At 38.0% G+C, this 72089-nt stretch overlaps 1 protein-coding gene and 2 pseudogenes across 1 annotated transcript; 1 reads left to right on the plus strand and 2 right to left on the minus strand.

Annotated features, from left to right (window-relative positions):
- Window positions 1-25551: 25551 nt before the first annotated feature.
- Window positions 25552-27979, plus strand: LOC145094349 (cytochrome P450 Tp4149-like). Its single transcript, XM_079032588.1, has 2 exons — window positions 25552-26491; window positions 27233-27979. Exons 1-2 carry the CDS (start codon window positions 25598-25600, stop codon window positions 27839-27841), a joined length of 1503 nt encoding a protein of 500 aa, XP_078888714.1. The 5' UTR covers window positions 25552-25597; the 3' UTR covers window positions 27842-27979.
- A 130-nt stretch (window positions 27980-28109) lies between these two features.
- LOC145058440 (E3 ubiquitin-protein ligase SIRP1-like) lies at window positions 28110-30119 on the minus strand (annotated as a pseudogene).
- Window positions 30120-51185: 21066 nt separating this feature from the next.
- Window positions 51186-52109, minus strand: LOC145058447 (E3 ubiquitin-protein ligase RDUF2-like; annotated as a pseudogene).
- Window positions 52110-72089: the final 19980 nt, after the last annotated feature.

Genomic DNA, 72089 nt, shown 5'->3' on the forward strand with positions numbered 1-72089 from the left:
CAGCCACCTCATCATGAATCATCTAGAAGAGCTCCTCATCGCTCACAACCCCCTCGCTAGTCCCTGGCCGGTGGCGTGTCCCAACCATGATGTCTCTCTCAAATGAAATACAACACATGATATCAGAGACTCGCTCGAGTATACTCACACTCGATAACTCAACCCTACTTGTTCCTTAGTACCCAAAGAATTCTTACTTAGGGCGCGCACTGCTCCGGTATCTTCGGTAGTACGGGCCCTATACTACCGTCCACACCGCATCAGCATTCACTCTAAGTCTTCCTCCTTGGATCCCAGGTCACAAATACACTATATCTCACTGGAACAGGCTACCTATTCGCTCTCAAGCATCACAAAGCAGCAAACCATTCCTAGGCTAAGGCATCACAAATCAGGCCACTCTAGTCCTAATATGATTACCTAGCCTACTCTAACATGCATATCGTATCACATCATATCTCATAACACATAATGTAAGGGTATTTTGGGAAATCAACGTTCGGGCGCTGGCTGATTGTACACACTGCTCTGCTCTGCTCTTTCAGAACTTTTTACTTTTTAATAACATTTTGTGAATTTTATTTTGAAAATCTCTCATATCCTCAGTTTGAGTTCCGATACGCCCGAAGGTGTACCCGAATCCCTCAAACCAAGGCTCTGATACCAACTTGTAACACCCAAATATTTCAAACAAATTTTCACATTTTATAAAACACATTTTCATCCATAATTGTTATAAAAACACCATTGTTCACATATTTAAATCATAACATCATATCCCAAGATCATAAAATAGAAACTCCTCGTGTGTGTACAAATCATGCCAGCACCTTCCCGCGATCCTCACTAGTACCTGAAACACATCACACAACAAGTGTAAGCATAAAAGCGTAGTGAGTTCCCTAAATACCACAAGAAACACATACGCCACTCGAGGCTACAATGCGACCCTTCGGTCCGATGTGTCTCAGCGGGACCCTCCAGTCCCGTAGCTCGTTGGACCCTCTGATCCGGTTATAACTCGTTGGACCTTTCGGTCCGGTCTGTATCGTTGGACCCTCCGGTCCGGTCTATACAACACATAGCATACATATACACAAAGCACTTAATCTCATACATACACATAGCATGCACGACCCTCCGGTCTGCACATAAATACCACTCTAGGTAACGTATAGTGAGAGACTCACCTCGGGTATCTCGGATGATCTCGCACACGAATCTACTGATCTAGCCCTCGCCTAATCACATACACAATATCCTCAATAAGTAATGGCTCTCAAAGGCTAGATTAAACCCCCTTCTATGATCCTTTAGAAGGGTAAAAGACCATTTTACCCTTCCTTGACTCAAAAGTCCAACTGTTGACCAAAACCCTAAAAGTCAACAAAAGTCAACCATCACATTTGACCCTACTCACCGAGTGCACTAAGATGACTCGGCGAGTACACGCCTTTCCTCTTTGCCCATGGTCCTCTCTTGACTCACTGAGTCAACCCTATACTCCACAGGTCGTCACAGATCGCGAGTCGCGGGGTAACTTGTCTCAACTCGTCGAGTCCTCTCATGGACTCGGCGAGTACATGCCATGCTCACACACAAACGACCTTCTGAGTTCAGATCTGTTCCTCTAATCCATAGATCTGGCCTTACCAACCACTATAATCATGTAAAGTCTCAATCTTGATGCACATGCAACATCCATATGACCATATATGATGATTTAGCCCCAAATACCTTAACCCAAGGTCATGACCTCCATTGCTCTTCATAAAGCTTGATGAGTAAGGCTCTCTGAACCTCTATGGATGCAGATCCAAAGCCTCATTATCAGAAGGGACTATTTGGACCTCAAATCAACTTAGACAAGGGCATAAGAAACCCTAAAACCATATATTCTTCCTAAAACAGAAGAAGAGTCGAAGTAATACCTCAAATGAAATGATCTTAGCTTCAAATCCCCAGAATAGCAACCCCCTTTGCTTTCCCTTGGCTAGAACCTCCTTCTTCTTGCTAAACAACACCACAACGGTCAAGAATGGCTTCTTTTCTCTCTCAAAACGCTCTAGCACTCTAGGGTTTCTCTCTATGGAATGGTGGCCACAAATGACGACCATAAGGGCCTTTACATAGGCCGCAAACCCGAGAAATTAGGGTTTCATTAAACAGCGTGGACTCACCGAGGCCATGCATGGACTCGCCGAGTCCCTCATTAATCAGACCACTCAAATCGCGATCTAACTCGGCGAGTCGGGGCTCCTACTCGCCGAGTATCTCTCCAAAATTCAATATAAATGAATAAATTAATATACCTGGGAATCCGGATGTTACACGTTTCTATTGGTTTTTGTCGGTTCTACCGGTTTCGGTTCCTACTGGTTCCCGATTCCAAAAATCCATAAGAATATTGTCTCGGTCCTGGCCCGACCAGTTCCATTGGATTCCGATTCGTACCAGTTGCGGCCGGTTCCCCAGTCCATATGCTCATCCCTACAATCAAGATTAGTTATCATTCCATTCTTGGTAGACCATGCTTTGTTTATGAGCCATATACAACCTTTCAATATCATGTCTAGTAATATACAATCTTTCAATATCTCGTCTAGTAGGTTAACGTAAGTGTTCTTTGCTAAAAACCTCTGTAACATATGCACAAAAATACTTCACACACTCTCATGTAGTTCTTACATATATTTTAAATATTCATTCGTTGCTTCATAGGTAATACTATAACCTAGATACCTATGTGCAGTTGTACATTTCTATATAATAGTAAAGCCCATTCTACCTCTAGGTCCAGTTCTGCTAAAAAATCACATCGTGCCTCTAAAGTGTTACTAATGCGTAAAAATACCTCTTTATTTATACGAAAACGATGATCAAATGCTTCCTCCTTATAAATACAATTCCCAGCAAAATAATCACATACCAAATAAAGAATGATATTTATAAGGAGGAGCCATTGTGTGCTTAACATGAGTGAATTATTGATCAACAATGTTTGTAACAATATTAAAGAATGATGAGAAAAACTCCCCGTCATCACAAAATCATATCTTTTCAAAAATTTCCATGTTTATAGTGTTAAAAATAGATAAAAGATAATGAAGACTTTGAGTGAAATTTTACTGGTATATATAGATGAGATGATGAGTGTGTTTAAGTAAATATGATTTTCTTAAGAAAATTCCACAAGTAGTCGTTTAACCCTTAGTCACCAAATCGTATTCCCCCATTAGAGCGTTTCTCATCATGTCGCTATCCACAAACCACCATGGTAGTGTGTCACACTCTGAAAACCGAAGGCGGAAACATTTTCGAGGTTGACTCCACGTTGAGTATCAAATCCAATGTGCATAGTAAGTAAAGTAAACAACCATTACATTACATATAGAAAAGTTTTACATTTGCTTTAAAAGCAAAAGTTATACATGTGATACATATATATATATATATATATATATATATATATATATATATATATATATATATATATAAACAATACGAAACGAGTCTTCTAAGAACTCCGTCTTCGCACATAAGGATCTTCGGGTACCTGTCTAACACGGACCTGAGAATACAAGCGGTTTGAAAATCAGCATAAAGCTGGTGAGTTCATAAGCGGTTAGTTTTTCTGAAAATGTACGAGTTCCTTTGTTTTCCTGAAAAAGTGGTTATCCAAGAAAATCCCATATTTTCTTATGTAAAGTTAGTTTCCAAATCCGAAAGTAAAGTAAACGTTGTACAATGAAAACATGATTGTTCTTGTTAATTGTAGTTCAGTTGTTTAACTTGTTACACTTTTCTAGTTACGTACTACTGTTACTCAGGAAGAACCCCATGTTCTCCTAACTGTGTGTGTGAACTATTACCAATTCTGATTATGTTCGGTGTCCTTCCCAGGAAAACCCCATGTTTCCCTGACTGTGTGTGTATGTATCTTTACCGGTTCTGGTTATGTTCAGTGTTCTCCCTAGGAAAACCCCATGTTTTGCTGACTGTGTGTATGTGTGCCTGACATCCTTGAACGTACATTAGTTTTATTACGTACATAAAACTAATAAAAACTTGTGAAGTGTTAATAATCCTGATTGCGAGTCCTTAACCATACTCAGACTGGATATGACTCGGACCATGGCCAGTATCCTTTCTATAACTTTCGTCACCCTTGAACCTTTCGGTTCGGCTGTAGCTAGCAGCCAGGTGTGGGATTGTCAGTCCCGTATAGATCTATACACTCAAGCCACGCTCTCCTCCGAACGGAGATTCTGGTTACAGGGTTAGTCCTCCACTATCTCGTGCCATGGAAGTGTTACAAGGACGTGTCTCCAATCTTTAAGATTACTCTTTACTTTTCGACTAGGAAAGTAGTATTTACGACTAGCTATGTTCTACGTACCTGTCCTTTACACTCGAGCCTAGGTGTTTTATTAAGGACATTACACTCGAGCCAAGGTGTTTTCTAATGATGACTGTCCTTTTACACTCAATCCTAGGTGTATTATTAAGGACATTACACTCGAGCCTAGGTGTTATTTAATGATTACGGTCCTTTACACTCGATCCTAGGTGTATTATTAAGGACATTACAGTGATTTGTGTGTTATGATGGTATTTATCTATCACACTCGAACCTAGGTGTATTGTTAAGGACGTACAGATGTTTTATGTTTTCTAATGGTGTCTGTCTTTTACACTCGAACCTTAGTGTTTTATTACAGACATTACAATGGTTTATGTGTTCTATCAGTTTAAATGTGAACAATCAAATGTAAAGTATACAATATAACAGAGTGGAATAAGAATTGAAAATCGGGTTAAAACAAACAACTCTGCAAGTTAAAACAGTTTGTTAAAAGGTTTTCAATTCTTAAAATGTACAATTATGAAACCATTTGACTGAAATCATAAGTTTAATTAAAAGATATTCTTGTACTTTTTCTTGTATTCCCCCCCCCCTGAAAACATTGAAAAACCATTGAAAAAGGGTAGGGGTATGAACTCACCGGACGCGGATATGTGTTGATTTCGTATGCTAAACGTCGAATCGAGGCCTGATAACACGCGAGGTTCCTATGTAATATGAAATGGCATACAAATATATCTAATTAAATTCATAAACTCTAATTAGATATGAAATCACACTCCAACGAACGAAAACACCCCAAAACGGGTGTTTGGAGTGACCCGGGTGACATCTACGGACGGGAATTGAAGCGAGCGACTTGGAATTTGAGTTTACTCCCCAAGAGTAAACTCCCTAATGAAGTTTAGGGCCTAAACACCCATTGACCATGATTTTACGGCCGTAAACTTATGGTGGGGTGGTTTATGGTGTTTAATGGGTCACAAATGGATATTAACACTTGGAAATGCTTGGAATAATTTTACCTAAGGCTTGGATTGAATTAAAATCACCAAATACAACCCTTAAGGGAGTTTACGGCCTTGGAATGGGGCCTATGGCCGTAAACTCTCATATCTCCTTGAATAATTGTTTTTAAGGTCCCAAAATTAATCACATGTGATTCTAAAAATTCCTACAAGCCTAGAAATGAATTTTTGGCACCATTTGACATCATTTTAGGAGTTTACGGCCTTGAAGCATGTTCTATGGCCGCAAACTCTCATATGTGAGGTTTTTTTGTGTTTAAGGTCCTTAAATGTCACACCCCAAAACCTGAACGACGGAAACGTTCGGGGGCGGATGACTTCATGTGGTAACGTAACAAATGAATACATAGTAAAGAAAGCAATACAACCATCATATATATAATTGAAAGCTTAAATTTGTCAAAAGTTACATGTTCAAAACCAATTACAATATGATGTCAAAATATGAGATTAAACTGGTGCCGCAGCATCTCTTCTTCAAAAGCATATTAGTACCTGAAATTACTGAATCCCTGGGACATACAAGAAGTTTTGAAAGAGTACATCAACATTTAAGCTGGTGAGTTTCATAAGTATTAAATGACAATGTTTGTATGAAATGAAATGTTTTGTCCTTGTTTGTTTGTTTCTAGAAAATCCTATATTTTCTACTAGTATAAAAGTAGCCTTCTCTCAAGACCAATGTTTGTTTCTAAAAATCGTATGTAAGTGTAAAATAACCAATGTGTTTGAAAACCTTGTAAATCAATGAATTTTTAATACCCCATGTGAGTTTTAAAACCATACTATTGACTCGGAATGCCTATACACAACGTTCTTCAGGCGTTGGAATGTTATGACGTTTGTCACCCCAAATGGTGGACTGTAGCTAACAGTCAAGGCGCGGGTTGTCAAGCCCGTATAGATCTATACACAAACACCATGCTCCCCCTCCAAGGGATTCTGGTATATAATACAGGACTTGTAATGTGTACTCGAACGTACGTGAAGTTAATGTCTCACAAACCGTGGTATAAAAACATATTTACATGTTAAAAATGTTCGTTTGTTCTTGTATATGAAAGTGATTTCTTGAAAATCGTGTTTCTAGTATGTAAAAGTTAGCAATATCCTCGTAAAACTATACCTATTATAGTTTTCTAATAGTGTGTCTCGTTTTTTTAGAAATACCTAGAAAAGGAATCACTTGTTATGAAAGTATAGATTTTTGTAGAGCCTAAGATAGACAAGTATACATATAATCTAAGAAAATGTTTAGTTTATACGTGCATTACAACAATTTAAACTTCAAAAGATAGAATGTTATTGTAACATATTTTATATACGAAAGTTCCCTATAAAGTTTATAAATCACATATGATTTGGTTATGTAAAAGCATATAAAAATTCTTTATATAACACACGATGATACTTGTGTGTTTTACTTGTATTCCCCCCCCCCCCCCCCCCGAAAGCATATAAAAACATTTATAGAACATTTAAAAGGTTAATTAAGGGGTATGAACTCACTTGAAAGTTTGAAGAAAGCGAGATGGAAACCGGGCAGAATTTCGTCTCGGGAAACGGATTTTTCTCGGGATTCTCGGGAATCTCGGGAGTAAAATCGACCTTCGGGACTTGAGCAAAATGACCAGGGCTTCGGGTTAGAACGGACATGGAAATCGAGGCAATATCGTGAGAGAAATGAGAGAGATGGGGTGATTTTCGCGGAACCCTCGCATCTCTATTTATAGGGGGTCTGACAAGCCTCGGTACGCGGGGCGTACTCGTGCGTCACTCGTGACCGAGTCCTCGACTGCCTCGCTTCGGATGGGACGGATCGGATAGCTCGCATAGGGGCGACGTGGACGGACCGAGACCAAGGCCTTCACGTACGCGGGGCGTACGGGGTTACGTGGCGCGTAACTCGGATGAGCATGTTGACTCCCCCTTCGGATAATACCGGATTTTTGATTTAAATTTATATATAATTTATTTAATAAACTTCAAAAATTCATATCTTCTTCATACGAACTCCGTTTTCGACGTTCTTTATATCCCTGCGAAGGTGAGACCATACTCTACAACTTTCGTTTAGATTTCGTCGGCAAATTCCGAAATTATTTTTATTATTTATTTTTAAAAGGTCGCGGTAAGAAAATTTCTTTAGAAATTCATAACTTCTTTATCCGACGTCGGTTTTTGCCAGACTTTTTACCGCTGAATTAACATTGTTGAGACCTTCGATTCTCGTTTAGGTCATTCTGGCCAAAAGTCGCTCGATCTCCGATTCGAGTTTTTAGCTGACTGCTGTTATGCCGAACTTGGAAAAATCATAACTTCAATAAATGAAGTCGGATTTGGGCGTTCTTTTTACGTACGATCACGGTTTAATGACATTAAACATAGTAGGAATTTAAATAGAAACTTTTTGGACATTTTATTATCAAAGTTAATTTCAATAACTCAAAGGTGGTTACAATACTTGACTTTTTAGGTCATTACAAAGAGTTAAAATATCGGTTTGTCACATCATCCCCCCGTTAGAGGGAATTTCGTCCCGAAATTTAAAGTAGTAAAGATACTAGTGGATCAGAGAAAAAGATGAGGGTACTTTTGTCTCATCTGATCTTCGCTTTCCCATGTGAATTCAGGTCCCCGCTTGGCGTTCCAGCGAACCTTCACGATGGGTATGCGACTTTGTTTTGTTTGTTTGACCTCTCGGTCCATGATTTCTACCGGTTCTTCCACAAAGTTGAGGCTCTCGTTGATCTCGATCTCGCCGAGTGGAATAACAAGAGTCTCATCGGACAGGCACTTTTTCAAGTTCGAGACATGGAAGGCTGGATATATGTTACTAAGTTCACGCGATAGGTTAAGTTTGTAAGCCACAGGGCCGATTCTAGCAAGAATCTGAAAAGGCCCTATGTATCTTGGATTTAGTTTCCTACGCTTCCCAAAGCGTATTAAACCTTTCCACGGTGAGACCTTCAATAAAACGTGGTCTCCTACCTGGAGTTCCAAAGGTTTCCTCCTTTGGTCAGCGTAGCTTTTCTGTCGGTCTCTGGAGGCTTTCAATCGTTCACATATCTGAACGATCTTCTCTGTCGTTTCTCTTATGATTTCCGGACCGGTGAGAGTGCTTTCAGGAACTCTTCCTCTAGCTAACTGGGTATCGCCAACTTCAGTCCAACACAGAGGGGATCTGCACTTTTGACCATAGAGGGCTTCAAATGGAGCAGCCTTTATGCTTGTATGATAACTATTGTTGTATGAAAATTCAACAAGGGGTAAATGGATATCCCATGCCTTTCCAAAGTCAATCACACAGGCTCTCAGCATATCTTCTAAATTTTGTATCGTTCTCTCACTTTGCCCGTCTGTTTGTGGGTGGTAGGCTGTACTCATGTCTAGCCTAGTCCCCAGGGAACTTTGTAGTGACTGCCAGAATCTTGAAGTGAATCTACTATCTCTATCGGAGATAATGGATATCGGAACACCATGCAGTCGCACTACTTCCCTTATGTAAGTTCTTGTAAGCTTTTCCGTTTTGTCAGTCTCCTTGATGGGTAGGAAATGCGCGGATTTGGTCAATCTGTCGACAATGACCCATATGGTATCGAGTCCACCCGTCATCTTGGGTAACTTGGTTACGAAGTCCATAGTAATCCGCTCCCATTTCCATTCTAGTATCTCCGGTTGTTGTAGTAATTCTGACGGTTTCTGATACTCGACCTTAACCTTAGCGCAAGTAAGGCATTTACTTACGAAGGTAGCAATTTCTGCTTTCATGTTAGGCCACCAGTACAGTTTCTTAAGATCCAGATACATTTTATCTGAACCTGGGTGAACGGAATATCTTGAGTTGTGTGCTTCGGTCATGACTACATTTCTGAAACCACCATGTTTCGGTGTCCAGATTCGGTCCATGAGATAATAGGCTCCGCCACCCTTGACTTCTAGATTCTTTTCCATTCCTCGCAGGGATTCACCCGCCACATTTTCAGGTCGCAAAGCTTCCATTTGTGCCTCCTTAATTTGTGTGGATAAGTGGGAATGGATAGTCATAGTCAGAGATTTGACCCTCCGACTAGTGTATTCCTTTCGACTGAGGGCGTCAGCTACCATGTTGGCCTTGCCAGGATGATAACGAATTTCGCATTCGTAGTCATTTAGTAACTCAACCCATCGTCGTTGTCGCATGTTGAGTTCTTTCTGATCGAAAATGTGTTGAAGGCTCTTGTGATCGATGAAAATAGTACTCTTTGTTCCGTATAAGTAGTGTCTCCAGATCTTCAGAGCAAATACCACTGCTCCTAACTCAAGATCGTGTGTCGTATAGTTCACTTCGTGTGTCTTAAGCTGTCGGGAGGCATAAGCAATAACCTTCCCTCTCTGCATAAGAACACAGCCAAGTCCTTGGTTTGACGCATCGCAATACACTACGAAGTCTTCTATCCCTTCGGGGAGGGATAGTATCGGTGCGGTGCACAAGGCCTGTTTCAGTGTTTGGAACACCTTCTCTTGTTTCGCTTCCCAATCAAAGGCCACGCCTTTCTGGGTTAATGTAGTAAGAGGTTTCGCAATGCTAGAGAAGTTCTTTATGAATCTGCGATAGTAGTCGGCGAGACCTAGAAATTGATGAATTTTTGTAGGTGTCTTTGGTGCCGACCAGTTCTCAATGGCCTTAATTTTGGAGGGGTCCACGTGTATCCCTTTCTCGCTAACAACGTGGCCCAAAAATTCAACTCTTCGAATCCAAAATTTGCATTTAGAGAACTTCGCATAGAGTTTCTCCGATCGCAGTGTTTCTAGGACTTTTCATAGGTGCTGACTATGCTCTTCCTTACTTCAGGAGTAGATAAGTATATCATCGATAAAGACGATGACGAACTGATCCAGGTAAGGACGGCATACCCTATTCATGAGGTCCATAAATACTGCTGGTGCGTTGGTTAATCCGAACGGCATCACTACAAATTCGTAGTGCCCATAACGAGTTCGGAAAGTTGTCTTGGGAATATCCCCCTCTAGTACTCGTAATTGGTGGTATCCGGATCGTAGATCTATTTTGGAGAAGTAGTTTGCTCCCTGAAGTTGATCAAATAGGTCGTCAATACGGGGTAGAGGATAACGGTTTTTGACGGTAAGCTTGTTCAGTTCTCTATAGTCGATGCACATGCGGAACGATCCGTCTTTCTTCTTTACAAACAGGATCGGTGCTCCCCAAGGTGAGAAACTTGGTCTTATGAATCCTTTTTGAAGGAGTTCATTAAGTTGATTGGAAAGTTCCTGCATCTCTGCTGGTGCGAGACGATAAGGAGATTTTGCCACTGGGGTAGCCCCTAGAACTAAGTCGATTCTAAACTCGACTTGGCGTTGTGGTGGTAATCCCAGTAGTTCTTCTGGAAAGATATCGGGAAAGTCGCGTACTTCTGGAATGTTCTTGATGTCCTTCGGTTCCTGACTTGTATCGACGATGTGCGGTAGGAATGCTCAACAATCCTTCCGTAAACACTTTCGAGCTTGGATGCACGAAATGATACGAAGGTTTGTACTTGATTTGTCGCCATAGATAATTAATGTTTCGTTGTTAGGGAGATTAAGACGAACTGCTTTCTCAAAGCACATGATGTCGGCGCGAAGAAGACTCAACCAATCCATGCCGACTATGACGTCGAAACTTTTAATTGGGACCGGCATGAGATTGATTGGGAAAGAATGACCGTCTAAAGTTAACGTACAGTCCATGTATATGTAGTTAGTGCTTTCGGTTTTTCCATTGGCCATCTCTACCGTAAATGATTTTTCTAACTTGCTAGGTTTAGGTTTAAGTAAGTGAATAAAGTTTTGGCTCACGAAGCTTCTCTCCGCTCCACTATCGAATAATATGCATGTATATGAATTATCTAGAAGGAACGTACCAGCAACTACAGTCGGATCAGCTACGGCTTCATCGTGGCCTATAGCTAAAACTCGTCCCATCCCGCCGGTATTTGCTGCCTTTGGGCAGTTCCTCTTGTAGTGACCCACCTCGCCACAACCGTAGCAAGTCTGGCCTACACCCGCGTTGGGAACTTGAGTGATCGGCTTTGCGGGATCCTTGCAGAAACGGACAGTGTGTCCCTTTCTGTTGCAATTGGAGCACTACATTTCCCGACAAGGTCCATGATGGTGGTAAGTGCATTTGGTGCACTTTGGAAGATTACCCCCATAAGTCTTTGTCGGGTAGGGATTTGTAGGGACTGTAGTAGGTACCGTGGCAGCATTCACTGAGGCCAGTTGTTTCTTCGCGGATTCTTGGGAAGACCCACCCTTCCCTTTATTCCATACCCTCTTCTTGTTATTGTTGTTGTTGTTGTTGTTGTTGTTGTTGCTGTTGTTGTTGTTATTTCCTTTTTGTGGTTCTGGTGTAGCAACCGTTGAGTTCTGATGACCTCCATAATCAACAAGAGATTGTGCCAGTTCCTTGGAACTTTCAAAGGTGTCAGGTTTTGAAGCTAACACGTTGGACCTAATTTGGGGCGACAGTCCCCAAATGTATCTCTCTATTTTCTTGCTTTCAGGAGCAGTCATGTCTGGGCAAAGGATTGCCAGATCGCAGAACCTGTTGGTATAAGTCGCGATGTCGTTACCAACCATTCCAAGAGTCCAGAGTTCGTGCTCGAGTTTTTGAATCTCTCCTCGTGGACAGTATTCTCTCATCAACATGACCTTTAAGCTCTCCCAGCTTATGGAGTTTGCCACTATCAGGGTAAGTACCTTAACGTGGCCATTCCACCAAGTTAAAGCCCTATCAATAAGGGTGAAAGTTGCAAACTTGACTTTGCTGTGCTCGGGACAGGAGCAGATTTCAAAGACTGACTCCGTCCTTTCAACCCACTGCCTCAAGACTATCACCCCACCAGTTCCATAAAACATCCGGGGTTTGGCATTAGTAAAATCCTTATAGGTGCATTCTCGGGGTTGCCCATTACTCTCACCATGGTTGGATAGTTGTGTGCCAGTTCCTGAGCCAGTAGTACTCGAGTTATTGATCTGTGACATGGCAGCTGCTACCGCTGCGGTGACTGCTGCTTGGAACATGACAGTATCAAATTGAGGTGGTGGAGGTGGTGGTGGTACAGGTGCTTCCCGACCGTTGTTTCGCCTTGGATTCCTACGCAGAGGCATCCTTTAACTATAGGTTGAAAAGATAATGATAAGAATTACTTAGTATAGAAACTGAATGTGTCTTATGAACCAAATTGCTATAGTTCGACAACAGATGATAGTATGAGTCTTAAAATAGTAGAATGAAAGTTATTTGTGAGACTGAAAATATGAATCAATCATTTGGTTTTCTCGATGACCTTCCAAGGATTTTATGAAATACTCAACGTAGTAATAATAGTGCCACTTATATTAATATAATAGTTGATACAACGATCATGAAAAACTGACCCATATAAGGGTCTCCGGTTACAAAGTTTGAGAAATTTAAAGACTTTTAGCCGAGGTCCTAATCTTATAACAAAATTTGAGATTTTTGCAAGCACTACTTGCGACGTAGGTTGCGCTTAGAGCTTGACTCCGCATCCGTTTGCTTTGACTCCATCAGACACCTATCAAAAGCGGCTTGTTGTTCCCTTAATTCGGCGAGGGCTGCAATCATTTGCGCTTGGAACGCCTCGGTTTGGAGTTGAGCATTGTCTTGCATCCTGTCCAGCCTGCGGATGTCGGAAGTGTGAACCTATACTTCCACGTTGACATCCTGGAGCCGGCTAGCTTGAACTCCGGATTGATAGGACTGATTGGCTAGCTTACCCACCATTACTGGGAGTGCCCGATCAGCCGAACCTCCGCCGCGGACATCATAGAAGTCCCGACACATGGAGGGCGTAGGTTTTGTTGTTGGCTCCAATGGTGGAGGTGACTTCCCCAGACGGGAGTCGGTCCTTGAAAGTTCCTTACGAAGACGGGAGGTTGAACGGGTGGTGGATTGATCACTTCCGGATCTAAGTCGGTACCGGAGTCATCATCCACTTCTATGGGTTCCTCGTCCTCTTCGGGATCGTCTTCGACCCATCCTCCGTTGCCTTGGTTGGGAAAGTAGGGGTCGCCAGGGTGGTGAAATCCATCCATTTGACTGTACGAGAAAGAGGGTTATAAGAATTGAATAAAGTTGAAACATGTAAGCTTAAACATGTAAGTTAAACTAGTTTATGTAGCAAATACTCCTATAGTATTTAATTTCTTCTGTTTGATTCTCGTGACGGTTTGGTAAGTTTTGACTTGTTGCTTACTACGATCATTACTCGATATACGTTGGTCCAATCTCGGGCAAATATAGTTGATCACGCTATATTTGTCCAAAATCTGATTACATATATCGAGTCTTAATCGTAGTGTCAACTGGTCTAAATACTTGTTGTATAGTTAGATATCATGAAAATAATTTGTTGTATGCATGTAATTGTACTTAAATGAACTATCAATTTAAGTTAAACGTAACGCTGCTTAAGCGTAAAAATAAAAATGTTTCGTTTGAGAGTATTAGTCCCTTAAGCATTTATAGTTTGTATATCTTATGTGGTTCGATATACTTAGTTCACTATAAACATTGCTCTGATACCAATCTGTCACACCCCCAAACCTGAACGGCGGAAACGTTCGGGGACGGATGACTTCATGTGGTAACGTAACAAATGAATACATAGTAAAGAAAGCAATACAACCATCATATATATAATTTAAAGTTTACATTTGTCAAAAGTTACATGTTCAAAACCAATTACAATATGATGTCAAAATATGAGATTAAACTGGTGTCGCAGCATCTCTTCTTCAGAAGCATATTAGTACCTGAAATTACTGAATCCCTGGGACATACAAGAAGTTTTGAAAGAGTAGATCAGCATTTAAGCTGGTGAGTTTCATAAGTATTAAATGACAATGTTTGTATGAAATGAAATGTTTTGTCCTTGTTTGTTTGTTTCCAGAAAATCCTATATTTTCTACGAGTATAAAAGTAGCCTTCTCTCAAGACCAATGTTTGTTTCTAAAAATCGTATGTAAGTGTAAAATAACCAATGTGTTTGAAAACCTTGTAAATCAATGCATTTTTAATACCCCATGTGAGTTTTATAACCATACTATTGACTCAGAATGCCTATACACAACGTTCTTCAAGCGTTGGAATGTTATGACGTTTGTCACCCCAAATGGTGGACTGTAGCTAACAGTCAAGGCGCGGGTTGTCAAGCCCGTATAGATCTATACACAAACACCATGCTCCCCCTCCAAGGGATTCTGGTATATAATACAGGACTTGTAATGTGTACTCGAACGTACGTGAAGTTAATGTCTCACAAACCGTGGTATAAAAACAGATTTACATGTTAAAAATGTTCGTTTGTTCTTGTATATGAAAGTGATTTCTTGAAAATCGTGTTTCTAGTATGTAAAAGTTAGCAATATCCTCGTAAAACTATACCTATTATAGTTTTCTAATAGTGTGTCTCGTTTTTTTAGAAATACCTAGAAAAGGAATCACTTGTTATGAAAGTATAGATTTTTGTAGAGCCTAAGATAGACAAGTATACATATAATCTAAGAAAATGTTTAGTTTATACGTGCATTACAACAATTTAAACTTCAAAAGATAGAATGTTATTGTAACATATTTTATATACGAAAGTTCCCTATAAAGTTTATAAATCACATATGATTTGGTTATGTAAAAGCATATAAAAATTCTTTATATAACACACGATGATACTTGTGTGTTTTACTTGTATTCCCCCCCCCCCCCCCCCCCCCGAAAGCATATAAAAGCATTTATAGAACATTTAAAAGGTTAATCAAGGGGTATGAACTCACTTGAAAGTTTGAAGAAAGCGAGATGGAAACCGGGCAGAATTTCGTCTCGAGAAACGGATTTTTCTCAGGATTCTCGGGAATCTCGGGAGTAAAATCGACCTTCGGGACTTGAGCAAAATGACCAGGGTTTCGGGTTAAAACGGACACGGAAATCGAGGCAATATCGTGAGAGAAATGAGAGAGATGGGGCGATTTTCCTGGAACCCTCGCATCTCTATTTATAGGGGGTCTGAGAAGCCTCGGTACGCGGGGCGTACTCGTGCGTCACTCGTGACCGAGTCCTCGACTGCCTCGCTTCGGATGGGACGGATCGGATAGCTCGCATAAGGGCGACGTGGACGGACCGAGACCAAGGCCTTCGCGTACGCGGGGCGTACGGGGTTACGCGGCGCGTAACTCGGATGAGCATGCTGACTCCCCCTTCGGATAATACCGGATTTTTGATTTAAATTTATATATAATTTATTTAATAAACTTCAAAAATTCATATCTTCTTCATACGAACTCCGTTTTCGACGTTCTTTATATCCCCGCGAAGGTGAGACCATACTCTACAACTTTCGTTTAGATTCCATTGGCAAATTCCGAAATTATTTTTATTATTTATTTTTAAAAGGTTGCGGTAAGAAAATTTCTTTAGAAATTCATAACTTCTTTATCTGACGTCGGTTTTTGCCAGACTTTTTACCGCTGAATTACCATTGTTGAGACCTTCGATTCTCGTTTAGGTCATTCCGGCCAAAAGTCGCTCGATCTCCGATTCGAGTTTTTAGCTGACTGCTGCTATGCCGAACTTGGAAAAATCATAACTTCAATAAATGAAATCGGATTTGGGCGTTCTTTTTACGTACGATCACGGTTTAATGACATTAAACATAGTATGAATTTAAATAGAAACTTTTTGGACATTTTATTATCAAAGTTAATTTCATTAACTCAAAGGTGGTTACAATACTTGACTTTTTAGGTCATTACAAAGAGTTGAAATATCGGGTTGTCACATTAAACTATTTTTGGTTGGTTCTATGATTTATTCCAAGGCTTTTGGTGGTGTTGGATGGCTTTCTAACACCTTAGAAGTGAGTTTACACCCTTGTTTAAGGAGTTTACGGGCCAAGCACAAGCCTTGGCCGTAAACTCACACAAACCCTTCAAAATTTATGTTTAAGGTGTTCTAGGTCCATTTCCAATATTCTAAAAGTCATATCTAAGTCTTGTTTGTGTCTTGGAAGGGTTAAATGGCTTAAAAACCCCTTTAAATATGTGTTTACGGCCTAGGCACCTTATAGGGCCGTAAACTCATATACAAGGCTTTAAATCATGGTCCAAGGCATTCTAAGCTCATTCCATAAAGTCATCTAGCCATATTCAAGGTCTAATTGTGGTTTGGAAGGGTTCTGTTGCTCCAAAAACCCCCCTTTATATGAGTTTACGGCCTAGGACTGTTCTAGGGCCATAAACTCATGGTAATGGTCCTAATCCATGGTTTAAACTCGAATTTGAAGGCTAGAGAGGTTGCATAACCAATTAGGGAAGGTACCTTGAAGATTTGAGACCTTAAACTTGAGATTTGGACCTTTAATTCTAGTTTGAGGAGAGAGGTTGGAGTGAAAGTTGTAGAATGGAGCAAAAGCTTCAAAATGAAGACTTGGATCACTTTAAATAGTGTCCAAGTTCGGAACACGGTAGAATTCTACCCGATACCGGCGTTAGACGGAGCTTTTGGTCGCACCCGGCCAATTTGCCGTAACTCGATATGGTTGATTCTAGAAATGTTCCGATCATTAATATGAGACGTTAGAATGAGTTCTAAGGGTATTAAGTCACTTATTAAGTCATAAAATAAAACCCATATTAACGACTTAATAAAATGTCGGAATCGGAAACGAAATCGGAAATGGCGATTGGATGATCGGAACGAGTCACGAGAAGGGTTACATTTAGAGATATGAATTTCGGGTTGTTACATAGTGGCACCAGGGATGGTGTGCACGAACGTGGTGCACCCTCTACCTGGCCACGAGTTAAGTCTTGTGGCTTGTATATTGTTATGTCTATCAAGGCAATCACGTAAATATTTCCACAATCATCTCCATTATAATATTTACCATATTTAGTTAGTCAAAGTTTACCATGTATTGTTATTGTAGGTGTAATTGACAACTACCTTTACTCTTGTAAAGGCTTTATATTGGCCACTTATTTTCCCTGTAATGTGTGAAAATTCAATATTAAAATCAATACCTCAAAATGGTATCAAGAGCTCTCTTTCTCCTCTGAGAAATCTCGATCCCCATTGCCTTCCTTCTTCTCAAACCTGCAGAATCATCACAATCTTGTCAGATAAATCAACTCCTTCTACCACCATCATTCATCTCACGGCCACTACCCACTTCCCTATCAAACTTATTGCATCTAATTTTCTTGTTTGGCGAAACCAAGTTCGTTCCACCCTCATTGGCCTTGATCTCCTCCACTTCATCGATGGTTATTCAAAACCTCCCAGTAAAACCAATGCTGAGTAATCTCACTGGTACAGACAAGATCAGATCTTGTTCAGTGCCTTACTTGGTAGTTGCACAGATGTTATACAACCCTTGCTATCTTCTGCTGAAACATCATATGAATCTTGGTTCCGTCTCACCACAAGCTATGCCAACGCTTCTCGTTCCTGAATCATCTCGCTCAAATCTAAACTTACCACCAATCCAAAAGGATCACGCACTGTTACTAAATATCTTCACGACATGCGATCCATTGCCGACGATCTTGCCTTAGCCCACTTATAGGTGTAATTGACAGCTACCTTTACTCCTGTAAATACTCCTGTAAAGGCTTTATATTGGCCACTTATTTTCCCTGTAATGTGTGAAAATTCAATATTAAAATCAATACCTCAATAATGCCTTACCAAGTACACAAGTTAATGACAACCAATTCAGGTTTTTTAAAAATTAAGTTGTGTGTGATCCTCAAATAACTCAATATAAAAATACAATAATACTTTCCTAACCATCTGTTTCTCATTCAAAATACTTTAATTAAAAACACTTTGCTCCCTTCCCCTTCCCATCCCTACCAATCTCCATCGTCGGTGATAAACTCCAATAAATATACATTTACTTTTGATCCTTGATCCTATAATAATGAGCATGGCCAAAATCAAAATTGGACAACTTCAAAGACATACAAACTCTACTTAGTTCACTTCTTTCGAACATGGTCAAAACCAACAAAAAATATAGAAAAATATGTAATCCTTTTAAACAACGTTCAAGTTAGAGCATATACCTGAAAGTCTTCGTCTTGATGATGTGTTGTTGGGACGTCCAACAAATAACATAACAGTGGACGTCGACGCCTCAAAGAGAAACCACAATCTTGACTCCGTGACATATAGCTTAAATATTCTTGATACTTGACGTCCTTAAAAAAAGTTGTGTACCTAAATTTGTGAATTTGCAACGATAGGTGTGGAGGCGGCTGGAATCGGAGATAACAGGGTAGCGGTTGCTAGAATCGACGATGTTAGGATTGGGGGTGACCGGACTGGATGTTAGGGTGGGGGGTGTCAAATGAAATTAAGTTAAAAATATAGAGATTGTGGGTGGGGGCGGAAAATAGGAGATAATTGAAAATCAATGAAAACAATTAAGAAAAATTGAAAATCCGCGTTTAATGAGAGATGTTTTTTTTGTTGTGGAATCCATTGCTAATCCCTCTCCAATCCATTTTTAAATGGCTAGAATTTACCAAATAGAAATCCTGGTTTTTTATGTTGTTGACCTCTTGGAAGTTTGTCGTTTATTAGTAGTAAGGAAAGGAGTGAGCATCAATGCATGGAAGGGAGGCCGACAATTTGTAAAGAGATGGGTGCAGCGTATTCACAAGAGAGAAAATAGATGAGACTGTGTGATTTGCAATATTTTTTACAAAATGACCGGATCAAATGGCGTCTTCTTTTTTTTTGCAATTGTGTTGGCCGGAAAATATAACCAAGAAATTGATGTTTGTCAAAGTTGACTATTAGGGAAGTTTCTTGAACAGGATATGTTAGTTTAATCTGTGTTTTTTAAACAACAAAAATAAATGTAATGATGTTTCTTTAACATGTAAACGGGCTAGAACTATTATCAAACTGTTTCTTGAATAACAACTCAGTTTCATTATAAGTCATCTAAAAAAAACGGGCATAGTAGTCCTTATCCATACACTAATCTATCTGTTGAAATATAATGCATACCACAAAAACGAACCGCTTAGCTCCAAGAAATAATAATAAAGAATTGTTGGCGTGCTGAGATTTTAGCTTTTTATATAAACCAAAAATTGAGAGAAGGGTTATTGCCATAGAAGGTGTTTGGATAAATAAAAAAGAAAAACATTGTGTTAGGGATATGTGTATCATATATGAGGAGGGAATTAGATTGCAGTGCGTTGAGAAGAAGCTGCTTCCATTGCACTTCTATTGTGCCCATTTCTAATCAGTTTCCTCAGAGGCGTCTGATTTTACATTGGATCTCTGAGTCTCAGTTCCTAAACGTCATTTTTAAATAATTGAAGGTGCAGGAGTCGATTGGAGAAGGTTTCCAAAAACGCCAGAGATGGAGTCGACCTGTTACGACTACAAAAATGGGAGACGAGAGAGACGAGAAATAAATGATTGTTTCAATTGGGTATTCTGCGATGCGCAAATGCGCTCTCTTCCCGCTGAAGCGTGTTCTCAATTAGGACTAATTGACTATGAGGAATTGGGTTGCATGAAAATTTAAGTTGCAATTGAATATACTAAAAAAAATTGGGCCCCTTAAAAAATTGGGCCCTGTGCACTAGCCCTTCTTGCCCCCCTTCACCATCGGCCTTGCCAGCCTGCAACAAACAGACAGATCCTACAGATCACTAAGCATAACAACATCCTAAATACTAGGATACCAATCTAACAGATCACCACAACACTATAGCATACATGTCAGGATATCAAATCCAAAGGGTCGGCCTTGGTGCCTTATACCCATTAGTACATCGAGGGAAAACTCACCTCACAATGTCAAACCCCATTGAAAACCTCCGCCTGCTGGCTCACGAAAATCCCGAACTAACACAAAAAAAAACAAACATTCAATTAACAATTGGATTACCATCCTTGACTAAGGATCCATACTTAATGTAAATGTCCACTATGCCCTATCCCCAATTGGGCCAAAGCCCAATTCCTAATTTTTGATCCAAAAAGGCCGAAATTACTTCAGACCCATAATCGGCCCAATTTTCCAAAGTCGATACGTTCGACGGGACGTCAAACCCTATAATGGGGGGTGAAGGTAGGTTGCACCTGATGCCACATTGGTTGGGAAGGAGAAATAAGCATTCCTTAACAATGATGTGGATACCTTCCCTAACACAACGCGTTTTAAAGATGTGAGGGCAGCAGATCCCATAATAACTTTGCAGGTAAGTGTGCTCAAGCGAGAGCAATCAAGGGATGGGTGACCCTATGGGAAGTTTTTGCGCTAGGAGCCCAAAACGAACAATATTGTGATACGTGTCAGAAAGGGATGTTACATAAAGGCTATTAGCTAATTGACTTTAAGACTTGAACCACTCTTCAACTTCATTAAACACGTTCACCCAATTCAACCAATTCTAGTACAACTGAATTGATTATCATCCCAAGTTACACTTTTGGCCCTTAAACTTTGAGTGACTTGTCTTTCATGGCTCCACAAAACCCAACTGTAGCAGGCAAAATCATACTTCATTCCCTTAAAATAAAAAAAAATAAAAAAAAAAACCTTAAGTGACCTTTTAAAACAAATGCAATAAAGTTTTTGGGCTAATATGACATTTTCTCATTTTTTTAACTAACTAAATAATAATTAAGTTTAATAATTTAACATATAAACTTAAAATTAAAATGAAAATAATATGAGAATTACTTAAATAAAATTAAAGCTTACAAAAAAGACATTATTCAAACATAAAATTACTATTCGTCATCAACGACTTTGTTTTGGTATAAATTGTAACGCCCGTGTTTCTAGGCTAGGCATTAATATTGACATAATAGTCTAGGTTAACCTTTGTAACTCATTTAGAAGAAATGAAAATGAATTATGTGAATATTATGTGTTTTATGCTTAATTATTAGAGTTTAATTAATTAAGAATAAAAATGAGCGTCAAAAATAAATATTAGATAAAGTCGATATCTATTAAGAAAGTTGTAGTGGTCGTGACAAGGATTACGGATATATAATGAATGCCGAAATCCGAGTTATAGCGAAGAAGTTATGACCAGTCGAAGTTTCGCGACAAAACCGCCACGGTGCCGAATGTCGTAAAAAGTGAGTTTTTGATAAACTACTTTTTAGCCTTAGTGATCTAAACAAAAGTTGCAGTGTTCGTTAAACCGAGAGTAGGTATAAAAAGAAGGCCCAAATCTGACTTTGTATGAGAAAGTTATGATTTTTCGAAATTTCAGCTTAGTTGTAGACAGCTAAAAACTCGAATTTTAGATCAAGTGATTTTTAGCCGACACGACCTAAACGAGAATCGAAGGTCTTGTCAATAGTAGTACAACGGTAAAAAGACAGACGAAAACGGACGTCGGATGAAGAAGTTATGAATTTTTAACGGATTTCCTGTCCCGGTCTGTTGAAAATAATAATATAAAAATTAAAGTCAAAATTAGCCGACGAGGTCTAAACGAAAGTTGTAGAGCGTAATTTTACCTACGCGTGCATATAAAGAACGTTAAAAACATAGCTCATATGCGAAAGTTGTGGATGTTAGAAGTTTTGGCGCGAAAATCGAGAAATGTTGTCAAAACCGGGAAATTTTGCATACGTGGACTTCGGCCACGTCACCCTCGCTTAAATCATGGCACATGTCCGAAATTTTGTTGAGTCATCCGAACCGGAGAGCCATCCGAAGTTGTCCACTAAAGATCTGACGCGTGTCCCTTATGGCGTGTCCGAGTCTCGCAGGGGGTGCCACGTCCGAAGCCTTAGACTAGATCTCGATCCAATCAGAGGCCGATACCGAGCCCCTCGCATGCGCAGCCCACGTGCGAGCCACCTGCGCACCTTAGCCCTGCTGCTGTCGCGTGTCCTCGCTGCTGACTCCTCTCTTCTAAGCCGACTTCGGACCATCTTTCACCCCTTTTTCAATACTTCCTTCATATTAACATCCCCCAAAGCCCCGATATCGATTATAACACCCGGAATACACCACGAAGTGCCCGAGAAGTCCGGAAAATTTATCTTTTCGGTTTCGAAGACAGACCTTCGTAGAGCCCGGTTTCTAAATAAAACTTCCGGTTTTATTAAAAACGATCGCTTTAGGCAACGAAGTGCTGCCCGATGATCGTTAAATCAAGTGAGTGTGTAGTTACTTTCACTTTACACATAGATATGAAGTATTTTATATAAATATATGTTGTGTGAATATATATTGTTTGTTTATTTGAGATGAATATTAAAGGAATGATTTATACATGTTTTTAAATAATTTAAACTGTATATGTATTTTATCTACCAAAATGTTGGGTAAAACATGGGTAGATGTAATAGTGGGTGTGTGATGGAAGGTGGGTTGGACACTGTTGATAAATAAGAGCTATGGACTCCCATGGGAAATACTGTCAATTACCTACTCTAAAAACCTATTGACATGTATTGGGGGGGGGGGGGGGGGACTCTCGTGGGAAATATTGTTGATAAATAAGAGCTATGGATTTAACACATGGAAAACCCATTGACATGTATTGCGGGGGGGGGGGGGGGGGGGGGGGGGGATTCCCGTGGGAAATACTGTCGATAAAATAAGTGCTATGGACTTAAATTGCAGAGGAAAGCAATTTTGTCACCCCGATGTTTGTCATATTTGACATAAATTGTAGAGGAAAGCAATTTTTTCACCTTATTGGTTGTATTATGTTAGGATGTCTTGTTTGACATAAATTGCTGAGGAAAGCAATGTTGTCACCCCTAGTGATAATCTTTAGGCTAGGTCCCTTGTGATAGTTGTTTTAGGGACGTAAAGTGAGGATAATGGGAATGGGTAATTAGGGTTATTTTGGTTGATGAAATTAATAGCTTTATTGTTGATTGAGAACTTAATAAGTTTATCATTTATTGTGGGTTGAAAATCCTATATGCTCACCAGGCTCCCAAGCCTGACCCACTAAGCTTTTTATATTTCAGGCAGTGGACCCCGAGCATAGTCGGATGATGATGAGTGATATTTGGATTATAGGCGAGTAGTTGTAAATAACTGTTGTAAGGCTTATAATGTCTTGTTTATGCTTTTGATCTGTATTGGAACATGACATCCCGAGGTTTGATATGAAATGAAAATATACATTTCTTGAAGAAAGGTTTTGATAAACTTTTATAATGTTTTGTTTTGAGAATAAATTCCGCAACATCTTTTTAAATGATTACTCTGATTTTATTTTAAAAAGCATAAAATAAATCGGTCTTTTTTGGCTGAGAAATTTGAGGATGTCACATAAATGTTCCAATAAGTCTTGTCCAAAAAAATGGCATGTTTCAATAGATTGTATTTTGAGAACTCCTGCCATGTGTTCATCATCTGTACATGGAAATGCACATGGAAATGAATTGTTGAGGACGATTAACCGCATCAACCTTAAATCATACATGCAAATAGCACGTCCTACGAACGTGGTGCACCCTCTACCTCGCCACGGGTTAAGTCTTGTGGCTTATATACCGTTATGCCTTACCAAGTACAAGTTAATGACAACCGGTTGAGGTTTTTTAAAAATTAAGTTGTGTGTTATGATCCTCAAATAACTCAATATAAAAATACAATAATACATTCTTAACCACATGTTTCTCTTTCAAATTACTTTAATTAAAAACACTTTGCCCCCTTCCCTTTCCCTTCCCCTTCCCATCCCTACCAATATCCACCACCGGTGATAGACTCCAATCAACACACATTTACTTTGGATCCCTGGTCCTATAATATTGAGCATGGTTCAAAACCAAAATTGGATAACCTCAAAGACATACAAACTCTACTTAGTTCACCTCTTTCGAACATTGTCAAAATCAACAAAAAAAAATAGAAAAATATGTAATCCTTTTAAACAACGTTCAAGTTAGAGCATCTGACAGATAACTAGATAACTGAAAGTCTTGATGATGGGTTGTTGGGATGGCCAACAAATAACATAAAACTGGAGGTTGACGCCTCAAAGAGAAACCACAATCTTGACGTCGTGAAATATAGCTTAAATATTCTTGATACTTGACGTCGTTGAACAAAAGTTGTGTACCCAAATACATGAATTTGCAACGATAGGTGTGGACGGCTAGAATCGTAGATCACAGGGTAGCGGTGCATGGCCAGAATTGACGATGTTAGGATTGGGGGTGACTGGACTTGATGTTAGGGTGGGGGTGTCAAATGAAATTTAAGTTAAGAATATATAGATTCGGGATGGTGGCGAAAAATAGGAGATAAGTGAAAATCAATGAAAACAATAAAAAAAATTGATAATCCGCATTTAGCGAGGGATGTTTTTTTGTTTCTGGATCCATCACTAATCCCTCTCCAATCCATTTATAAATGGCTAGAATTTACGGAATAGAAATCCTGGTCTGGAAGTTCATCATTGATTAGCTTGGGATAACTTACATTGCTAATTTTGTCATTGACACCTCTCTTTCTATTAGTGGGGAAAGGTGTGAGCATCAATGGGAGGGAGGCCGATAATTTGTAAAGAGATGGGTGCGGTCGTATTCACAAAAGAGAAGAATGAAGAGACCGTGTGATTTGCAATATTTTTTACAAAATGACCGGATCAAATGGTGTTTTCTTTTTTCTTTGGAATTGTGTTGGCAAGAGAATATAACCACGAAATTGATGTTTGTCTAAGTTGACTATTAGGGCAGTTTCTTGAACAACATATGTTAGTTTAACCGTGTTTTTCAAACAACAAAAATGAATGTAATGATGTTTTTTGAACTTGTAAACCGCTGGGTAGCTACCTGATCAAAAATTTTCTTGAACAACTCAGTTTCATTGTAAGTCATCTTAATATATATATATATATATATATATATATATATATATATATATATATATATAGAGAGAGAGAGAGAGAGAGAGAGAGAGAGAGAGAGAGAGAGAAACAAAAAACTAAATACGTAAACGGGCATAGTAGTCCTTATCCATACAATAATCTATCTATTGTAGTATAATACATACCACAGAAACGAACCGCTTAACTCCAAGAAATAATAATGATAGAATTGTTGTGTGCTGAGATTTCAGCTTTTTATATAAACCATTCCATATTATTGGGCATCAAAATCTCTTGGTAAGGGAAAATGTTTTCTTTCTTACAGAATTCCCCCCTTTTCTACTATTCATGCATCGTTTTAATAATTCTCATCAGTTTCAAATGGATTTCAACTCTTTCCAAAACCAATAAAAATTTACCACCATCTCCACCAAGGCTTCCGATCATCGGAAACCTCCACCAACTAGGGTTGAGCCCCCACCGCTCACTTGAGGCCCTGTCCAAAAAACATGGTCCACTCATGTTGATGCACCTTGGCAACGTGCCCATGCTTGTTGCCTCTTCACCTGATGCAGCCAAAGAGATCTTGAAAACCCATGATTTGAAATTTGCAAGCCGACCCAAGTTAAGAATTCCCGACATACTTTTGTATGGCTCCAAGGACATAACATTTTCTCCTTATGGAGAGTATTGGAGGCAACTGAAGAGCATCGCTGTAGTCCATCTTCTAAATAATACACGAGTCCAGTCATTTCAACAAGTGAGGGAAAAAGAGGTGGCTCTTATGATTGACAAGATCAAAAACAGTGATGGTTCTTTAGTTGATCTTAATGCGCTGTTTTTTTGGCTTACGAATAACATTGTCTGCATGGCGAGTCTAGGTAGGAAATATGGTGGGTCAACGTTTGCAGACATAATGGACAGGTTTATGCATCTGCTCAGTGGCTTCAATGTTGGTGATTATATTCCATGGTTGGCTTGGATAGACCGATTGAGTGGTTTAGAGGAGAAAGCACATAAAGTTGCTAAAGAATTTGATGACTTTTTTGAATGTGTTGTTGAAGAACATGTAAATAAGAGAACAGAAGTGGATGCTCAAGGTAGTGAAGATCAAGATCTTGTTGACACCTTATTGGATTTACAAAGAGATAACGCAACTGGCTTTACCTTTAATAGAGATGTCATCAAAACCCTCATTTTGGTAAGAATTTTATTTTCATCATTTAATTTTGAATTAAAGAGTTGGCATATGTCCCCCGTGAAGTGGGGATAAGAATTTTCTAGTTAAAATTAAGGTGAAGCCGGGATATGAATTTTCTATTTAGAATTAAAAGACCGAAGTAAAGGAAAATAAGGTTTAAATTAGAACAACAATATAGTTAGCTACAAAACCACTCATGTTGTGAAAATTTAGAACTACTCAACTAAACTACAAAATTCATAGAAACTACCATGTACTAAACACAAGTTATATTTGAAAGTATAGTAAATTTCAAAAAATCGTTAATGTGGTTTAATTAGTATAATATGTAGATTTTGTTTCTATTTGGATTTTTCATTCGAATAGTCTCATTGTCATTATTTTGTTATGATTCGTCTATACAAGACAACTAGAACTATCATAACAATTATGAGAGATGTCTAAGTGATTCAAATGAGGTTGCATGCCTTATATATGTTAGACATCATGATTTATTTATTTATTTATTTTATTTTTTATTTTTTTTACTGTTTTATGATTAGTTTATTATAATAAATGTCATTAAAATATTTGGGTTACCACCCCACTTCGACGATTTCAACAGAGGGAAGGGATTGTTAGGATTAATGATTTTCATAAACACGCACACGATAATGAAGATGCTAAAGGAACAATAAGATTTAATAAGACACCCAAGAGTACTAGTAATGGAACACCATTTAAAATTTATGTTTATTGTAGGATGTATTTGTTGCTGGAACAGATACTACATTCGTAAGTTTGGTATGGTCAATCAGTGAGCTAATAAGACACCCAAGCATAATGGAAAAAGTACAACAAGAAGTAACAGAAATAGCACAAGGAAGATCCATGATTTTGGAAAAGGATTTAGAGAAAATGAATTATCTTAAAGCCATCATCAAGGAGACCTTACGTTTGCATACTCCAGTTCCACTACTTGTTCCTCGAGAATCAACACAAGATGTGAAAGTAATGGGTTACGACATTCCAGCTGGCACACAAGCGATTGTGAATGCTTGGGCGATAGGAAGAGATCCTACTTTATGGGAAGAACCAGAGGAATTTAGGCCTGAAAGGTTCTTCAACTCTTCCACAGATTACAAAGGGCTTCACTTTGAGTTTCTTCCATTTGGTGGTGGACGAAGAGGGTGCCCTGGGATTCAATTCGCTATAGTCATCATTGAATTAGCATTAGCAAATGTGATATACAAGTTCGATTTGGCATTACCAGATGGAGTAAAAGGAAAGGATTTGGACATGAGTGAGAAGTATGGCCTTGTTGTCCATAAGAAATCTCCTTTAATTGTTGTGGCAACTTCTCGTTTCTAGTAGTTGCATGCCCATAGTATGTAACTTTCAATGATGATAATACTGAATATATGTTTCATAATAGATGTAGTAACCGAAGATGTGTCTAGCTTTAAACACAAATCCTTTTAAATTTAAGATATGATTGATTTTCCATAATCATACATTATTTTTTTGGAACATCCTATCATGTTATGATTTAGATGTTAATTTACTTTTACGATTAAATTGATCAAACACATACTATGAGAGGAGATTATTTGTTGTTCTTAATTTCTTTCTTGGACAATCATTATTATATGCATGAGGAACACAAATCACGGTTTATTGATCCAAAGAACATGACTATAACTTAACACTAACAACTTCCATGACCTTTATAGCAAATTGGTCATAATTGGTTGCATAAATATGTCATTATACGATTTAGAAAGGCACAAGAACATTAATATAATACGTATAAATACATTTTTGAAAGCCGATAATATCAACATTACACTTCCCAACTGGTCTCTGTACACAACTCTCTAACAAACATGAAAACTTACTGTTCCTCATCCTCGCCATGGGCCGGTGATGAACCTGAACTCGATGGAGATGGCATCGAGGCGGGTTGGGGCACATTTGTTGGCCCAAATAAGGTACTAAAAGGCCAAGGAAGAGACAAACGCCTCAGATTTCTTTCATCCCTATCTTCACTATCTCCTGACCTGTTTGCCTCTTGGCCGGGTCTTGTTTCATCAGAAGGTAACTCAAACCTACAAACGGGACATGAGCTATGAAGCTCTAACCATGGCAGAATACATTCGCTATGAAACTTATGTTTGCATGGCATTTCTTTGGCTTCATTTCCAACTTCAAAATCATCCAAACAAACCGAACATTAACCGAATTTTCATTGATTTTTACAGTTGGCATTGCTTCCACCGCCTAGTTTTTGTATGGGTCAGGTTCCGTGTCTATTCAGGTCAATTTCAAAAAAATGTTGTAGTAATTCGTCTAATCTGGGACATGAAAAATAGTCACCTAAAGAACCAATTGGATGGGTCCCACCACCGCTGCCTTGAACAACTATTGTCTGATTAAAAGGATTAATCAGAATAACACGTTCCTTATCATGATCACGATCACGTTCTTGTGATGTATTGTTTTCAGATCCAAATTGAATGCCTTGGAGGAGGTGGAGGATGGTGGCGGAGCTCCTACCACGCCTCCTCATGATGGACTCAAACTCACGGTCCAAATCAGAGTCTCCACCCTCCTAGAAGTTGTAGCTCTGGTGGCGGTCTTCTTCCTCGTTATCATCATCAAAGTCAACGTGGGAAAATATCCGGGGACGGTGATGGTTTTTCATCATGTGGAGAAAGACCGGAGGCCATAACGACTAACCACCGTCAGGAACATCTTCAAGGTGGTCGTGGCGGTGGTGGTTGCTTCTGACACTATCCATTTCCTCCACGAATTCACCATGACAAGTCGAACACTTGATTGTTAGCACTTCTATGATTGGGAGTACGGTCCTATTACATTGTTGACTCTCTATCTTCGTCCATATCTTACTTTCAGAAATCAGAATCAAGCTCAGTTATCAATCGCAATCAAGATCAGCAACCACGAAGTAGAAAAAATTTGGGTGTGTTAGTTCAAACATATTATTACAGATCAAAGTATATAAAACCCTAGAAACCCTTGATCTGAGATTTACAAAGATAGAATTCTACTAGTAATTAACAAGAAAAATATATCTTCAAAACGTAATTTAGCCTGATCTAGAAAGTCAAATTTCTTGGTAAAGATTTGTATAATCTATACATGAAGAATCTGAAAGCTTCTAAATTTCAATTCCTTTGTAAACCTAACCAACATGGATCGAAACTGACTCAAATAAGAAAGAGAAAGAGAAACAATTACCAGTATCAACAGATGAAATATGGTGTGTTGGAAAGATGCAATCAAAGACATTTTTGTTGGAAAGTTGCAATCAAAGACGTTTGTGGTGGGAATCTGAATGGGTATTGTGGGGTTATATGAATTGTACGAGTTGTTTGTTGTACCCACTCCTTTGCATGAAACTATCAAATTTCAAGTACCACTGTCTTGGAGCTTGCTTGAATCCATACGGAATTTTCTTCAGTTTGCACACCATATTTTCTTTACCAACTATGGGAAAACCCTCTGGTGGTGTCATGTAGATGTCTCTTTTTAGGTCGTCATGGAGAAAGCCTGTTTTAACATCTAGCTGCTCTAGATGGAGATCTTCAGAGGATACAATACCCAAGACCATTCTGATTGCAGTCATATTCACAACTGTAGAGAATATCTCATTGTCATCAACTCTCTTCTTCTTTTGAAACCCCTTGACCACCAACCTTGCCTTGTATTGTTTTTTTTGCCATCAATCTCATCTTTGAACCGAGACACCCATTTGTTCTGTAGTGCTTTTTTCCATGTTGGGAGCTTGACTAAGAACCAAGTGTGGTTCTTGTCCAGCGAGCTCAACTCGTTTTCCTTAGCCTTCTTCCACTGTTTGGACTCTTTCATCCTCAAGGCCTCTAGATAAGACTCAGATTCACCATTCCCAGTCAACAACAAATAATATCTGATAGAAAATACTTGACTGTAGGTCTTTGTACTCTAGTAGATCTACAGACAATAGGTGTAACGGTCTCAGCTTCATTTTCAACCTCATCCTCTAAAATACTATCCTATGATACATCTGAGCTCCCACTACTTCCTGAAGTTTGACCTATCTCTATAGTATTGATAGGTTTTACAACGTCGTCATCTAATATTTCTTCTAAATCAACTTAATCTTTCTTTTCTGGTTGTTTGTCGTTTCCAGAGCTCTTTTCAAGTTCATCCTTGTATAGAGCACTCTCGTTGAACACAACATACCAACTTTTAATAACCTTTTTATTCTCGTTATCCTAGAATCGGTACCCCATGTCATCCAACCCGTAACCTATAAAGGTGCACTTCCTTACCTTCACCTCTAGTTTGTCTCTCTCTGAGTTTTTAACTTGAACATACGAGACACAACCGAATACCTTCAAGTGTTTGAGCGAAATCTCCTGACCTTGCCATTGCTTTTCTGGAATCTTGAAACCTATAGGGAATGAGGGTCCTCTATTGATTAAATATATATTATGTTGACCGATTCTGCCCATAATAGTATTGGTAAACATGCATGTAGTCTCATGTCTTTAGCCCTCCCATTCAATGTTTAGTTCACTACTAGAAAAACAGCCTTTTACGATGTGCAATGTGTGTCGTAAAACGCTCAAACGACGCGCAAATGTGTGTCAAGGAAGGCCTTGTCATAACGAGAGATGACACGCTTTTGCGCGTCGTCTATAGACGACGTGCAGTTACAACACGCATTTATGACGCTCATTTACGACATGCTATGTGTATCAAGGAAGGCCCTGTCATAAAGTAAGACGACACACATTTGCGTGTCGTAACCTTACGACGCGCGTTTAGGACACGAGTTTCGTATCATTATAGCCCCTGTCATAAATGAAGATGACACACATTTGCATGTCATAAACTTCAGCAGCCATTTATAATATGCATATACGACGTGCCTTTACGATACTATTTTACGCATAATACAAAAATATAGAAAAAAATATATACCAAAACAATCAATTTGATCCAATAACATCATGTCAAAAAATTATAATACCTTGATATTAAAGGTATCTGATTGTACATTGTTATTCAGAGGTTTTCCCTAACTATATAACCTAATGCTACATTGCTATAAAGGGGAACCTTCTTGTTTTAGTAACTCATCATTAAGCTGTCTAATGATGCTCTAAAACCCTTCATGTATCCAACCAATCATCATGTCTCTTAGCATCAATATCAATCCCAACTCTTGATCAAAAACAACACGGAAATCCTACACAATAATCATGTCAGTTGTACAATATCAATATCAACTAATTAATAATGCACATGGTATGTATGAGAGTGGAATCAAAATGATCTACCAATAAGTCATGTTTTCATTAAAGGTATCTTTAGTAGCTTCAAGTTTCGGGTGATCAAGAATATACAAAATGTCAAGCAAGTATGATTGATTGTAAGACAACTTTGCAGTAATTATATTTCTACTTGAAACACCAAGCAAGGAAATTAGGAAAGAACATAGCTAAGAAGCTTTACCAGTTCAACTTGACTAGTGATGCGATTCTCAAACTCTTCCATGATCTTACTTAGCACAGATTATACAGGCTGCACAAGCATAATAGTATCATAGTAAACATGAGAAATCAGTTGTTATGGTGAAACAAACTTGCAAAACACCAAATTACACTTACCATGGGAACCTCGTCGGGTTTCTTATCCAATAGAACTACAAGGACAAGCATGTTTAATGAGAAAAACATTTTTGTGATGATTTTTCAACACATACATTTTTGTGATAATGTTGAACAAGATCCAAATAACATTAAAATAACAAACTGACATACATAACCGAGACAACAATTTGAACAAGATCTGCATCGGCTTGTTAATTTTCCTGAAAGAAAATACAAATACCAATCACCAATTAAGTAAATTAAATATTAGCTCAACTTGTTAATATACCTTACTAAAATAAAGAATAATACTAAATGAGCATTACATATGATGTCTTACGGGTAAAATGTGGATGGCATTCAAGAACCGTTTCGGATGTTGAATCCAATATCAGAGAGCAGATGCTTGCAGCCATCATAGTACTAGACCAGTCAACATCATCCTCTGACAAAACCCAAAAATTTAAATTAACATCAAAATTCCCAAAATAAATAAATAAGTAAACCAAGAAATGAATAAATGTTACATTATATTTATACCTGCCCATGATGACAGCACCCCGAACAGCTTGATAAAATAAGAATCATCAATGTGGACCCCAATCTCCTCTCTCTAATACCACAAAGAAAAACAAGAATAAAAGAAATTATAATATCACAAATAAGGGTAATAAATAGCCAAAATAGCATACCTTTAAAAGAAGATTTTAAAATAGTATCACATGCCAAGAAAATAGGACCATTCTCCTCAACTGTCCCACCATCGTCTTCAGCCAACCTAATTAGACACTCCACCACCTTCAAATTAAAAATATCGACATTTAGTTACTTTTATTCCCTTTCATTTTTCAAATTGAGGAACATTTATTTATTTAAAAAATACTAATAACTTACTGCTTTATATGCTCCAGAAAAGGCTATTAACCGACATCCATCAATCTCCATTGTTATTTGGCATAACATTGGAAGTAAGAAGCAAACTGAAGAGAATGAGCTATAAACAAAAATTATGAAATTCATTTAGTCTCCGTTTATTTTCTAAACTTAGTAACAAATGAGAAATAAAAAAAAATAAATAAATAAATAAAAAGACAAACATTTGTTCATCTTCACCTTCAACAAAAACCATATACCCTAACTTAGTAACAAATGAGAAATAAAATGGATGAATACTGAAAATTGTTTGTTGGAATGTAAGGGTAATATGATAATTTAGTTTCATTTAAAGTGCTGCATTAAGTCATTGTACACATACATGACGTATCAAGTACTCGTGATAATTTGTACAAGCAATTAGACATGTTTCATATAGTTGGGAAATCTCCGGAAAAGTCTCAATATTTTACCCTAATTTACGAAAAAGTCCCAAACTAAAATTTGTTTATGAAAAAATCCTAATTACCGGTAAAAATGACGATTTTGCCCTATTTCCCCGATTTACCAGTTTTATTACTTAACCGGTTTTAAAAAAGTCCCATTATTTTACCATAATTTATGAATAAGTCCCAAATTATTGTAAAATAATAGGACTTTAATGAAAATAATGGTAAAATAATGGGTCTTTAATGTTTCCGGGTAAGTAATGAAACCGGTAAACCGAGAAAATAGGGCCAACTCGTCATTTTTACCGGTTTTTGAGACTTTTTCATAAACCAATTTTAGTTTGGGACTTTTTTGTAAATTAGGGTAAAATATTGGGACTTTTCTGGAGATTTCCCTCATACAGTTTGATTACTTTGTTCAAGTCATCACATCCTTCAATGAAATCAAGGTAGTTATGCCAGTTTTCAAGCTCTGTAACATTAAGTGGCCTAAAGTGATAATAAGGTCTCTTGATGGCTGTTTCAAAATCTATGATTTTAGATTCTAAATTCTTAGTTTTTTTTATAAAGCTCTTCTCTAAGGGAAATATAGGTCTCCACCTCTTTAGCGTCAATTAATCTATCATTCGAATGGATCTCACCCTCACTTTCTTGATTCTTGAATTCCCCTTTTACCCTTGCTGCAGCTTCAAGTTCTTCAGCTATTCCCAGTTCTGATAAAGGGAGACTAGCAGCTAATTCCCTAAAGCTTTCAAAAGTAAAAAAAAAAAAAAAAAAAAAAAAAAAAAAAAAAAAAAAAAGTAGAATGAAAATATGTGGCTTGACTAGTTAAAGAAAGATTGTGTTGAAAAAGCATACATCAATCATCACCTGTTAAAATATCGATCCAACTGTTGATTAGGGAGGAGGGAGTGATTCCCTCCCAACCTACTGAATCCACTGCTACATCACTTTTTCTCTTCTATTTTTCTTCATCTTTCCCAACCCACAACATACGGAAACCCTATATTTTTGAACCCACTCACCCACTCGATTAAAAAAAATACAAAACAATCAAAGGTAAAATATTAATTAGCAATAGAGTTATCGACGATACCATTCCCGCTTCAACGGGTAGGTTGATTGGTTTCACTAACCCACTTCATCATCTCTCTCTATTTTTCTCTTTCTCATTTTCTCTTGTACCATGTGTTTTAAAACTTGTACCCTGGTTGTTTTGTATTTTTTTTAATTGAGTGGGTTGAGTGGGTTCAAAAAGATAGGATTTCCATGTATTGTGGGTTGGGAAAGATGAAGAAAAAAAGACACAAAAATTAATGTGGTAGTGGGTTCGGTGGGTTAGGAGGGAACGACTCCCTCCTCCCATAGGAATCTCCAATATCCATGTGTAAATCATGGCAAGATTCCATCATTTCCGTAATTGATACTCATATTCAATGTATTTATCCCACAAAGAAAATGAAAGATTATCAGTTCCAACATAAGCTAGACCCCGTTCAAATAGCCTGAAAAGAACATCATAAATAAAATATTTAGTTATATTAACCATATATTATGGACTGCAGTAATAGCTATAATGTCCCTGTATGCAAAATTGCTCCATTAACTTGATCAGATTGAACCGATCTTTGGAAACGAAAACCCCTAAATAGGATTCCAAGACTTGCTAAAAAAACCCAACTGAGGCAGTTCATCAAACACCCATACATAACGTGCAAACTAGTGTAACTATGAGTCATCAAGAACTACAGGTAGAAGTCATTTTGGATATCTTGTTAGTCTCCTCTTTTTGATATTACTACATCTTTGGAATTAACATTTGCCTGTACAGAGTCCACTTGTATTGTTGTCTTCCCTGAAACAAGGAATCTCAATTTTGAATCCATACAACTGACTACAAACCTCAAATACCTTTTCAATCAAACATTTGTAAGATAAAAGAGTGATGAAATTACAATCACACCCTTTCAGTACATGGGTTTTCCATATGTTTGGGAATATCTGAATGCAGCCCATTTAAATTGCTTCTAGCTTCAGAATCAGAAAGTGCTCCAGGAATTCTCCTCTGTTGTTTTGCTTCCTATTCATTTGACTTTCATATGAATCTTCTTTCCCTTGAAAAAAATGACTGGTAACTTTAACAATTTCTTTTTCATGGCCGACCTTGGAATCAGAATGTGAATCAAAGTCGTTTCCTGAGTGTTTATTAGAAGTAGGAGCAGCAGGGAGTAGTTGGTGAAAGTCGATTAGTTCCATGGCCATTTGGCACATCAATTTTGTCAACTTTGGAATCGGAGTGTGAATGAGATTCCTTTCCTAACTGGTGGAGTTTGGGTTCATGACCATCACCATGTCCATTCAGGGCATCATTAGAATTGGAATAAAATTCCTTTCCGGAAAGTTGGATTTTGGGTTCACAAAAAGAAGCAGCATGGACTTGTTCATGAACTCGGGCATTGCCATTCGGCACATCAATTTCATCGGATTCCTTTCCTGGAAGTTGAAGACCAGGAGGATAGATGATGTTGGCATGTAAAGAATAACCATCATCCAAAGGAACACCAGATTCTTGAGAGCCATTTTTCACTGCGTCATCTACAATAAAAAAATAATAATAATAATAACAATTCAGGTTGGAAGGAAATGAATGACAAAATAATGGAACTGACAGAGTAACAGAATCAGTGATTAGTGATTACACGAATTGTTGGTGAAAGAAAAAGATTCCTTGTTTGAAAATGAAAGAATGGCATCATCATCATCATCATCATCATGGAGTTGGGTTGGAAGTTGATTGCCATTCTGCACAGCAACTTCATCGGAATCCTTTCCTGGGAGTTGGAGTGTGGGTTCACCGGCATAGTCTTTGGTGATTTTGACCGACGGAATCTGAGTATATTCTTCTACATTGGAGTCAATGTTGGCTTTTTAGACAACATTTGTTGTTCTCTTCACATAAAAAATAGCAACAATATGAGAAAGAACATAGTAAGATTATACATAAATATAAAATCTACTAAATCAATATCTACAACTAAAGGATTAGTACAGGGTGCCCCGAAAGAAGTTTACTGTATTTTTGTAGTTTTGATACAGCTCTTCCATTGAGGAACTGAAGATCGAGAGAAGTAGATGGAGGGTTTATGAACCCAAACCCTAGTTCCAACAATAGTACCCCCTTTGATTTCAATTTCATGGCCTGGTGACCAAAAAACCTTCGATTTCAATAAGAACTGGAACCCTAGTTCCAAAAATAGTCGATTTTGTGGCCCTATATAGAATTTTAGGCACGAGACTCCTTGATTTCTGCCGACTGGTATGGGAGATAGGAGAAGTGCATCGTTGTTCGTATTTTGGATATTTGACTCAAAAATTAGAGCGGGGGCAAAGAATGAGTTGAGACATCGGTCGGAGATCAGAGATTTGGTGATGGTGTGATGTTGTTGTGGGAGAAAAAAGCAATGATGGTGAGAGAGACATCGTGCCTCTCCGAGTGAAGGTTTTTTTGTGGTATTTGATTGTGTGAGAAAGAGATAAGAACGATTGAAAGAAGGTAGAAGTAAACATGTCGGCTTTTCAAACTTTTCGAACTTCCTTTCCCCCGCAAGCTTCTAAAACGCGTGTTTATGAAAAAAAATATATATAAAGCGACGTGCGCGCATGACACACATTTTATCACATGCACCCTGTGTGTTTTTTTTGGACACTAATTTTAGGGCACGCACAAATGCGTGTCCTCTATCCTTCAAATTTTATAAGAGATGAAATTAGTTTTAGGACACACGCTTTTGAGTATCATAAATTACTGCGTGTCATTAAAGGCAATTTTTCTAGTAGTGGTTCATCCTCTCAACTACTCCATTCTATTCAGGTGTCTCCGGAACAGTCTTCTGCGTTCTGATTTCCTAGTCAACACCATAATAAAAAAAAATTCTTTTCTACTATATTCCTCCTCATTGTCTGATCTGAAACACTTGATTTTCAAGTTTGTTTCATTCTCTACAATAGATTTCCATTTCTTGAATGTGCTGAAAACTTCAGAATTATGCTTCAAGAAATAAACCTAAACTTTCCTTGTGCATTCGTCAGTGAAACCAACGTAATATCGAGATCTGCCCACTGAAGAAACTGAAGTGGGACCATAAACATCTGAATGAACTAACTCCAGCTTCCTGGACTTGGGCGGATGATATATCTTTGTGAAAGTAACCTTCATCTGTTTACTCATAGCACATGGCTCACGGAAATCAATTATCACATTCTACAGATCTGGTATTCTTCCTTTGGAGGCTAGCATCTTCATTCCCTTCTCACTCATATGTCCAAGTCTTTGGTGCCATATAGTAGATATCCCAACTTCTTCAACAGCGTATGCTTCAGCATCATAAACTTCCACCATATAAAGTGTACCCTACTTTTGACCTCTAGCAACAACTAAGTTTCCCTTTGTCACTTTCCACTAGTGATCACCAAATGTAACATAGTGACCTTCATCATCAAGCTACCCCACTAATATTAACATCCTCTTAAAGTCAGGAATACACATGATATTCTTCAAAGTCAACTTTGTACCCCAAGTCGTCTTGAGGACCACATCCCTAACTCCAGTAATATCTAGGATCTTTTTGTCTGCTAATATGGCTTTCCCTTTGTACTGCTTGAAATTCTGCATTACTTCTCTAGCATGACAAGCATGAAAAGACGCATCAGAATCCTTGATCTAGGATTTTTTTATACAACAAATGAGTGCATCATCTTCAGAATCTACTATCATATTCACTTTCTTCTTGCCTTTATCTACCGAAGGCTTTGAGCACTGATTTTTGAAATGAAATTTCTCTTTGCAGTTCCAACAGATAATATCCTTTCCGTTCTTCGATTGACCTCTCTTTCTTGACTTCGATCCTCCTCTAGCACCGCCTCCTCCGTCTTCATTACTTAGAAGACTAATGGAAGCTTCTCCGGAACTCCGTCTCTGCACATCCTCACCAAGGATTAAGTTATGGATATCTTAGAATGCCATCTTAGTACCTTCGGCTGAACTACTAACTATTGTCATTGTTCTGGATCAACTTTTACGCAGCGAAGATAATAATAGCAACGTCATGACCTCATCTTCAAATCCAATATCAACCAAAATCAACCTTGAAATGATTGAATTGAATTCATTAACATGATTAGTCACCGAGCTACCCTCCTTCATCTTCAAATACACCAAGTGTCGTATCAAGAAAACTTTATTCACCGTTGAGGGTTTTTCATACATGTTAGAAAACGCCTTAAGCAGCCCAAACATTGTTCTTTCATTGAAAATGTTGTAATAAACGTTCTTTGCCTATGAAAACCTACCTGAATACACTAAAATCCTGTCGCTCTAACAGATCTCGTTGCTCATGTTCTAACACTTCTAGTTTCCTTACAGATAATGGTAGGTGTAACTTCTTCTGGTAGAGATAATCTTTGATTTGCATTTTCCAGAAAACGAAATCTTGGCCATCGAATTTTTCGATCTTAACTTTCCCGTATTCAACCATAACTCTGATACTATTTTGTTGGGTATTCAACAAAACAAGTTAAGCGACCTCAAACAAAACGATAAATGATTTCGGTAACATTCACTGAATAAAACTACAAAAAAAAACTACAAACCAAAAATGAACACAATACTTAAAGTGGTTCGGTCTAATTTGACCTATGTCCACTGGAAAACGAGAGAGAGAGAGAGAGAGAGAGAGAGGAATTTTTTAACCAAGAAAATTACAATCATACAAGGCTACATTACACTTGTAACCTGATCACTCACTGTAAAGTACCACTCGTAGTTTTTTGCCTACCAACGGAAAGGCTCTGCACAAAATAAACTACCTTACTTTCAGTTTTCTATCTGGTATTTTTTTCTCATACTTATTTGACAAAACTTCAAAAAAAGGTCCTTGTGGTTTCTGGAAATCTGAAGTTTAGTCCCTAATTTATAACAACCTCACAGGTGGTCCCTATGGTTTCAAAACATTTAACAAATGATCCTTTTCGCTAACTCCGTTAGCATTTAGCCGTTAAGTGAAGTGCATTTCTCTCATTTCACAACCACAGGGACCATTTATGAAGTTTTCTCTTATTTTAAAAAGAAAAAAATAAATATAGTTATTTAATATTAAAGGGACCCACCCTATCTGTCTCTCTTTCACTCTCTCTCTCTCTCTGAAGCGGTGGTGGGAATTTCATCTTCTTTCTTCATCACCATTTACACCTCCGACGATCTTCTCGTTGGAGAAGAAGAACTCTGTCACGAAAAAATCAAACCCTACAATCCAAAATGGGAACCATCCTCCGTGGCCACCATCAACGAACTAACTCTCACAACGATGTTCTTTCTCATATCCCCGACTACGAACCAATTGATTTCAGTGGAGATAACCGATTTTTTCTCTAAATCCATAGTTGGATTAAAAACCCACGATGAACTCACCATCAAATCTTGATCAACAAAACACAACAAAACAATTCAAGAATTCTGGAGTTCTTCGTCGTTCCCGGTAGTGTTCATCATAAGTGTCCATTGTCCTTTTTAGCGGTTCACGTCGAAGCAGAAACAGATCTTCAAGTCTAAACTGAAAACCATAAAACTGGTTTGGATCTGATGCCCTCGGCATATCTATAAGCTCCTTTGCTGAAGAAGAAAACCTATTTGAATTGGATTTGGATGTGTCTCCTTCGATGATTTCATGGCCATCACCTTCATCTCCTTTGGGTGTCTGTACACGGTCTCACCCCGCCACCACCAAGTTTCAGCTCCACCCTGCCACAGTGAGCACCCTTTACCGAAATCCCCTCAATTTCATCCCAAAATTCATGTAAACGTTTTGCCCTCTTCCCATTTTGTTTTAGTTCCTAATTTTTCCTCCATCTTCGACGAGATGAAAGGGTGGGATTGTTTCTTTGATCGCAATGGTGATGTCGTCGAGCTCTAAGATAGTAAAGAACATATGGCTTCATATTTTTTCAGATGGGGTCATAAATTGGGTATTGATGAGAGAGAGAGAAAGAGAGGAGGGGCCCTTTAATATTAAATAACTACATTTTTTTAAATAAGTCAAAAATTCATAAATGGTAAGTGTGGTTGTGAAATGACAGAAATGCCCTTCACTTAACGGCTAAATGCTAACAGAGTAAGCAAAAAGGACCATTTGTTAAAAGTTTTGAAACCACAAGGACCATCTGTGAGGTTTTTTGTAACGCCCTGATTCTCAGGTATTGATTTATGGTTATAAATTCTCATGATTTCAAGGTCTACTTGACGAGTTGGTTGCCTGAATCGCCGAGTAGCAGCAGGTTGGTCTACGTGTTTACGTGAATTACTTGTCGAGTCCAAGAAAAGACTCGACGAGTAGGAGCTGGAGGATGAAACCCTAATTTCCGGTGTTTTGCACCCTATTTAAAGGATCATTGGCCTCCTCAGCCTCCCCTTACAGCCTCTTGATAGTCCATAAACCCTAATTCGTGTGAGAATGCTCCATTTGTGTATTTTAAGATTTGGAAGAGGATTCTTGTAGAGAAGAACTTGGAGAGCAAGTGTCTTGGAGCAAAGAACGTGTGGGGAAGTGATATCTTCATCAGTTTGTGTCTCTTGGAAGGTATCAAGTCGGTTTCTTGACTTCATTTCCTTCTAGATCTCATTTGGGTGAATTTTAGGGTTGTTCTAGCATATTAGGAAGCTTTTCTTGTGTATGAGCTAAGATCTGAAGTTGCAACTTCAGATCTGAGCTCTCTTGGGTCTCTAAGTCTATAAAGCTTCTAGCTTTTACAAGTATGAGACTCTCCTTAGGTGTAAGACTCCATTTCAAGCTTAGATTTGTCATTTAGAGTCTTTAGAGTCTTGCATGAACGTAAAGTTTGCAACTTTACATGATAAACATGCCATGGGGAATTGGATCTGTAATATTGAACCTTATCATGGCTTAAAAAGCATCTGATTGGATGAAAGGCTGAAGGGACTCGGCGAGTTGCATGGTCAACTCGGCGAGTCCGATGAAGATTGTCGTGGGCTCGGCAAGTCAATAGAGAGACTCGGCGAGTCCGCTAGGGTTTTCCCGACCTTTGGACACGCATGAACTCGGCGATTTATAGGAAAACTCGACGAGTTGGTCAAGGAGTTTACAGCCGCAAACATTAGGAACTCGACGAGTCACTTAAGTGACTCGGCGAGTTAACGAGTTATGCAAAGAACTTGGCGAGTAGCTGGTTGTACTCGTCGAGTCGAGGTCAGCATGAACTGTTGACCTTGGCCGTTGACTTTGACTTTGACCAAGGGTTGACTAGTTGATTTCTGGGGGCATTTTGGGAAATTGGAAATTTATGAATATGTTTCTATGACGAATATAGGTGGTGGTGCTTGTGTCGGTGATACGAGAGTTGAGCTTATCTCTTCAGCACGTCAGTTGTGAGGTGAACTATCCTCACTATATCTAATGGGTCTAAGGAACCAATGCCAACCCTTGTCGGATTTGTATCCGGGTTTATTGTATGATATGCTTATTGGTTTACATCCTGGTAGTTAGGATGGTGACATGCTTAATGACCTGGTTTGGTCTGTACCTTGGTAATAGGATGTTGCTATGATTAGTGATCTGTTAGATCGTCTTGACTGTTATATATGCTAGCGTATGATAAGTATGTGCACACGTTTGTTGATTAGGGGTTGGGTTGAGGCAATCCTGCTTTGTGCTGAAGGCCAACATACGTAGGCGGTCTGGATAAACTGAAGGCCCTACAAAAGGGTTCAGTTAGGCCGAAGGCCCAGCGAGTGTTCCGGATAGGCTGTAGGTCCTGCGAGGCGGTCCAGACGTGCCGAAGGCTCGGAGGGCGGTCCAGATAGGCTGAAGGCCTGCGAGGCGGTCCAGTCAGGCTGAAGGCTCATTATGCATGTTGTTTGTTTATATGTTTATATGTTTATATGATATGGTTATATCCGTATGGCGTTGGTATTTTGGGGTTAACTATTGTTTCGGTTTATTTTTTCAGGTTCAGCGGATGGCCGCAGGAAGGCGAAGGTGTGACCGTACACTTCCTCGATTGAAGATTATGATTTCTGGGAACTCTGATGTTTAAACTATTTTGAAAACAAATTGTAATGACTGAATGGATTTAAATGATTTAAAAAGTTTTAAATTGGCTCGAATTTTATGGATGTTACAAGTTGATATCAGAGCCTTGGTTTGAGTGAATTGGAGGAACACTCGTGTGAATCTAGTCTCAAATCACGGAAAGATTTTCAAAATGATTTTTTTATGGTTTTCAAAATAATTAAAAGATGATGTGAAGTGTACGATCAGCCGGAGCTAGTAAGTAGACCCCAAAATTCCATGCAGTTATTTGATTATGTGATATGTTAGAACAACATGCTAGCAATAAGATAGGGATTCTCAGGAACCGCATGATAGAATTTCCTGATGTTTGATGCCTTATCTTTTGTACAGTACCTCGTTAATTATTGTATGACTCTTTCGTGTGTGAATTAACTATTGGGTGAATGCTCCAAGTCACATGCTACATGGGTTAAATAGTCTTAGGGTAAGGGATTTGGTCCTGTTGCGCAGCTCTTGTCTGAGTCCAACCGTTTTGGGATTAAGTCTTTTAGTCTAAGATTGTTTAAGCTGTGTGGTATGTGATTGTATTCATGCAACAGTTAACTGGAACCAATGGAGGGTCGTGTGGCAGTTGGTGGATGGGTGGGTAGTGAGAGGCTGGGAGGCCAGTTATGAGATGTTTAGCATTCCTCTAGGAGTGAGGATTGAGCACTCGCTATGTATAGGTATATTGTTAGGGTCTTGTGGTGATACTTGAGACAAATATGGGTGGGTGTGGAAGGTAGTATGGGTGCGTACTACTGAAAGCATAGGACTCATACGTGTATCTAGGAAGTCACTACTGGGGAAGTGTCGATGGTGAGGTCATAACTAGGAAAGAGGAGGAGAGACTTTTCAGTAGAGGACAAAGGCTTGGAGGCTACTGAATTGGGTACTGGAAATCAGGAGGGTCAATAGGTGTGTGGCAAGTGTGGGGGAACCCACATATTTGTTTGGCACAAATTCAGGTGCTACAAGTGCGGGGAGAGAGGGCATGTGCAACGAGGTTGCAAGAAGGATCAGATATGCTTTCACTATCACCAGCCAGGTCATTTCAGGTCCAATTGTCCTGCGTGGAGGACGGAAGGAATTCGGATTCTAGCGGTCATCATTCCTCGGGAGATCAAAGTCGAGCCGCAAGAAGTCTCTGGTATGTAACTGGAATCCCCCCATTCTGCAAAAAAAAATATGTTCAATCGTCTGTGATCAGTATTTATTTTATCTTGGAATATTGTTGAGTATGGATAAGTAGTAAATTTCGGGTTAGTTGCATGTTTCGTCTGGTCTATGTCTTGCAGGGCTTCATAAGTTGTTAGGTCATTAGAAGTGTTAGGAGAATTTATTCTCATGGGATTCTAAGGGTTGGTCAGGGATGGTAGCATGGTTGGATACCATGGTTCGCGGCAGTGGCTCTATTCCTGTCAATCTTTTGGTTGTGGCTGCTCAGTCATGGGGATGGACTTGGTATCTATTGCGAGCCCAATGGAGTTATGGATTCGAGCTGTTGGTGCACACCTAGTGAGTTTTGGTTTGAGGACTCAGGGGTTTTGCTCGAAGCCGGGAATGCGAGTCGCGAGGCTCAGTAAGGGAGTGATGATTATGACCAGCTTGAGTCTTCAGTTGGACATATAATGGTTGGCTGATGGATTAGAACGTCGTTTTCTAGGGAAAGGGTTGTGCTCTTCCAGTAGTTCGAGTTCTAAGGAGTGAGTAGGCTTGTGACCTCTAGGGTCAGGTTGTATTTTCAGCTCGGGGTCTGTTGGTCGTAGTGATTGGCGACAGTACGTCAACGCTGGTGTGCGCAAGTGGATCGACGTGGCATGAGTATCTTGTGATGCAAGAATGGGCCCGTATTCTCAGGAAATGGGAAGGCCAGCTGCCGAATTGTCCTTCGTATTGCAAGCAAGGAAGGTATGTTGGGTCGTAGATTGGTAGTTTTCTATGCTTATAAACGGTTATAAGTGGGGATTTCGGAGGTCTTCAGCTGAAATTCAGGTTTCTCTTGGGATTCGATTAATTCGTTCTGGGAGGATCATTCTGCATATGTTATTCATTCCATGGTCTGAAATGATCGTGCCTGGTTCAGTCGGTTGAGTGATGAATGGGTTTCGAACCAGTGGGTGGTAGTTAGAACCCTAAGTAGGGGAGAACCGGGATTCTCGAGCGAGTATCAGTTGTTGAGGGATTATTTCAGTTCATGTTGTATTGTTGTTCCCAGACTAGTTCTGGGCAGATTATGATTGGTAAATCGTTTCCAGAAGATGGATATGTTCAGTTTTGAGTGGGTGTTGATTCTCTGGAGTAAGTGTCAGGCGTCCTCGACCTTTGGGTCATTAAGTTCTCTTTCAGCAAGGCTTATCTGAAGGAGATAAGTAATGGTGGGTAAAGTCCAAGGGACGTGTCAGCCTATCATCAAGTTCAACATGCTTTATGTCCCCTTGGACTTGGGTATGATTACCCACTTCGGGAGTGTGGAATCTTGGTTTTCAGCAGGCTTAGGTTTTTGGTAGCATTCGGGAAGCCTTCAGGAGCTAGATGCGTATTGGTGGAATCTGTTCAGTCTCAATCAAGGTGGTACTTTCAATATTGGCATAAAAAGGAATTTGGGGAAAAATTATCAATAAGTTGGTTAAATAATGGGAGCGGTGAGGGTTGTGGGGAATATCAGAAAGTATTTATGGGAATTATGCATATTAATTTCGTTGGTTTGCAAGTTGTTGTCAAGATTTTTGATTCCAAGTCAGGGATTGGTCGAGAGCTTGCAAGTCATAAAGTCCTTTATGATAGTCTTGAAAGAGGATTCTTGGTGATAAAAACTTAAAGAACAAGTGGCTAGGAGCAAAGATTGTGTGGGGATCTAATATCTACCTCAGTTTACATCTCTTGGAAGGTATCAAGTCACTATCTTGACCTCATTTCCTTCTAGATCTCATTTGGGTGAATTTTAGCGCTTTTCAAGCATATTAGGAATCTTTTCTTATGTATGAGCTAAGATCTGAAGTTGCAACTTCAAATCTGAGCTCTCTTGGGCCTCGAAGTCCATAAAGCTGCTAGCTTTTGCTAGTATGAGACTTTCCTTAGGTGTAAGACTCTATTTCAAGCTTGGATTTGTCATTTAAAGTCTTTAGAGCCTTGCATGCACGTAAAGTTTGCAACTTTATGTGATAAACATGCCTTGGGGAACTGGATCTGCAATATGGAACCTTATCATGGCTTAAAAAGCGTCTGATTGGATGAAGGACTGAAGGGACTCGGCGAGTTACATGGTCAACTCAGCGAGTCCGATGAAGATTGTCGTGGGCTCAGCGAGTCAGCTAGGGTTTTCCCGACCTTTGGACACACATGAACTCGACGAGTTGCAGGGAACCTCGACGAGTTGGTCAAGGAGTTTACGTCCGCAAACATTAAGAACTCGACGAGTCACTTAAGTGACTCGGCGAGTTGACGAGTTATGCAAAGAACTCGGCGAGTAGCTGGTTGTACTCGACGAGTTGAGGTCAGCATAGACTATTGACCTCGACCGTTGACTTTGACTTTGACCAATGGTTGACTAGTTGACTTCTGGAGGCATTTTGGGAAATTGGAAATTTATGGATATGGTTCTATGACGAATATAGGTGGTGGAGTTTGTGACGGTGATCCGAGAGTTGAGCTTATCTCTTCAGCGCGTCAGTTGTGAGGTGAGTTATCCTCACTATATCTAATGGGTCTAAAGCACCAATGTCGGCCCTTGTTGGATTTGTATCCGGGTTTATTTTATGATATGCTTATTGCTTTACATCCTGGTAGTTAGGATGGTGACATGCTTAATGACCTGGTTAGGTCTGTACCTTGGTAATAGGATGTTGCTATGATTAGTGATCTGTTAGATCATCTTGGTTGTTATATATGATAGCGTATGATATGTATGTGTACATGTTTGTCGATTGGGGGTTGGGTTGAGGCAATCCTGCTTTGTGCTAAAGGCCAACATACGCAGGCGGTCCGGATAAACTGAAGGCCCTACAAAGGGGTTCAGTTAGGCCGAAGGCCCAACGAGCGGTTCGGATAAGCAGTAGGTCCTACGAGGCGGTCCAGACGTGCTGAAGGCTCGGAGGGCGGTCCAGATGGGCTGAAGGCCTGCGAGGCGGTCCAATCAGGCTGAAGGCTCATTATGCATGTTGTTTGTTTATATGTTTATATGTTATGGTTATATCCATATGGTGGTGGTATTTTGGGGGTAACTCACTAAGCTTTCGGACTTACAGTTTTCGTTTATTGTTTCAGGTTCAGCAGATGGTCGCGGGAAGGCGAAGGCGTGACCGTACACTTCCTCGATTGATGATAATGATTTCTGGGACTCTGATGTTTAAACTATTTTTGAAAACAAATTGTAATGAGTGAATGGATTTAAATGATTTAAAAAGTTTTAATTGGCTCGAATTTTATGGATGTTACATTTTTACAAATAAGGGACTAAACTTCAGATTTCCGGAAACCATAGGGACCATTTTTGAAGTTTTATCTACTTAGTTGTTTGAAGCACTCATATTTGTATATGAGTTTTATCTGCCAAAGTCAAATAAATGATAAAAACAAATTTCTATCAAAAAAAAAGGACATGAGTACCTACAACACTAAAGGCTACTAGTTATTTGACTTTAAGACTTCAACCTCTCTTCAACTTCATTAAACACGTTCACCCAATTGAGGTACAGTTGAATTGATAATTATGCCAAGTTACACTTTTGGTCCTTGAACTTTGAGTGACTTGTCTTTCATGACTCTACTAAACCCAACTTTAGCAGGTAAATTCATATTTCATTCCCTTAAAAAAACTTAGAGTGACCTTTTAAAACAAATGCGATAAAGTCGTTGGACTAATATGATATTTTTCTCACTTTTTTAACTAACTAAGTACATAATAATTTAACATATAAACTTAAAATTAAAATGAATATAATATGAAAATTACATAAATAAAAATAAAACATACAAAAACAGACATAATTCAAACATAAAATTACTATTCATCCTTGACTTCATTTTGGTATAATTGCACCGTAAACTATTGACCAAAAAAATTGGCACATTTCAATAGATTGCATTTTGAGAGCTCTTGCCATGTATTCGTCTTATTCCAACACTTCTGGTTTCCTTTCTGATAATGGTAGATGTAATTTCTTCTTCTTGTAGAGATAATCTTTGATTTCCATTTTCCACAAAACGAAATCTTGACCATCGAATTTTTCGATCTTAACTTTCTCATCTTCAACCGTAGCTCTGATACCGGTTTTTTGGGTATTCAAGAAAACAAGTTAAGCGACTTTAGGAAAAATGATAAATGATTTCGGTAACACTCACAGAATAAAACTACAAAAAACTACAAACCAAAAATGAACACAATATTTAAAGTGGTTCAGTTTAATCTTACCTACATCCACTGGCGAGAGCGAGAGAGAGAGAGAGAGAGAGAGAGAGAGAGAGAGATTTTCTTATAACCTTCCACCTCACTCCATCATCAAAACCTTCCATCCAGTTTCCTTATTCACGTCGTTCTAACAAGGCTTCACATCCATCTTCTGTCATGCAGCAACCAACAACCCCCCTCCCCCCCCCCCCATATCACAATCTACCTCCAATCGAACCATCCACACCAGAAGTATGTTGGGCATCTCTAAACCAAAACAACCTTTCATTCTTCATGCTACATCGTCTATTTCACCTTTACCTAAAACTTTTTTGGAAGCTCCCAAAAATACGGATTGGAATACAACCATGAACGATGAATTCCAGGCCCTTATTGACAATAATACGTGGAAGTTAGTCCCAAAAACTCCGAATATGAATGTGGTACGGATTATGTGGATTTATCACCACAAAACTAAGTGTGACGGTTCTTTAGAGCGGTACAAAGCTCGTTTGGTTTTGATGGCAGGTCTCAAAAGGAAGGAATTGATTGTGGGGAGACATTTAGTCTCGTGGTGAAGCCAACAACAATACGGACAGTTCTTTCCATTGCTCTCTCAAATGCATGGCAAATTCATCAACTTGACGTGAAAAATGCGTTTTTACATGGGCACCTACATGAAACTGTGTACATGCACCAACCCCCAGGGTTTCGTGATCCCTCATATCCGGACCATGTTTGTTTACTCAATAAATCTTTATACGGCCTCAAACAAGCGCCCCGGGCTTGGTACCAACGATTCGTTGATTACATGTTCACTTTGGGATTCAAACACAGCAAATGTGATCATTCTTTGTTCATTTACAAGAAAGGATCACATACCGCCTTCCTACTTCTCTACGTAGATGACATCTTGCTCGTGATATCATCACCCCACTTACGCCAAAAGTTCATGCAACTATTAGCCAAGGAATTTGCAATGATAGATCTTGGTCCCCTAAGATACTTTCTTGGTATTTCAATCACACGAACAAAAAATTCCATTCATCTTTCGCAGCACAAATATGCCACCGAAATCCTAGAAAGAGCCGGCATGAGTTCCTGTCATCCATCATCCACACCAGTTGACACAAAATCCAAGTTAAGTAAAAATGACGGCACTCTTTTGTCCGATGGAGGCACTCACTACCGTCAATTAGTCGGTGCGCTCCAATATCTATCGTTCACTCGTCTGGATATTTGCTATGTCGTTCAGCAAATTTACATGCACATGCATGCTCCTCAAACAACTCACTTCAATGCTCTTAAAAGGATCTTACGCTACATAAAGGGCACACTCCATCACGGATTGCACATTACCCGGTCACCCACACACTCCATTATCGCATACACAGACGCTGATTGGGCAGGGTGCCCGGACACAAGACGATCGACGTCAGGATATGCTATCTACATGGGAAACAATCTCGTATCTTGGTCATGAAAGTGACAACCAACTCTTTCCAGATCAAGTGCCGAGGCGGAGTATAGAGGCGTTGCAAATGTAGTATCTGAAACATGTTGGCTACGAAATCTACTATTAGAACTTAAATTGCCTCAAAATAAAGCCACATTCGTCTACTATGATAATGTCAGTGCAGTATACCTATCATGTAATCCTGTTCAACATCAAAGAACAAAACACATCGAGCTTGACATCCACTTTGTTCGGGAAAAAGTTGCTCGTGGTCAAATCCGTATTTCTCACATTCCCTCACGCTATCAGGTCGCCGATATCTTCACCAAAGTTCTACCTCTCGTGCTATTTGATGACTTCAAAAACAGCCTCAACGTCCGTGCTCCTCCCGATTCGACTGCGGGGGTATATTAGACGAGATTATAGTATCATCACAGCAAGATAATGTTTCCTAGTATTATGGGATATTAGTTAGCAAAGATATCATTCATATCCAGTGTATCACAGCTTGTATATATACTTGTATTATTAATGAAATACATACGCATTCAAGATATTGTTAACAGGAAAAATAAGAACTAATAAGACACCCAAAAGTAATGGAACGCCATTAAAATTTATGTTTATTGTAGGATGTATTACTGCTGGAACAGATACTACATTTGCAAGTTTGGTATGGTAAAAGAGTGAGCTAATAAGAAACCCAAGAGTAATGGAAAAAGTACAACAAGAAGTAACAGAAATAGCACAAGGAAGATCCATGATTTTGGAAAAGGATTTAGAGAAAATGAACTATCTTAAAGCCATCATCAAGGAGACCTTACGTCTGCATACTCCAGTTCCACTACTTGTTCCTCGAGAATCAACACAAGATGTGAAACAATTGGGGTACGACATTCCAGCTGGCACACAAGCGATTGTGAATGCTTGGGCGATAGGAAGAGATCCTGCCTTATGGGAAGAACCAGAGGAATTTAGGCCTGAAAGGTTCTTCAACTCTTCTACAGATTACAAAGGGCTTCACTTTGAGTTTCTTCCATTTGGTGGTGGACAAAGAGGGTGCCCTGGGATTCAATTCGCTATAGTCATCATTGAATTAGCATTAGCAAATCTGATATACAAGTTCGATTTGTCATTACCAGAAGGAGTCACAGGCAAGAATATGGACATGAGTGAGAAGTAAGGCCTTGTTGTCCATAAGAAATCTCCTTTAATTGTTGTGGCAACTTCTCGTTTCTAGTACTTGCATGCCCATAGTATGTAACTTTCAATGATGATAATACTGAATATATGTTTCATAATAGATGTAATAACCGAAGAGGTGTGTAGCTTTAAACACAAATCCTTTTAAATTTAATATATGATTGATTTTCCATAATCATACATTATTTTTTTTTGGAACATACTAACATCTTATGATTTAGATGTTAATTTAGTTTTACAATTAAATTGATCAAACACATACTATGAGAGGAGATTATTTGTTGTTCTTGATTTCTTTCTAGGACAATCATTATTATATGCATGAGGAACACAAATCACGGTTTATTGATCCAAATAACATGACTATAACTTAACACTAACAACTTCCATGACCTTTATAGCAAATTGGTCATAATTGGTTTCCTAAATATGTCATTATACGATTTAGAAAGACACAAGAACATTAATATAATACATATAAATACATTTTTGAAAGCCGATAAGTTTCAACATTACACTTCCCAACTGGTCTCTGTACACAACTCTCTAAGAAACATGTGAACTTATTGTTCCTCATCTTCACCATGGGCTCGTAGAGCCCATAGTGACGAACCCGAACTCGATGCAGATGGCATCGAGCCGAGTTAGGGCACATGTGTTGGCCCGAATAAGGTACTAAAAGGCCAAGGAAGAGACAAATGCCTCAGATCTCTCTCATCCCTATCTTCACTATCACTCGACCTGTTTGCCTCTTGGTCGGGTCTTGTTTCATCAGAAGGTAACTCAAACCTACAAACAGGACATGAGCTATGAAGCTCCAACCATGGCAGAATACATTTGGTATGAAACTTATGTTTACCTGGCATTTCTTTGGCTTCATTTACAACTTCAAAATCATCCAAACAAATCGAACATTAAACCGAATTTTCATTGATTTTTACAGTTGGCATTGCTTCCACCGCATTGTTTTTGTGTGGGTCGGGTTCCGTGTCTATTTAGGTCAATTTTAGACAAATGTTGTAGTAATTCGTCTAATATGGGACCCGAAAAATAGTCACCTAAAGAACCAATTGGATGGGTCCCACCACCGCTGCCTTGAGCAACTATTGTCTGATTAAAAGGATTAATCAAAATAACATGTTCCCGATCATGATCATGATCACATTCTTGTGATGTATTGTTTTCAGATCTTGATCGAACACCTTGGAGGAGGTGGAGGATGGTGGCGGAGCTCCGACCCCGCCTCCTCATGATGGACTCAAACTCACAGTCCAAATCAGAGTCTCCATCCTCCTGGAAGTTGTAGCTTCGGTGGCGGTCTTTTTCCTCGTTATCATCATCAAAGTCGACATGGAAAATATCCGGCGACGGTGAGGGTTTTTCATCATGCCGAGAAAGACCGGAGGCCATAATGACTGACCACGGTCAGGAACATCTTCAAGGTGGTAGTGGTTGTGGTTGTTTGTGACACTATCCATTTCCTCCATGAATTCACCATGACAACTCGAACACTTGATTGTTAGCACTTCTATGATCGGGACTACGGGCCTATTACATTTATGGCACGAGTATCTTGTTGACTCTCTATCTTCATCCATATCTCACTTTCAGAAATCGAAATCAAGCTCTGTTATCAATAACAATCAAGATCAGCAACCACGAAGTTGAAAAATTTTGGGTTTGTTAATTCAAACATATTATTACAGATCAAAGTATATAAAACCCTAGAGACCCTTGATCTGAGATTTACAAAGATAGAATTCTACTGGTAATTAACAAGAAAAATAGATCTTCAAAACGTAATTTAGCCAGATCCAGAAATTCAAATTTCTTGGTAAAGATTTGTATAATCTATACATGAAGAATCTAAAAGCTTCTAAATTTCAATTCCTTTGTAAACCTAACCAACATGGATCGAAACTGACTCAGATAAGAAAGAGAAAGAGAAACAATTACCAGTATCAGCAGACGAAATCTGGTGTGTTGGAAAGATGCAATCAAAGATGTTTTTCTTGGAAAGCTGCAATCAAAGACGTTGGTGGTGGGAATCTGAATGGGTATTGTCAGGTAGGTCATATGAATTGTAGGAATTGTATATTGTACTCACTCCTTTGCACGAAACTATCAAACTTCAAGTACCACTGTCTTGGAGCTTGCTTCAATCTATATGGAATTTTCTTCGGTTTGCACACCATATTTTATTTACCAACTGTGGGAAAACCCTATGGTGGTGTCATGCAGATGTCTCTTTTTAGGTCGCCATGGAGAAAGGTTGTTTTAACATCTAGCTACTCTAGATGGAGATCCTCAGAGGATACAATACCCAAGACTATTCTGATTGTAGTCATATTCACAACTTTAGAGAATATCTCATTTTCATCAACTCTCATCTTCTGTTAAAACCCCTTTACCACCAACCTTTCCTTGTATCTTTTTTTTTTGCCATCAATCTCATCTTTGAACCGAAACGCCCATTTGTTCTGTAGAGATTTCTTCCCTGTTGGGAGCTTGACTAAGGACCAAGTGTGATTCTTGTCCAGTGAGCTCAACTCGTTTTTCATAGCCTTCTTCCACTGTATGGAATCTTTCATCCTTAAGGCCTCTAGATAAGACTCAGATTCACCATTCCCAGTCAACAACAAGTAATTATCTAATAAAAAAATACTTGACTGTAGGTCTTCGTACTCTAGTAGATCTACTGACAATAGGTGTAATGGTCTCAGCTTCATTTTCAACCTCATCCTCTAAAATACTATCCTATGATACATCTGAGCTCCCACTATTTCCTAAAGTTTCACCTATCTCTAGAGTACTGATAGGTTTTACAACGTCGCCATCTAATATATCTTCTAAATCAACTTAATCTTTCTTTTCTGGTTGTTTTTCATTTCCAGAGATCTTTTCAACTTCATCCTTGTATAGAGCACTCTCTTTGAAGACCACATCCCGACTTGTAATAGCCTTTTTATTCTCATTATCCTAGAAGCGGTACCCCATGTCATCCAACCTATAACCTATAAAGGTGCGCTTCCTTTCCTTCAGCTCTAGTTTGTCTCTCTCCGAGGTTTTAACTTTAATATACGAGACACAACCGAATACCTTCAAGTGTTTGATCGAAATCTCCTAACCTTGCCATTGCTTTTCTGGAATCTTAAAACCCATGGGGAATGAGGGTCTTCTATTGATTAATAATTCAATTATGTTGACCGAATATGCCCAGAACAATATTGGTAAACTTGCATGTAGTCTCATGTTTTTAGACCTCACGTTTAATGTTTACTTCTTCCTCTCAACTACTCCATTCTATTGAGGTGTCTCCGGAACAGTCTTCAGCGTTCTGATTTCCTAGTTAGCACAATAATCAAATAAAATTCTTTGCTACTATATTCCTCCCCATTGTCTGATCTGAAACACTTGATTTTCAAGTTTGTTTCATTCTCTACAATAGATTTCCATTTCTTGAATGTGTTGAAAACTTCAGAATTATGCTTCAAGAAATAAACCTATACTTTCCTTGTGCAGTCGTCAATGAAAGCAACGTAATATCGGGATCTACCCACTAAAGAAACTAAAGTGGGACCATAAACATCTGAATGAACTAACTCCATCTTCCTGGACATGCGCGGATGACATATCTTTGTGAAAGGAACCTTCTTCTGTTTACCCAAAACACATGGCTCATGGAAATCAATTGTCACTGTCTACAGATCTGGTATTCTTCCTTTGGAGGCTAGCATCTTCATTCCCTTCTCACTCATATGTCTAAGTATTTAGTGTCATATAAAATTGATATCCCAACTTCTTCAATAGCATGTGCTTTAGCATCATAAACTTCCACCATATAAAGTGTACCCTGCTTTTGACCTCTAGCAACAACTAAGTTTCCCTTTGTCACTTTCCACTAATGATCACCAAATGTAACATAGTGACCTTCATCATCAAGCTACCCTACTAATATTAACATTCTCTTCAAGACTTGAATAAACATGATATTCTTCAAAGTCCACTTTGTACCCCAAGCCGTCTTGAGGACCACATCCCTAACTCCAGTAATATCTAGGATCTTATTGTCTGCTAATATGACTTTCCCTTTGTACTGCTTGAAATTCTACATTACTTCTCTAGCATGACAAGCATGAAAAGACGCACCATAATCCATGATCCAGGATTTTGTTGATTTTTTTGACACAACAAATGAGTGCATCATCTTCCGAATCTACTGTCATATTCACTTCCTTCTTGCCTTTATCTGCCAAAGGCTTTGGGCACTGATTTTTGAAATGACATTTCTCTTTGCGGTTCCAACAGATAATATCCTTTCTGCTCTTCGATTGACCTCTCTTTCTTGACTTCGATCTTCCTCTACCACCACTTCCTTTACCAAACATTGTTCTTTCATTGAAAATGTTGTAAGAAACATTCTTTGGCAATGACAACCAACCTAAATACACTAAAACCCTGTGGATCTAACAGATCCCATTACTCCTGTTCCAACACATTTGGTTTCCTTTCGGATAATAGTAGATGTAACTTCTTCTGGTAGAGATAATCTTTGATTTGCAATTTCCAGTAAACAAAATCTTGACCATCGAATTTTTCGATCTTAACTTTCTCATATTAAACCATAGCTCTGATACTAGTTTGTTGGGTATTCAGCAAAACAAGTTAAGCGACTTCAGACAAAGCGATAAATGATTTCGGTAACACTCACGGAATAAAACTCCAAAAAAAACTATAAACCAAAAATGAACACAATACTTAAAGTGGTTCGGTCTAATCTGACCTATGTCCACTGACGAACGAGAGAGAGAGAGAGAGAGAGAGAGAGATAGAGAGAGAGAGAGAGAGAGAGTGTGTGTGTGTGTGTGTGTGTGAGAGAGAGAGAGAGAGAAAGGATTTTTTATAACCAAGAAAATTACAATCATACAAGGCTACATTACACTTGTAACCTGATCACTCACTGTAAGTTACCACTCATATTTTTTTGCCTGCCAACCGAAAGGCTCTACACAAAATAAACTACCATACTTTCAATTTTTTATCTGGTGTTTTTTTATCATACTTATTTGACAAAACATCAAAAAAGGTCCCTGTGGTTTTTCCGAAAATCTGAAGTTTAGTCCCTAATTTATAAAAACCTCACAGATGGTCCCTGTGGTTTCCAAACTTTTAACAAATGGTCCTTTTCACTAACTCCATTAGCATTTAACCGTTAAGTGAAGGGCGTTTCTGTCATTTCACATCCACATGGATCATTTATGTAGTTTTTCCTTATTTTAAAAAAATATAGTTATTTAATATTAAAGTGCCCCACTCTCTCTCTCTCTCTCTCTCTCTGTGTGTGTGTATGTGTGTGTGAAGCGGTGGTGGGAATTTGATCTTCTTTCTTCATCACCATTTACACATTCGACGATCTTCTCGTTGGAGAAGAAGAACTCTGTCATAAAAAAATCAAACCCTACACTCCAAAATGGGAACCATCCTCCATGGCCACCATCGACGAACTAACTCTCACAACGATGTTCTTTCTCAGATCCCCGACTATGAACCAATCGATTCCAGTGGAGATAACCAACTATTTCTCTAAATCCATAGTCGGATTAAAAACCCACGATGAACTCGCCATCAATTCTTGATCAACAAAACACAATAAAACAATTCAAGATTTTCGGAGTTCTTCGTCGTTCCCGGTGGTGTTCATCATATGTGTCCATTGTCCTTTTTAGCGGTTCCCGTCGGAGCTGAAACGAATCTTCAAGTCTGAACTAAAAAACCATAAAATTGGTTTGGATCTAATGCCTTCGGCGGATCTACAAGCTCCTTCTTTGAAGAAGAAAACCTCTTTGAATTGGATTTGGATGTGTCTCCTTCGGTGATTTCATCGCCTTCACCTTCATCTCCTTTGGGTGTCTATACACGGTCTCACCCAGCCACCACCAAGTTTCAGCTCCACCATGCCACAGTCAGCACCCTTTACCGAAATCCCCTCAATCATGCCTCAAGTTCATCCCAAAATTCATGTGACCGTTTTTCCCTCTTCCCATTATGTTTTAGTTCCCAATTTTTCCTCCACTGTCGACGAGATGAAAGGTTGGAAGTGTTTCTTTGATGGCAATGGTGATGTCGGCGAGCTCTAAGATGGTAAAGAACATATAGCTTCATATTTTTGCAGATGGAGCCATAAACTGGGTATGGATGAGAGAGAGAGAGAGAGAGAGAGAGAGGTGGGGCCCTTTAATATTAAATAATTATATTTTTTCTTTTTTTTTTAAATAAGGAAAAACTTCATCAATGGTCCCTATGGTTGTGAAATGACAGAAATGTTCTTCACCTAACGGCTAAATGCTAATGGAGTTGGCGAAAAGGACCATTTGTTAAATGTTTTGAAACTACAGGGACCATCTGTGAGGTTTTTACAAATTAAGGACCAAACTTCATATTTTCGAAAACCATAGGGACCATTTTTGAAGTTTTGTCTACTTATTTGTTGAAGCACTCAGATTTGTATATGAGTTTTATCTGCCAAAGTCAAATAAATGATAAAGACAAGATTCTCTAAAAAAAAAAGGACATAAGTACGTACAACACTAAGGCCACCCGGTATGGGAGCGTTTTCACGCGTCTTGGACTGAGGTGGCAGCCTCCCCCACGCGTGAACACCGCCCCATGTCCGGTGGGTTGCGTGTAGCGTGAGGCGAAAGACGGACAAAGACGAGATCGTTGATTGGTCATTCCAAATTCAAACGTTATGCGGACTGTTTGAGCATTAAAAAAAATTATTTTTTCAAATTCTCTATATATACATCCACTTTATCAATAATTTCCACTAAACCACACCCACATTTTTTCAAAAGAAACACACACATTAAACCAAAAAAATGGATAACTTTCCACCTCCGATATCTTTGTCTTCCAATGATAACGATTCTGATGAAGATTTCATTTTGTATACGTTGTTATCCGCGACACGAGACGTGGTACGTGAGAGGGGCAAAAGTTCAAACGTCGAGAAGAAGCATGGAAAATGGATCAACCGGGATCGAGAGGTGGCACACGAACTTTTGGTACATGATTATTTTGCCGTTGATAGTTTATATGATCTATCAAAATTCAAAAAACGTTTTCGTATTAGTAGAAATTTATTTTTACATATAGCTAGAGATTTGACACGTAATTATGAATTTTTTCAATTGCGATGGGATGCTAGAGGTAAACGTGGTTTTATTACGATACAAAAATGTACGGTCGCTCTTAGACAACTGGCATACGGCATCACCGCAGACGCATCATATGAGTATCTGAAAAGGTCTTAAAGGACGGGTAGAGAGTGTACATATTTATTTTGTGAGTATGTCATAGAGCTTTACCGTGCCATATACTTGCGACATCCGACTAAAAGCGATGTCGAACAATTGTATGTTGCGCATCAAGCGAAACATGGTTTTCCAGGGATGCTTGGTAGCATTGATTGTACACATTGGGAGTAGGAAAATTGTCCCAACGCGTGGCTTGGCCAGTTCACGCGAGGTGATCATGGGGTGTCAACTGTTATTTTGGAGGCGGTTGTTTCAAATGACCTATACTTTTGGCATGCATTCTTTGGTAAGGTCGGACTTGAATGTGCTCTGAGCGTCTCCGATATTTAACAATATTTTACAGGATAAAGCACCAGAAATGCCATATGTTCTCGATGGAAATGAATACAAATATGGGTATTACCTAGGTGATGGGATACATCCAGAATACGCTACATTTGTCAAGTCATACACATTTACGGCTGACGATAAATGAAAAATGTTCAAGTTAGCACAAGAATCTGCAAGGAAGGATGTAGAACGGGCGTTTGGAGTCCTCAAACAATAGTGGCACATAATCAAACATCCGGCACGAACATGAGACAGAGAAAAATTGAGGACGGTGTTGACTGCTTGTGCTATTTTACATAACATGATAACAGAAGAAGAGGGTAGGGCTATTTGCTCATATACCACAAACGATATACTTAACCCACTTGCAGTAACACAAGTTGACAGTCCGACGTACTTCTCGAGGGTTTTGAAATACAAAACCGTGAAACACATCACAATCTACGACATGATTTGACCGAATACATATGGGAACGACAATTTCAAGGGCAAAATGACGGTGAAGACGACGATGATGACGATGGTGACGATGAGGAGGAAGACGATGGTGGCGACGAGGCGGATGATACCGGTGACGACAACGACGATGATTAGAATTTTTCTAAGTTTTTTTATGTTTTTTAATTTTTATTTTATTTAGACAATGTAATGTTTAATTTTACTAATTTTAGTTTTAAATTTCTATGTTTTAATTAATGAAATGTGCTTTTTTTATGTTTTAAAAAATTCATGTATATTATCAATTATGTTTTTTAATTAATATAATGTTCAAAAAATAAAAAGAATAAAAAAAGAATTTGTGGACTGGTAACCATTTCCAATCTTTAGTGGGTTGGTGGTGGGTTGGATGTGAAGGCTGACGTGACGCACATGTGGCAGCACTTTTCCGGTTGGGTGGGTGTGACCACTCCCCATAGCCTAAAAGGCTACTAGCTATTTGACTTTAAGACTTCAACCATTCTTCAACTTCATTAAACACACGTTAACCCACGTATAGTGAATTGATTATTATGTCAAGTTACATTTTTCACCCTTGAACTTTGAGTGATTTGTCTTTTATGGCTCTACTTAACCCAACTTTAGCAGGTAAACTCATACTTCATTTCTTTAAAAAAAACTTAGAGTGACCTATTAAAACAAATGCGATAAAGTCATTGGGCTAATATGATATTTTCTCATTTTTTTAACTAACTAAATAATATTTAATTTTAATAATTTAACATATAAACTTAAAATTAAAATCCAAATAATACGAAAATTACATAAATAAAAATAAAACATTCAAAAACATACATAATTCAAACATAAAATTAATATTCATCCTCGATGACTTCGTTTTGGTATAATTGATTCGTAAACTCTTATCCAAAAAAATTGACACGTATCAATAGATTGCATTTTAAGAGCTCTTTCCATGAGTTCGTCTTATTCCAACACTTCTGGTTTCCTTTTGGATAATAGTAGATGTAACTTCTTCTGGTAGAGATAATCTTCGATTTCCATTTTCCAGAAAACGAAATTTTGATCATTGAATTTTTCGATCTTAACTTTCTCATCTTCAACCATAGCCCTGATACCGGTTTTTTGGACATTCAACAAAACAAGTTAAGCGACTTTAGGCAAAATGATAAATGATTTCGGTAACACTCACAGAATAAAACTACAAAAAACTCCAAGCCAAAAAAATGACAACAATATTTAAAGTGGTTCAGTCTAATCTGACCTACATCCACTCGCGCGCGCCCCAGAGAGAGAGAGAGAGAGAGAGAGAGAGAGAGAGAGAGAGAGAGAGAGAGAGAGAGAGAGAGAGAGAGAGAGAGAGAGAGAGAGAGAGAGAGAGAGAGAGAGAGAGAGAGAGAGAGAGAGAGAGAGAGAGAGAGAGAGAGAGAGAGAGAGAGAGAGAGAGAGAGAGAGAGAGAGAGAGAGAGATTTTCTTGTCACCAAGAAAATTACAATCACACAAGACTAAATTACACCTATAACCTGATCACTCACTGAAAGGTACCAATCATATTTTTTTGGCTGCCAACCGAAAAGCTCTACACAAAATAAACTACCTTACTTTCAGTTTTCTATTTGGTGTTTTTTCTCATACTTATTTGTTTGAAGCACTCATATTTGTATATGAGTTTTACCTCTCAAAGTCAAATAAATTATAAAGATAAATTTCTATCAAACAAAGGATATAAGTAAGATACAAGACTAAAGACTACTAGCTATTTGCCTTTAAGACTTCATTAAACATCTTCATCCAATTCAAGTACATTGAATTGATTATTATGTCAAGTTAAACTTTCCACCCTTGAAATTTGGGTGACTTGTCTTTCATGGCTCTACTAAACCCAATTTTAGCAGGTAAACTCATACTTCATTCCCTTAAATTAAAAATAAAAATAAAAATAATAAAAAAAATAAAAAATAAAAAAAAAAACCTTTAGAATGACCCTTTAAAACAAATGCGGTAAATTTGTTAGGCTAATATGACATTTTTTCATTTTTTAACTAATCAAATAATATTTAATTTTAATAATTTTACATACCGACTAAAATTAAAATGCAAATAATATGAAAATTACATAAATAAAAATAAAATTTACAAAAAAAGATATAATTCAAACATAAAATTACTATTCATCCTCGACGAAGTCATTTTGGTATAAATGCTCTGTAAAGTCTTGTACCAAAATTTGGCACGTTTCAACATATTGTACTTTGAGAGCTCTTGCCATGTATTCATCATCTGTACATGGAAATGAATTATTGCGGACGATTAATTAACCGCATAAGCCTTAAATCATATGTGCAAATAGAACGTCCTACTGGCTCAACCGCCATACTATGTAATATGTTAAAAGTGTATATTATGTTGTGTATCTTATCGTCATCCTATAGTCGTGTAGTGTTTCTCTACATGTCATTTCTTCTTAATTAATGCACCAAACTCCCTCCTTAAATATGTCCTTCATAGAACATTCTTGCCTTTTTATGATTTTTTTAATCTCGTACTTAAATATGTCCTTCATAGAAGATTCTTGCCTTTTTGTGATTTTTTTAATCTCATACTAACTTGTACTCATTCACAAAAGTAGCGTAATTAGGGTATATCATATCAAAAAGGTAGTAACCATATTTGTATTCTCTTCCATTCACTATCACAAACATAGTAGGTGCTTACCCGATCAGAATATCGTTGAAAATCGGGGAATTACTAAGAATGTTTATGTCATTGTTGGACACTACTACCCTATCAACTCATGTCAAACCACAATCATTAGATGCATCAACTTCTAGTATCAAAGATGGTGCACCTATATCACCTTGGGTAAATTTACTTCGCCATATATTTGGACAATTTCCCACTCCCGAAGCATACAGTCAAGTAGGGATGAGCAAAGGAACCGAACCGGCTGGAATCGGCCCAGTTCTGAACTTGGCGGAAAATAGGAACCGAACCGGACCGCTGGTTCTACCGGTTCTTATCGTGTCTTCAATGTTGGAACTGGTCCTCGAAAAATAGCAACATACGGTTCCGATTTTTGCCGTTTCTATTGGTTTTTGCCAGTTCTACCGGTTCCGGTTCCTACTGGTTCCCGGTTCCAAAAATCCACCAAAATATTGTCTCGGTCCCGACCCGACCGGTTCAATTGGATTCCGATTCCGGTACCGGTTCCGGCCGTTTCCCAGGTCCATATGCCCATCCCTACAATCAAGATTAGTTATCATTCCATTCTTGGTAGACCATGCTTTGTTCATAAGCCATATACAATCTTTCAATATCACGTCTAGTCGGTTTACGTAAGTGTTCTTTGCTAAAAACCTCCGTAACATATGCACAAAAATACTTCACACACTCTCGTGCAGTTCTCACATATATTTTAAATACTCATCTGTTGCCTCATAGGTAATACCATAACCTAGATACCTATGTTTAGTCATACACTTCGGTATAATAGTAAAGCCCATTCTACCTCTAGGTCCGGTTGTGCTAAAAAATCATATCGTGCCTCTAAAGTGTTACTAATGCGTAAAAATACCTCTTTATTTATACGAAAACGATGATCAAATGCTTCCTCGTTATAAATACAATTCCCAGCAAAATAATCACATACCAAATGTTCATATGAAGCTTGACGATATTGGTTGACAATGGCTTTTTGTGTGCTTAACATGCGTGTATTATTGATCAATAATGTTGGTAACAATATTAAAGAATGATGAGAAAAACTCCCCGTCATCACAAAATCATATTTTTCAAAAATTCCATGTTTATAGTGTTAAAGATAGATAAAAGATATTGAAGACTTTGAGTGAAATTTTAGTGGTATATATAGATGAGATGATGAGTATGTTTAAGTAAATATGATTTTCTTAAGGAAACTAGATTATGACCCGCGTTAAACGCGGGCAATGATTAAATACATATCATAAATACATATCACATTAATAGGTGGCTTTGTCTTGGGTTGAATTTTAATAAAAAAAATGTTAGTTAGATTCATTGTTAGAGTTTTTGAACCAAACTTAGTAGATAAAAATATTTAATATTTATATTAGAGCAATTTGGTTTTTTTAATACAGTAATTTTTGACATAAATAATCTATGTGATCTTTATTTTATCACAACATAATGCGACTTCTTGATTAAAACATGTTGTGTAGTTGCTTTATGAATTGAGTGTGTTTGGCGTACCAACCCTCATGGAGGCTAATATGGCTCTTCTCATATCGGCCATGTAAAACCAAAAACAACAATAAGTTGTTAAATGTACCGGCAACATTAAATTTTGCAAAGAAATTCGATAAACATTACAAATAAAGTGAGTTGTCATAACCATAAACATCAAATTCAGACATTGTAACTTGGTCGATTTCAAAGTATTTTTCCTTATAAAAATTAAAATATGATTTTTTAGGCTACACCTAATCACATATACATATCTTCCGATCATATAAATTATTACAAAAAAATGTTATTAACAAAAATATAATATTAGTTTCATAATTTGCTAAAGGTTAACACTAATAAATAATAATGAACTTTCACAAATCTTACATTTTGGTCGGTACATCCAACTAACAAATGAAATTCGGTTTAGATGTTTGATTCAAGAAGTGCATCCATTTAGAATGCTTACCAGTTTTGATTGTTTCCACTTGGATGCGAACATTAATATTCTTGTAGAGAAATGGAACTTCAAATGAACTCTACATAGTCAAATCAGCAAACATGACAACACAAAAAGAAGCCTAACTTGGCATATAACCAAATTTCCAGCAAATTTCAAAATTCTAAGGTTTTGTTGAACATTTTTTTCAATTTATCAGAATTTTATTTTTTTACAACCTTATATGAGTAATAAAGAATCTAAATCAAGTGAAAGAAGTAATTATTCATTTAAATCCAGTAAAAAAATTACAATATTGTGAAATTGCATATAATTTACATGTTTGCTTATTGTCATGGAGGTACCCGACCACTTGGATATCTACTATTATTTGATTAATTAGTGCATAAATTACATCATAGAATATGAAATTTAATGATTGTTCAAATTCATTTACACTTGATTTAACAATAGAAAATAGACAAATTTATAATCATGAAAGTATGCTTAATTCAACAAATTTGTTATTAAAATTATTAGAAAACTAAGTTTCTTGAAGAAACATTGATGCACAACATGTTTGACCAAACATTGGTCAAGATGACGTAAACAATTTGATCTAAAGGTGGAAAATGTATAAGTGAAATACAATAAAAAAAATATTGTTTTAGATGATGAAATAAAGATTCTCTTTTAGAAATAGAATTCAATCTTCTATTTTGTATATGTAAATGCCATACACTTGGGTTGCGGTGACTTCGTAAGACATGTGGAAGATATGGTGGATAACCTATTGACTCATGTTCAAATCATCGCACTACTCAGCCTCTATGGTCATAGAGTTTCGCGTGCAGCGACTTCGTGTCATGAAGCATAACCTCATGTTCGCAGCGGGGGATTAGTCGGTGCGTGAAAGCTGGCCCGGAAACCCTCGTTAGGGATGTTCCCTTTCCAAAAAAAATGCAAAAGTCTTAGTCTTTGCCTCTCTCTAGCGTCATTGTAATGGGTTTTATCATTTAAATCTGTAAAATTGTGGATATCATTAATATCTAAAAAATAATAATATTTCAATGGTAAATGTTTACTAATAAATTTTTCAATAAATTCACAAGAAATTTTAATTATTGTTCTAGAACGGTTAAAAGATTTATAAAAGCTTATAATTTCATGAAAAGTTGTAGTTTGCTAATATTTATATTGAAGTTGTAATGAATAACATTGTAACAATGTTGACAAATTCACATTCAAACGGAATAATAGAGTAAAAAATGATTAAAATTCTAAATTCATATGAGTTTAAACCCAAAAGACAAATAGATGAATAATTCAACATTTCATAAAACCCAAAAGGTATTTAAATGATCAAAATTCTAACCCAAAAAACGAATAGTATTAAACAAAGTAATCAAAAAACTAACCCAAAAACCAAATGGTATGTAAACATAATATGAAATCAATTGTACTCAAATCACTCAACTACTCATATAAAATCACGAAAATCATATATTATTTTTCTTTATTTGGAATTAACAGTTTTGGTTTGCATTCTCAACAAATACGATATGCGATTGATGTTAATGATCGTTTGGTTGAGGACATTGTCTCTATATTATCAACTTCATAAACACATTCCAAGTTTTGTTTTAATTCTTCATGTCTAGACATTTTTTTAAAGGATGTCCACTTAGTTAGTGGACTTGTTACAATACTTTTATCAATATTCGAAGCCGGTGTGACGTTATCACCAGTAAACGAAACTGCATCCTAAATATAGAAAATAAATTCATATGTCAATCTAAAAGTTAATAATATTTTAAAGTATTTAAAATATTAGATTTAGTTATAATATATTTAAAACCTTTAAATGTAATGTGTCTTGACATCCGAATTTCGCCGATAAAACGTTAAACGAATCAGATTACGACGTCTATAATTGTAGTACATAGACATATGTTAGTTGATCAACTAAAATATAAAAAAAACGAATCTAATAAGTATGGTGTTTGTAGTATGTTTCGCAAAAGAATGTTACATGTTCGATGTTAATTTTTCTTTCCAATTCAAAAGTGATTTTATTATCAACATTGAAGTTTGAGATTACATAACCATCAACATTCTTCTTCAAATTATAATGAGAAATTTGAATTTTGAACAACAACTTTTTATCCAAAAGTAATTTCAAATCAGATGGATAAATCTTCATATTACCCTCCTAAAAATGGAAAAACAAACGGTTATAAAAATAGACAGACAAAAAGTAAAATTAGTTTTATGTAAATGAAGTTAATACCGATAACCTCATTAAACTTTTGAAGCAACTCTAGTGTGTTTTTTTTACATAAGTTTCTTTGCGTCACGATCAAATAACGTAAGTGATACCATGCCGGTAAAGTCTTGTACTATAATGGCGATTTTGAAACTAAAACCATTGATAGAAACAAATTCAATAATATAAAATTTGAAAATTTAATCAAAGATTATAATAATATGTATAAAAGAGTTATTGAAAACCTTGGAACAACAGATACGTTTTTGTTCATGCAAGTTGAAGTGTAACAATAAAAAAAAAATTATCCTGCTTTTGATCCGTTCCACTAGCTTTGTTCATTTTATATGGGATATACTAGAAGATAAATTATGAATAATATTGATTTTAATTTTGACTCTTAAATATTTTGCTGATTTAATGAGATTATATTAGATTTTATTGGTTAATAACTTAATTATTGATATTCTTGTTAAATGAGTTTTTTTAAAAAATAAAATATAAACGGATTTGAATTTGGAAATCAAAAGCTATAAATAAGAGAGTTAAATTACGAACAATATTAATTAGAGAAACCGATATCATGTATATAAATAGAATGATATGTTTCAATTGATAAAATAATTATTGAATTTAAAGATGCTATAATTATTATAGATTGTATAATTAAATGTAAATTTGTTTGAAATTTATTTGGGGAAGATGATGTCAGCAGTTTGATTTAATGGTTGAAAATATAGGATTAAAACACAATCAAAGGCCATGATTGTTTCATTGGTGAATTAAATGTTCTTTTTTAATAATATTTAAAGATGCCACAAGTAGCTGTTTAACCATAAGTAATCACAAGTTCTTCCCCCATTAGAGCGTTTCTCATCGTGTCACTATCCGCAAACCACCATGGTCGTGGCATCGGGGATGGTGTGCACGAATGTGGTGCACCCTCTACCTAGCCACAAGTTAAGTCTTGTGGCTTGTATATTGTTATGCCTTACCAAGTACACAAGTTAATGACAACCAATTTAGGTTTTTTAAAAATTAAGTTGTGTGTGATCCTCAAATAGCTCAATATAAAAATACAATAATACTTTCCTAACCACCTGTTTCTCTTTCAAAATACTTTAATTATAAACACTTTGCTCCCTTCCCCTTCCCATCCCTACCAATCTCCATCACCGGTGATAGACTCCAATCAACATACATTTACTTTTGATCCCTGATCCTATAATATTTAGCATGGTCAAAACCAAAATTGGATAACTTCAAACACATAAAAACTCTACTTAGTTCACGTCTTTCGAACATGGTCAAAACCAACAAAAAAATATAGAAAAATATGTAATCCTTTTAAACAACATTCAAGTTAGAGCATCTGATACCTAAAAGTCTTGCTCTTGATGATGTGTTGTTGAGATGTACAACAAATAACATAACAGTGGAGGTCGACGCCTCAAAGAGAAACCACAATCTTGACTTCGTGACATATAGCTTAAATATTCGTGATATTTGACGTCGTTGAAAAAAGGTTGTGTACCTAACTTCGTGAATTTGCAACGATAGTTGTGGAGGTGGCTGGAATCGGAGATAACAGGGTAGCGGTTGCAAGAATCGACGATGTTAGGATTGGGGGTGACCGGACTCGATGTTAGGGTGGGGAGTGTCAAATGAAATTAAGTTAAGAATATAGAGATTCTGGGTGGGGTGGAAAATAGGAGATAACTGAAAATCAATGAAAACAATAAAAAAATTGAAAATCCGCGTTTAATGAGAGATGTTTTTTTTGTTGTTGAACCCATCGCTAATCCCTCTCCAATCCATTTTTAAATGGCTAGAATTTACCAAATAGAAATCCTGTGATGAGAATTGTTATCGAGAATCAAGATACGAAACAATAGATTTTGAATGATGAATGATAAAGAACACAAGAAGTAAATATTAATCAGATCTCGTTTTATTAAGACTGATTACAGAATAAGCTGAAGAGAGTTTCTGTGTTTCGATATTGTCTCCTCTACTTCAAGCCTATGTCCCTATTTATAGGGAACTTACAAAAAGTATACTAAGTCATATACAGTGAAACTTCGCATGCTATACTTCGCATTTAAAATAGACTTAGTAAAATACATACAAAATGCGAATCATTACAAAACAAACTATTCGACTTTTACAACTTACATCTACATTCTCCCCCTTTGTAAACAGTCGATACAATTCAACTTAACAGCTTTTGAATTGCAGAATGAATCGTTCTTCGCACCTCTCCATACCAGGAGATCACCTTCTTCAAGTCCTTCTTGTCGCCTTCGTTGTTTTTCTTGCAATTATTCATACGTACAATGAAGTGCGTATATTGCGAAGAATTGTATCTTTCGATCTCTGAAGCTTTGAACAAGAACTTCTTCGGTTTGCCCTTAGTGTCTCTTCCCGAAAACACCATGCCGAATGGTTTAAGGCAAATCTCACCCACTACATACTTCGACAATGCTGATTGTGTCAAAGTATCTTCCCATGGAACCTTCACTTCTCTTCCAAGCACATTCGCCAACTCCTCATCAGTCAATGCAAGACAATCGAAGTAGTTGTCGATGTAAGTCTTCACATGTGCGAATCCGACTTTGAAAACATCAGTCTCTGAGCCTTTAAGTTTGTTCTCTTCCATGTGCTTCAGAATCAAAGCTACTTGAATAAGGTCGTTGCAGTTCATCAATGGGAAGTCAGCAATAGTGAAGTCATATTGTTTGTTGTCTGCCCTGATGACAAAATATCAAAAGTTCTGAAGCATGTCTTCGAACAGAACATCTTTCTTTATCGTGAGCACCTTCTTGATCTTCATCAGGGACCAGACTTCGTCAGGATTCTTCGCAAGAACAGCAAGAAATCTGATCTTCATGTGAGTGTAATCATCTGGATTATCAAATTTCTCACTGATCTTGTACTGTGCAGTGATGAACAGCATTTCGTTGATAGGAAAGTCCAGCTGACAGTGATCTGAGTTCGCAATGTCGTAACTTCGTTTCGGCTTCTTCTCGAACTCGTACATCTCCCTTCCTACTACTTTAGACTCTATCGTTTCGTAAGAGTAAAGCTTCACAGGATCGCCTTTGTTCATTGAGGGAGGATCACTTGCACGTTGTCGCATTATGCTCTGGACCTGTCTCATCCTTTCCAGTTCAGCTTCAGCATCAGCTTTTATCTCCTCTTTCGATTTTTCATAAAGAATGCCCTTTCCCTTCTCTGATACATCCTTCTGAGGTTGAGAACTCGAACCTCCTTCGTTTCCTCCAATAACAATTCCCTTAGAAATTGTTTTTGTAGTTATTGTTGTTGAAGAAATCGGTTTGGTAGGGATTGGAAGAGTTGCAATCAGTTGAGTTGAGATAAGCTTCCCCACTGTTTTCGCATCAGCTTCTTTACTTCGACTCTTCTCTCCCCCTTGCGCCCCTGTGAAAACAGGTGGAGCACCCTTCGGAAGTAAAGAACTAAAGTTCAATATCGGAGCTAGAGCCTTCTAAATGGCTTGTTCTAAAGTGTTAATCTTTAGAGACAAGAATTTTGGAGTAAGGATTTGCGAAGTAGAAGACTGCGAAACTGCTGACTTGAGCTCCGTGACCAATTTGATCAGGAGATCAAACTTCTCCATGGTAGCAGCGTTTTGATCATCAGAACAGGAATGTTGTTGAGTTTATGGAGTTGAGACAAAATTTCCCCAATCTGTTTGTGAAGATCTTCCTGTCTTGTATTCACTGCTGGAAGATCCTTCGCAATGTCAGACTTCAACTCCTGAATTTTGAAGTTAACGTCTTCACGAACTTTCTTTACATCCTGGATAAAGAGAAGATGTCTTTCTTTGTTTGCAGCTTTAAGATCTTTAAGGGTAGTCGTGAAATTATTCCCTTGTGCTTGCAGTCTGAGTTCGTTATTTTTGTCGGACTGATCGACTTTCTCCATAATTCGTTTCTCAGCCCCTTTTATCATCACGTCCACCTCCATGGCTGAGATTGAAGACATTCTCCCAAAATCAGCTTGGGATTGAATGATAGCCTTCAATTTTTGATTGAGAATCTTGAATTGCTTTCCTGTCATCAGCATGTGATCAGGAATATCTTCTTCATCAGAATCAAATGAAATGTCATCAAGGACACCACCAAAAGCATCTCCTTCGACTTCTGAATCTGACATTTGTTGCGAAGGTATAGGATTTTCAGGTGATTGGGATGGGAAAAGGGTGGTGAATGAGTTCTGAAGGGCATGGTCGAATATGGATGAAGTGGTGGTGATGGGTAGAGTGGTTGCAACACTCGGGATAGGTGCCCCCGTATCAGATACGTTGACAACCGTATCCGAAATAGGTACCTCCTCAGTAATTGATTTGGTAAGAGCTATTTCGAGTAGTTGGGTTTGAGAAATAATTGGTGAAATTTGCGAAGGTTGAGAAATAGGTAAAGAAACGGTTACCATGGTTGTGATAGGTAGATAAATAGGTGGAGTTTCAGGGACAACTTCGTCGTCTGATGATTCATTGCGAATCACCATCTTCCTCTTCTTTCCCAGTGTTTGTTGCATATTCTTTGCAACGTCTTCCGCTCTTTGTCTTTTCTTCCCAGGAGAAACGGGTGCAGGAATGCTGCGAATAGTAACTCCCTTACTACTCACCTCCGCCTTGCGAATTTGTTTTAACACTCCAGATTTGGAGGGTAAAACATCTTTCTTCACCTCTTCTTTTTGAACAGTTGGTGAAGGTGAACCCTTCACAGGTTTCATACTCCCCTTCTTCTTCTTTGATGGAGAAGCAACATCATGTAAGACACCCGACTGATCACCTGTGTCTATGTTTCGCAAATACCTCACCAACACTTTGTGAGTGGGAGACACTTTGCGAAGCATCGCATCCGGAATGCGAGCTACCCTGGTGAATATGGCCTCATCATCTTCTACCACTTTTGGAAATTGGTAAAGTGAAAACTCAGCCACTTCGACATCTGCTACAACCGGAATTGCTTCTTTTTCGTAGACTTTCTCCAGGATCAGACGCCAGTACCTGGCACAGGATATGCCCTTCTCTGAATTCGTATTTTCAAGACTTTTTACGAATTCCTTCCACAGTTGAGTCGCGTAGTCAACGTTGATGTCATAGTATATACCCATTACCATGACATACACTTCGACTCTTCCTCTGTCTAGACCAACAGATCTTCATGTAAGACACCTTAGGAAAATTCCAAACAGAAAATTCCAAATACAAGGCAACCCCGACTTCCGGAAATCACTGATCTTCTCCAACTCCGATTGATGTCCCATCTCGTTAAACATGTGGATAATCTGGGAGTTGACCGGTTTCACAAAAGGTGGGTTGTTGGGAATCTCCAAGAACTCCACGAACAAGTTCTTGGACAGTTTCACCCTCTTGTTATTGACGAGGTTGACGGTGATCACATCCGTCGTGTGATTGTAGGAAGCCGTGGATGCAGCACGGGATAACCAGATCATCGGAACTGGGAAGGATCGGAACATGGCTGTTGACAACGGTGATCGTTTCAAAGCCACAATGAGCATCTTCAATTCTTCTGGATAAGCGGATACATTGGGATCAACCTGATAGTTTGTGCTTTGAATCTTCATGAGGGATTGAGAAAGGACCTCATCAGTGTTTGAGTTTGTGACTGCCATTGTAGGGTTTGAAAGAAATTTGAAGTATTGGATCAAGATGAAAGCTTTGAAGGTTTGAGAGAATTCTTGTTTGCGTAACCGTACACAGTGTTCTTCATGCCCCTTTTATAGGTTACTCAAACTTTGATTTGAAATTAAAGCGGGATGCATTTAATGTTATCTGATGTGGCACCTTGAATCTCGGATCATCACTGTAAAAGAGTACTATGCTGCAAAAAGTAACTGTCACATCTCCTCGAAAACCGGATAGAATACCAACCATTTTTAGTAGACAGCCTGTCAAGTAACCGTTATAGAATGCGAACCGATAAAACCCTTCGCATGGAAGCAAGGCTCTTTCACTTTTGGGATTTAAAGCGAATTCATATGCCAGACTTGCGAAATCATCAGTCTGAGTTGGTTTTACTCAGAACCTCAAGGATTTCGTGTGTGCAATGTGCCAATGAAATAAGATAAGAATCAAGAAATTTTTGGAATGTAGTGATGTCAAAAAGTTAATTTGACATGAATGCAGTAAAACCCCAGGCAAAGGTTGCTTCGTTAATTATCAAGAGAGATAATCAACAGCTTGTGTAGTTTCCCGTGAAGTACAATCGAATACTTGTAAAGAAGTTTCGAAGGGCTTCTTTTAAAAGTCATTTTGGGTTGGTTTGAAATTTCATTACATATCAACCTTAACATAAGGTGAGAAATTGTAAATGAAATTACTTGTTTGACCAGTGTAGTCAGTGACAAGTTGGCTTGTGAAATTTTTTTTTATCATGACAAGAATTTGCGAATGAA

Source organism: Lactuca serriola, chromosome 1, assembly GCF_051521515.1.
Source record: "Lactuca serriola cultivar US96UC23 chromosome 1, Lser_US96UC23_V15, whole genome shotgun sequence".
In the NCBI taxonomy this organism is placed as follows: domain Eukaryota; kingdom Viridiplantae; phylum Streptophyta; class Magnoliopsida; order Asterales; family Asteraceae; genus Lactuca; species Lactuca serriola.

Coding starts and splice junctions, on each gene's coding strand:
- LOC145094349 (XM_079032588.1), top strand. CDS start 25,598: ATGTTTTCTTTCTTACAGAATTCCCCCCTTTTCTACTATTCATGCATC. Junction 26,492..27,232: donor TCATCAAAACCCTCATTTTG/GTAAGAATTTTA, acceptor TGTTTATTGTAG/GATGTATTTGTTGCTGGAAC.